The sequence below is a fragment of the Dermacentor andersoni genome, chromosome 1 (assembly GCF_023375885.2).
Source record: "Dermacentor andersoni chromosome 1, qqDerAnde1_hic_scaffold, whole genome shotgun sequence".
Taxonomy (NCBI): domain Eukaryota; kingdom Metazoa; phylum Arthropoda; class Arachnida; order Ixodida; family Ixodidae; genus Dermacentor; species Dermacentor andersoni.
The window spans coordinates 322,506,554-322,578,642 of record NC_092814.1 but is presented as its reverse complement, the minus strand read 5'-3'; the positions used below and the strand labels follow the sequence as shown (position 1 = coordinate 322,578,642).

Genomic DNA, 72,089 nt, shown 5'->3' with positions numbered 1-72,089 from the left:
ATGAAAATTTCTTATTTGAATCCGCGGAGCATGGTATTCATAAATCGCTCGAATGTCGCTGGAGCTTTGCATAAACCAGAGGGCATAATGTTGAACTCAAAGAGACCATCAGGTGTCACGAAGGCTTTCTTCTTGTCTGAAGGGTGCATGGGAATTTGCCAATATCCTGAACGTAAATCAACAGAAGAGAAGTACGACGCGGAGTGGCGACAGTCGACGGCACCATCTATTCGTGGTAGGGGGTACACGTCTTTGTTGTGACTGTGTTTAGGCGGCGATGGTCCGCACAGAATATCCATGAGTTGTCTTTCTTCTTGACTAGGATCGCAGGAGCAGCCCAAGGGCTACATGATTCCTGGATCATTCCTTTCCGTAACATTTCTTCGACCTGCTCGGCAATGACTTCTCTCTGAAGGTGAAACGCGATAGGGCTTCTGACGAATTGGCGTCGCTTGCCCTGTAGGCAAGCGGTGTTGCATACGAGACGCCGGTGGTGTGTGGGACGCTCGTTGGTCTTGAGCAAATCAAACACTGTGGCGTAGCGAGCGAGAGCTGCTTCAAGCAGATACTGCTGACTAGAAAACAGCGACTTGTTAATCATGCGCTTAAAGCCAGCAGAATTATCAGGGTAGGAATCGGGGTGGGATTTCTTTTCGGCAGTTTACATTTCGACCAGTCCAACGCGGACAATGGCTTGTTCGGCAAAACTTGCCATTTCAGGTCCTAGCGGCAATCTTATGGATTGGGTTGAAACGTTCACTGTCCACAAACGAGCACAACCATCAATGATGACAACGAGGGCGCGAGGGACTATCACATTTTCTTGAGTGCATTGTTATAATCGGGCTCGGCTAAAACAAAACAACAACCTGTACGAGGGCGAGAAGTATTTACAGGTACAAACATTGTCGTCTGAGGGGGCAAACACACGTCTTGCGACACAGAGAACGTCGGCGGTATCACTAGTGTTACCTGTCATTGAAGTTCGCACGTCGCGGCGAAGAGAAATCGGGCCACTTCCACAATCCAAAGTTGCCCCCCACTCACGCAAGTAATCAATTCCTAAAGTAATATCATGCGTTGTGCGTGCAAGCACAATAAAATCACTTCGAAATGACTGGTCCCCTATCGTAACTCAATCAGAACGGACCCCAAGTGGGCGTAAGAATATATATATATATATATATATATATATATATATATATATATATATATATATATATATATTTACACTGTGATTGAAAAACAGGAGGCACTTCTCTTCATCGTGTACATAAACAGCCGCAGCCACGCTGAACCTAAGTCATCCTCGAAAACGCCCACTTCCATGTGGAAATAAATGTGTAACTGTTAAAGTATGCATTAGAGGTTGTTTCTGCGGCTGACAATATCCAACGAAACTTTCATAAGCTGGAATACTCACGCAGGGTAATCGTCGCAAGTGCCTGAGGCTCCCTCGCCGCCTTCAAAGCTTGTACGCGGGGTTGCTTCTTCGATGAAGGCAAACGCGGGAGGCGTGTATCCACTTTTCCGTTGTTCAGTCATGCCTGCTGACGACGCTCCGGAGCACTAGCGTCTTTCTGAGACAGAATGTTGCTGAATGATCACGCATGCGCAGTGTGTGCGAAGGATGGAAGAACCAGTAAAACGGCCGGCATTTGGGCAACTCGAATGAAATCATAATCCATCTGGAAAAAAGAGACGATAGAGTGCGCTACTATGCCGACGCTAAAGCGCTAATATTTGAACACTAAAAGAGGCGCCCGAGTGACCCGTGCTGAATTGACACCGAATCATAAAAGCAAGTTTAAGTAATGCCCTAGCCCAGCAAAAAACTGTAGGCACTAACATGTGTCTTTTACAGTTTCTTTGTTTCAGGAGAAGTGCTAAGGCTTCCCCGGGAGATATTGGCAGTCGTGGTGCAAGTAATTGATACATAGAATGTGCCAAAAACAAACGACGTTTTTAGGAGGGTGAATCAGAAAGTCTTTTCCCCTATATTTTAGGCCAAATTAGGCTGATAAATGTGAAGAGAAGATATGTTAAATCAACATTGGCTTTATCCATGGGCGCGTAGCTCTTCGAGCGACGATGGACTTTAGACATCCAAGGCACGTATAAGTGACGTCAGTGCTCTCCGTTAGCAAAGGATTGCTCCTGCTCGCTTCAGTGTGTTTTTGGTTGTACATAGAGCCTTCACGTAATTCTACAGGACGGTTTCTTGCCAAAATGCCTCATCCCAAAAATCTTTTCCACCCAACCGACTTCGAGGAACATAAGCGTAAGCGCCCCGAGGCCGCTTGCACCCATGCGGCTGTCTCCACAGACCCTTCTTGCCGCCCTAAAATGAAAATTATTTACCGAATGTAAACGATAGGTGCTACGAACCGACTAGCGACGTTAGTCCAATTTAATAAAATATTTCACATACAACAACCACCCTGCAGTTCCTGCTGCACATGTGACCAGCTGGCACCCCTTTACAGTGATCACCGTTTTCGCTCCAGAAAGTAATATGGGTTATGGCTGCCAGAATTTCTTTCTTCTAGTACGACAGGCCCTGCCGCCGATTTGTATCGTCATCGACGAGGCACTGCTGCGTGAAGGGCAAACGTCTTGCGCAATGAATGGTCGTTTCTCAAGTGATTACGTCACCATATTATTCTACTAGACAATCATAATCTCTCCATATCATCAGAGGAACGATCCTGAACGGAATTGCAAAATCTTGATGTCTGAACCATGCAGACATCACCACATTTCTCAGCGGTATCTAGCGGTACAAATTTAATGCTTGATAGACGCACCTGCCGTAGGAAGACAAATTTGAAAATACGTGCATGCCTATCGTGGAAAAGAGAAGAAATTTCTTGCGGCAAATAAACTCATAGAGCATCGAAGTCGACTACACGCGGGAATTCTGTAGGTCAGCCTCAAGAAGTCAATCTACAGGTACTTTTAGCGAGCATTGTTAGATTAGGTCATTTTGCGGTAAGAACCAAACAATTGCCTCAGTAAATTCCCTCTTTGGTGAGACAGCTTTCAGAGTTCGCTCAGAGGACAAGCTTGATCTGGTCGTAAAGCAAGATGCTCCATATTCAAGCTGATACGTCTTAAGCTAACACACCAAAATACACCTCTAGAAAACGCTGTCCTTCCAGTAAACTTCGTTGTCACTGGCTCAATGAGGCCTTTCACCTCCTTGTAAAATGATGGGCCTTTCCTTGAGAGCTTACCTTTTACACAAAACATGCGTTCTCTGAAGTATGTAAACTAAAATTATGTTTTCCTTTTTTAAAAGAGTGTGTGCCTCAAATGAGGGCGCTTTATTTAGATTCATGTTCTGCCGCTAAATTTACTATATTGAAAATTTAAGCATAATTCTTCCGCACAGCTGGAACTTAAAGCTTGAAAGTATTTGGCACCGCACACGCGCGTACGCCGCAATGGCTATAAAAGTTATCTTCGCTGAAGATTAGTTTTTCGCTGGTAGCAAATCTTGATCGGAAGCAGTCTACAATCTTCTGCCTTCTCGCGGTTAAAGATAAGTAAAGGAAAGAAAAATTATGCCCATCTAGTACTCACGTTGGCATGGTGTAAGGACAGATGTGTACAGGGTGAAGTATAAGACTGCAATGACAGGTGTAAGGTTGACTTCTTTTTTTCTCGGTTCGTCCTTGTGCTTGTGGCGTTATGGAAACTGCACAGCGCATGCATGCAAAACTATGTGAAGCACGCACAGATTCGGTAACACAGCAGCAGCCACAATCAACAAGAAAGCCCGGGATGGTTCACCTAAAAAGCGTCAGTTTAAAAACGAAAATACCACAATTGCATGGCTTCACCCAAAACTGTCCTTCGATGATGGCTTAGGCTTCGTGAATGCCTACTTGGCCTGTGCTTGGACTTATACTCCTGCTCCTGGACATGTGAGACGCGTTTGTCATGTTTCTGTGCTTATGCATGTCCTACGCTACGAAGGAAGAACACGTGCCAAGTCGTGGACACTGAAGCCAGCTTGCTATCCTTGGGAGTGATGATGCCATAGTCGTAAAACATGTTTCACACTCAGCACCAGTGAGGTGAGCTGATGCATAAAATGATGGAATAAGTAACCAAGCTCTCACGTGCTGCTCGGCAAATGCCCGAAGAATGAAATCTGGCTAGTCCGGCTATCCGACGACACCGCCAAGACTCAAGGTCCGGCCGCCAGCTGAGGAAGGGAGGCTGCGGTCGGGCTAACATCCCGGCCGCCCATCTCTCTTGACCCAAGCCAGGACTTTGAATAAAGTTTTCTCTTTCTCTATCACCATGATTCAATTGCAGGGCGCACGAACGATTGATTAAAAACCTTAGTTGATTAATGCACAAGTAAGCCAGTTGAAAACGCGGCGACATGAACGTGCCAGGGGCTACGGAAGTGTTCTTCGAAGAGTAGAGAAGCTGTAATAGGTCTTAAGGAAAAGGGAGAGATGGTTGAATTTTCGGCATAGAGATTCACACATGCTCGAAGTGTTCACCAAGAGTATATGCGTGATCATCCAGGCTCCTGCCTCAGTCATTCACCAAGGTGTACGGATGAGTTTCCTGCCATTGTAAGCTTGTTAGCCCATACAAGGCATGCATCTCTTGTGTGCAGGACCTTACGCCAAAGAGAAACTGCCCGAGCTTATTCTCCAGCTTGCCTTTGAGTCGGCCTACCTTTTGGCTTACCTTCTTCAATTTGTTAAAATTTTACGTGTTTGGGTATCAACGAAGTGTGCCCCATGCTTTGATTGGCTTTTCTCGCGTCTCTTCTCAGTCCTCATTTCCTCACTCTTGCATGTACTTTACGGCGTCAGTAATAAAAGTGCTAATGTATGCTACTGCGTCGTTTGTGCTGAGTTTGCATATCTAATAATGAATTAAACATGTTGATTCTTTAAAATAGTTGTCCTAAGCTTGCTGCAACATAAGAACATGACTAGGAGAGGCGTGTTGCTCCATTGGAGTAGACGCTACTGTGAAGTGGTCATTGGTGAAAAAGGCTTTATAACATTTCTTTTCAAGTAGCGAAGAAGCCCGGACGAACCAAGCACTGAATCAATAGAACAATATCAATTTTGTGATACATTACAATATATGGCCTCTTCTTTATTAACCACTCACCGGAGTTTACATGAACTTGTTCCATGCACTTACCTTTGGCATCTAGAGTCTCCCTACAAATTGTTGAGCATTCAACTCACCAGCCATAAAATCTTGTTTTTATTCATACGCACTTAGATTGGTTAAAATTTCTTCTGTTTACCTTCAATCTATCAGTTGGCATTACATAATAGACATTGTTTCGAGGGGCGTTTAAAGTTGTAGATGATAATTGACAGACTTGTCAATACAAGTATTGCCACACCACCCAATGCGGCAATGCCGTCGTCAAGGTATATTCAGAAGATGGCCGATGGCCGGAGGAAGTTTGATTGGTCAGAGCTGAAATGCCTCTCCTCGACTCAATAATATCTTATGCTTATGTTCAAATAGTTTAGTAAGGTCATCAAGGTTTTAATTAGCCATCTCGCATTGCAATACACTATGCGCAACGCCATCGTAGTACCAGAGTCCTTTTGAAGGACTCTGGTAGTACTAATAAAAAGAAAGTGTTCCACGTGCCAGGGTAAAATTGAAGTTTGTGTTCGCTTTCCTTTTTCTTGGCCGATTATCTTTCATTTTTTGTTTTTGCCGCGATCAAGTGAACTGTGCCCGTTCTTCGGCATCAACTACACGAAAGTTGTGTCCCTTGTCTTCTGGGAGGCGCTGAGTGCCCGCGCTTGCAGGCTGTTCACGCGTGTTTCTGGCGTCGCCTGGAGATGGGAGGCGATGTAGCCCGACGGTCTCGGAGTCACGCAGCTCTCTCGTAGTAAGTGAAGATTTAACTATTGCCGCATGTGGCTAGCTCCGCAGAGGCCGGGCAAGTGATGTTGGCCTGTGCGCCACTCCCCTCCACCTATCCGCCCCCCTCCCGCTTACGATTCCTATCAGCAAATGCTGTGTAGTGAAAAACTGAGCACCTTTTATGGGCTTACTCAAGTGAGGTATTCTCTTTGACATTGAGGATGACGACCTTTATTCCTTCTTTTCCATTTTGCAAGTGATCCTGGTTATGCAGCGTGGTCACCATCGCAGATCAGTTCTTGCAATGGGGTGTGTCAGCACACTGGTCCGAGGGGAGGCTTTGGACACCACGTTTCGCACAGGTGAGCTGGCCACTGCAGCAATATTTATCGGCGCGCCCTTTTTATATATCAGTGTTGTATGCTGGTGATCGGAATACGTTCAAGATTCATAAGACTGGTTAGCATCTCGTACTCTTGTTTGTCACGAAACAAGAGCTCGTGGTCTCTGCTGACCGCCGAGGGGACTTAAGAAATCGTCTTTCCTTCGGACATGTCTAAGGCGCGCTCGATGAGAGAAAGGAGCGCACGGCCCTCGTCTGCTGGACTCTGGTGCCATGGCAAACCAAACACCTGCCGACAAATGAGCACCTGTCGAGGCAACTGTATGGAAACTGCAGTATCGTGTAAACAAAGCGGAATCAACGTAGAACTTCACGCTGATGCAATGGAATACTTTTTCTAGTTGGAGATGTGTCGACTGCAAGGCTTTGGCTCTTCATAATTACAGCTTTCTAAGACGTTCTCAGGCATTGCTCCCCATCGCGGACCATCTACATGATTCGCCGACGAAAGAATATGCGTATTTTATGGCGGTTTTCATTTTACGCTTAGAGGAATTTCGTGAACATGCGCAATCACCATGGTTTTAGTTTTTGTGAACTAACTGACGGTCTGCTATTCGCCTCTATCTTCCATCGCACAAGTGGAAAGCACATGTCTGGTAGCGCCTACTTCCTTTTATGTAACGACGCGATTAACTTTACTTGCCTGTTCTCTATAGCATATTTTGGTGGTTCTCACATGTAATGTACAGAGTGAGGCCCAATTGACAAGCAATGGTTATTTCACTTATGTTTGAATGCTTTTATTAGAAAAAAAGTTCATATCAACATGTCTAAATACCAACGTGAAGATTCACATACCCAAGCAAAACGACGTTTCATGCGTTACTAGGAGACTGAACATGCTTGCCACATCTCCGCGTGTAGTAAGGAAAACTGTGGAAAGCCTACGTTACCGCCTTTTCCTTTCTTGTCTGCCTCCCCCATATTTTCTCTTGTCACAATGCGCTAAAGCATTCTGCTATCGGTGCCAAATGAGACGTCAACTGTGCAGTGCGCTTCCGAAGCGTATCTCAAAGTTTAGTGTGTACAAACTGGTAGTCTTCAGCATTGAGAGGCGGATACATCTGGTATGACCTCACCGGGCGAGGATTCCCGCCCTATACTGCGATATTTTCTCTTCTATTTTGTTTCTCTTTAATTTCACAGGGATAAAAGGAAAATCAAAGAAAACAGGTGCGAAAATATCGCAGTATAGGGCGAGCATCATTGCATAGTACATTAAGATCGGATGTGCGAGCCTGTCAGTGGTGATGACTATCCGATGGCGCCCACATTACCTTCAGTTAAGCTTCGGTCACAAGACCCGCTGCTCGTGTTTCAGTTGATAGAGATAGCACATCCGCAAGTAATGTGAGGTAACACACATACAGTTCACTTAGACAAGAGGTTTTTTACAGTGGAGCTGTTAGCGCCACGCTGGTTTTCTCTTGACGTTCACAGCTTCGCCAAGCTGGGGGAGAGATTGCTGGGATTGCGTGCTACCCGGCACTACATGAAACTAGCGTGGACCCAGTTAGGGAATTTCCATGTAGAGGCCGAAATAACGCTGCTTTGCACACAGCCCACATCACGTTAAAGGGGTGCAAACCCAAACGTGGTCGCCGACCTGGTATACGACAAAGCGTGATCGAAGATTAGCTTTAACTGGCCATACTTCTCTGGTGCTTCATGCGTAGGCGGGCGAGTTTTGATCCTGCGACGCAAGAGCGATTCTGCGGCGCAAGGGCGTCTTAACACATCATGTGTTCGACGTACGTGCTCATTCCAGTCGTCCTTGTCAGGTGATATCCAGCTGCCCGGACGTGGGCCGCTTGCCAAGCACTCATAACTGTCATCGACTGGGGCGTTAAGGATTCATTCATGACGGAGTGATCGGGTGTTGTGCCCACTAAAGCGGTGACTGCGTTGTGAGAACGTTGATGTGGGTGGTTCATGGTGTTACCTTACTTATTTCGAGGTGTCTGGCCACGGCTTGATGGCGCTGTCCCACTGTTTTGTGGCCTCGTCAGGTATGCTTTAGGAAGCGTGGTTTTTTTCTTCGGAGCTGCGTCGAAATTCCAGCACGTCCTTCCTCTTCGTGTGGACTGATCTTGCGTTTTCGGCGGAGGACCTTCGCCACTGCAACCAGCACCAACCGCACCTCCTTAGGTTGCTGTGTTTAGTTTACGGACCACATATCGGCCACGTATTGCCTGAGTGTAACCTCGGCGCTGCGGTGAAATGCACTGCCTTGGCGACGGCGATCGAGCAATTAGTCGGGGTCTCCATTCAATTGCAGCCAAACAGTAAGGAATTTCACGGGGTTGTTCGTCTTGCTGTGAATCCAAAGAGTTTACTGCAAAATTTTTAGTAGCGTCTCGCGGTATGGACATAAGCTATTGACGTGCACGTCTTCCCCGCTATTTCTGCAGATGGAGCAGTCGTCACGTGCGGGCTGAAGGGGCGCGCAGACGCATGAAGACGGTGACGTAGGCCATCAGTCCAGGCTTCAGCTGCGACAATTCAGTAACTGCGGATGGCTTGCTGGAACTCCTCTCAGACGACGTCAACAATTAAGGCTACGTCAGGCTGCGTTGAAGAGAGCACCTTAAGTAGTTCTTCACGTGCAACTGTTCTGGCGGTCTTTCGGTGTTCGTCGGAACCTATTACTTGAAATTTTCACCTCGGCGAGAACACAAGGCGACAATGTCGCCGAGTGCGCTTCTCCAACGTCTTTTCGATGCCCGGGGCTTCCGTTAGGAACTTTGTAATGGTCTTGGCCCGTTTACATATCAATCCCGTGTTAACCACTTGCTTCAAAACCGCAGATGAGGAAAAGCGCTTTCATCTGTGACGCGTGCGGGTCGACTTGGCTGAATGAGCAGTTGATTTCTCCCCTCAAGATCACAATGTTCACATTGAACTTCAACGCGCTCCTTAAGCATGACGCTCGTGAATATTTGTGGAAATGTTGTAATGTATTGCTGAAATGGTGTAAAAAATGTAAGCTGCGAAACCACAGCTTGACACCGTTCCAATTGTTAAAGATGGCGGTTCTTGAGTAGGTTTCCCGCCAGCTCTTCAGATCTCGAAGCAGTGATCCGCGAATGATCGATGGCTCTCTTGGCTTTTGCACCTCACGACGCTGCACGGGCACTCATTGTGGCAGTTGTGTGGACAACGATCTTGCTCGTCTTGTGGGGCATAGGTCCGTACTCGGGCGGTAGTCGTAGCCTACGGCTAGCTCCCTCGTCCATGACGACGTTCACGTTATTTTCATGGCTGGTATGGTTTATTGGGTCTCCACAAAGCACCTCTACGAGATGTCACGTTGTAGTGACGGTAAACCAACAAAGTCATAAAAACAGTAAGTCATGAAGGACTCTTTACTGTGCGAACTGGAACCAACAAAATAGGTTACATTCGAGTAGGAAGATAGTGCCGGGCACTTGAGACGATCGTTGAACAAATGATTAGCGATTAACGAGTATCGGCTGTTCTCAATTTTTTCGCAGAACATTCCAGCGTTCTCATTGGCACTCACGTGTCTTCCAGAATGCACAACTGTATTCGAGTGTACGCGTGCAATTTGATTACGCAAGGCTCAACTATTGCACAATGTTCTGATAAATGCTGGTGCCTCATGCCCTGAGCTGTAACTTAACATTTGTTATTCAGTATAATCCGTTCACTGGAAAAAGATGTACAAGTATCTCAATCGTCCGTCATTGTTCGCTAGGACATGTTTGTCATATCAGCATAAACAAATTCCACAGCAGTATCTAGAGTGGAGTGCCAGTCAAAAGAGACTACTTCCGAGTTAATAAGAAACTACACTCTAAAACTGAGAGGGGGTCCACTTCAATACAACAATCATTGAAATATTCGTACTGAAAGAACCTATATAGTTCAGGTCCAATAGATTTGAGTCTAATACAGTCTCACTGTTGTCATCAGCATGATAAAGAATAAAAATCTTCGGTATATTTACAAGAGCCAAAGAGAAAACAAAAAAATTACGTGCATTCAACAATTTGTAAGGGAAATAAATTTTCCCATTCCTATGTGTAAATATTGTCCTAAAAGCAGTCTCTGAAAAGCAGCAAGGCCAAAGAATCTCGATACAAGCAGAGAATAGTTTTTAGTTGAAAAGGACACAGTGCTGTAATTTTCAAATGGTTTTTAATGAGAAGCGTTCCCTGCTATTCGCACTGTAAAATGATTATTAATAATAATATGTGGTGTTTAATGGCGCAAGGGCCAAGTATGGCCAAAGAGCGCCATGCCAAAAGGTAATTTTAACAATGTATTGCGAATGCAGTGGATAGTGGATTTATCATGGTAAATGTGACATGGCTGTAAAAAGGCCTAAGAACTGTCGCTGTAAATGTAAAATAAATATGTACTAAAATGATGACACTGATTAGGGCATGAACGATGGCAATTGGGTTTCGTTAAAAAACATGATGGAACAAGACAACACAACAGTAATAGTAGAACCTCAAGAGAGCCCTTTTATTAGAAGGGCTGTTAGTCGTGTGCTAAAAATTCCCTGTGCAAATGATTTTGAGAGTATCTCTTTCCAATAAAAACTAAGACTAATTTCATGTTAAAAAGCCGTTCATCACTAAGAAAAAATGCAGGGTGAAGAGGTGTATTTTCACGATATGTAGATGGAAAATACTTTTTCCTCTCTGTTTCTATTGCAGGGCACTGAATAAGAACATGGAGTACTGTCAGACTATTGCCGCACTTACCACAAGTCGGGGGATCGCCTCCAGTCAAGAGATAAGAGTGAGTACCGTATGTGTGGCCTATCCTTAATCGGCAAAGAATTACTTCCTTGTAACGTGATGTTTGCCACTGATCCAGTTCCCCAGTTTTGGTTTTATTATGTGAAGCTTATTCATTACTTGTGTATACCACTTGCCTTGCCAATGATTTCTTAATTTACGGCGTAGAAAAGGCTTTAGGTCTGTGGCAGGGATGGGAATATTTCCATCTCTGTCGCTAAAAGTTACGATGTAGCGCTTTCGTCAGCTGCTTCATTCCCTTTTATACCCGTGTGACCGAGTACCCAGCATATGACAATCAGGTGATTGCACGTATATAGGGCGCACAATAAGTTATACAGCTCATTCAAAACAGAATTCTTATGTTTCTGTAAACTAATTAGTGCTCTCATGACACTCAACGAGTCTGTGAAGAGAACAGCCTTAGCTACGTTTGTGAGCCTGATGTGTTTAATAGCCGAGAGTATAGCGTATGCTTCCGCTGTAAAGATGCTTGTGTGTGGGTTTAGTGTCCCAGATATTGAAAATGATGGTCCAAGAGCTGCGTAAGCAACACCATCAGCAGACTTCGAAGCATCCGTGTAAAATTCAGCTCAGGAATGGTGCAGCACGCGTGCGAAGTGGCCAGGCTCAGTGGAACCCTGGAATAGGGGGCACACCCGTGCTGAAGAGCCAGGCAGCAAGCGTAAGATGGCTCACCGCTAAACCTTTTTATAGCATCAATAAAGTTTCTCTCTCTCTCTGTCTCTTTTAGTTCAAGAAAATGTGATTTTATGTGAGCCTCAGGCGCTTGTTTCGATATTTCTAGGAAAGATATGTCACATTGGATAGTTTGCCACGCCCAAGGCGGTGGGAACCGAATAGGAGCCATTGGGATATTTTCTAGAAAAGGGACACCTGTTTCTTCTGACAGTGCTTCCACTCGGAGGCACAGAGGAGGCGTGATGGCTGGGCGGTTACGGAATAGCCTGGCAGTGGACAAATCGCTAATTGCAAAATGACATGGATGCTGAATATCTGATTTAACTTTCAAGGCGTAAGAGAAAGATAAATATGCTCTTTGTAGAGGAAGAGACCATTCGTTGGATTCAACGTACAGGCTCTCTACAGGACTAGTCCTGAAGGCACCTGTAGCAAGACGGATACCCAAGTGGTGAATCGAATCTAACATCTTCAAGGCACTAGGCGTAGCAGAACTATACACTATAGCACCATAGTCAAGGCGTGACCTTATCAGACTTTTATACAGGTCGAAAGGCATCTTCTGGCACTTCCCCAGGATGTACGGGATAAGAGCTTCAGAAGATTCATTGTCTTCATGCACTTCGCCTTCAGATACTGCAAGTGGGGGATAAATGTTAATTTAGTGTCTAATATGAGGCTCAAAAATTTATGTTTGTGGCTCACTGGGAGCTGTTGTCGATTAAGATAAATAGCGGGTTCAGGTAATATACCTCTCTTGTTCGAGAAGAGAACACACGTGCTTTTTTGCGGGTTTAATTTAAACCCATTCTCATCAGCCCACATTGACAATTTGTTTAGCCCAAGCTGTACATGTCGCTCACAGATGGAAAGACTACATGATTTAAAACCTATTTGTACGTCATCTACATATACAGAATAAAACATTGTACGTGGTATGATAGTATAAAGTGAGTTCATTTTTATAACGAATAGAGTGCAGCTATGCACGCCACCCTGTGGTACAGCTGTTTCCTGTGTAAATAGACGAGATAGCACGCACATTACCAACTCTGACGCGGAACGTGCGGTTAGACAGGTAACTTTGGATGACATTCAGCAAATTACCTCTTACTCCCATTTCGGCCAGATCGCGGAGAATTCCGAACCGCCACGTCGTGTCGTAAGCCTTCTCCATGTCAATAAATACTGACAAAAAGAACTGCTTATGTACAAAAGCATCGCGAATATTCGTCTCGATGCGGACAAGGTGATCAGTTGTGGATCTACCTTCCCTGAAACCACACTGTAGGGGATCTAATAGTTTGTTACTTTCAAGAAAATGAAGGAGACGCCGGTTAACCATTTTTTCAAAGAGTTTACATAGGCAACTTGTCAACGCTATAGGCCTATAGCTGTTGACTGAAGTTGGGTCCTTGCAGTCTTTTAGTATTGGAATAATTATTGCTTCCTTCCAGGCGGATGGAATGTAGCCGGCAGAGAACACAGAGTTGAAGAGTGACAGTAGTGTTTTGTGGGTTTCAGGGTGTAGGTGTTTGATTATTGTATACAATATCCTGTCACTTCCAGGAGCGGATTTGTTACAGCCATTGAGCGCAGCCTGAAATTCCGCCATGCTAAATGGGCGGTTGTAAGGTTGGCTGCTATTTCCTTTCCGACCCAGAGGCAGTCGTTTTGCTTGTTGCTGGTATCGCAGAAATGTATCTGAATAGTGGGATGAGCTAGAAATCCTTTCAAAATCTACCCCTAGAGAGTCAGCTTGGTCAATGAGTATGTCTCCTTGTGTGTTTACCAATGGCAGAGGATGAGTTTCGCGGCCTTTTATTTTGTTTACCCTGTTCCAGGCTTTTCTTTCACCTGTATAAGAAATAATACTAGAGATGTATTTGTGCCAGCTTTCCCTTTTGGCAAGCGACGCGTTCTTCTACCTTCAGATTTTATTTTCTTGAAGCTGATCAAGTTCTCGGTAGTTGGGCAGTCACGAAGGCGACTCCAAGCCTTATTTTGATTTTTGCGGGCTTCCTTACACTGCTCACTCCACCAAGGAATACGCCGTTTAGAGGGTGATCCATTCGTTGGAGGGATACATATTGATACAGCATCAGTTATAAATGCCGTCAAATCAGATACTCTATCATCAATTGAGAGACTACAGAAGTCATCCCAGGTCAAATGTGTCAGCTCTCTATATCGTTTCCAGTCAGCACAGTCGACCTTCCAACGTGGCAGATGTGGAGAACACTTATCGCCTTTTGTTAATCTTAAGATAATTGGGAAATGGTCACTCCCATATGGATTTTTGATCACGTCCCACTCCAGGTATGGAACTAGTGTACTTGATGTTATACTTAAGTCAATGGATGAGAACGTCTTGTTCGCCACGCTGTAGAATGTGAGTTCTTTCTTGTTTAGTAAGCATGCATAGGAGGATAAAAGGAACTTTTCTAATAAGCGCCCTCTCGTATCACAACGAGAATCCCCCCAGAGGGTGTTATGTGCGTTTAAATCACCTACTACAATGTAAGGTTCGGAGAGTTCTGCGATAAAGCTATGGAATTCTGTTGTGGAAAGTTTATGGCATGGAGCGATGTACAGAGAGCTAACTGCTACTAACTTATCAAATAGCACGGCTCTGATTGCCACTGCCTCAAGGGGTGTTTGCAGATGTAAATGTTGGCAGGTGATACCTTTATCAACTACAATAGCAGCACCGCCTGACGAGGCGAGAGCATCACTGCGATCTTTGCGGTAAATGGTATATTGTTTGAGAAAGTTAGTATGTGAAGGGTTAAGGTGTGTCTCTTGCACACACAGCACCCTTGGATTAAACCTGCGCAGGAGTTCCTTAATATCACCAAGATTGTGTAATAAACCTCTCACATTCCAACGCATTATCTGTGTGTCCATATTGGAAGGGTTTTATGGTGTGTGTCAAGAGATTAATTAGGATGGCTCAAGAGACCTTTGAAGTCCCCTTGATGCGGGGTATTTCCTTTTTGCTGGCGCGCTGCAGGGAGCGACGCCGTTCCTTCGGCGTCTGAGACGCCGGAGAAGTTTTTGTTACATCCAGCGCCTCTTCAGAGGCGCTGGATGACGCCCGCTCATCGGGCACTCTCGGGAGTTTTTCGGGCCTGTCTGCACGAGCAGTGGCCCTGGGACCGGCAGGCTCGGAGGTCTGCTGGCCCTTCGTGGGAGGGGGCGGAAGAGCAGGGGCTGTTCCCGCCAGGGGGGCTGATGGCGTAACCGCCGTCACACTCCGTGTGACTTGCGCGGCCGCCAGAAGATGTGGCGCTGCCCTCGGCGCGTCACGTCACTGTAGGGCGGATTCGATTGGTGGTGGAGAGAAAAACGCTTGCGCGCTTCTGGAAAAGAAATGTTTAGTTTGACCTTCAGTTCGATTATTTCTTTTTCTTTCTTCCACGACGGGCACGATCGCGAATAGGCGGGGTGGTCTCCTTCAGAGTTAGTGCAGTGGGTTGCGGAAGAACAGTTCTCTGATGTGTGGTGTTTAGATGCACATTTTGCACAAGTAGCACGCCCTCGGCAGCTCTGAGATCCATGCCCAAAACGCTGACACTTGAAGCATCGGCGCGGATTGGGGATGTATGGTCGTACGCGAAGTTTACAATATCCGGTCTCTATCGAATCAGGCAGTTCGCTTGTTCCGAACGTTATTATTACATGCTTTGTTAGGATTTCCTTGTCATCGCGTCTTAACTTAATTCGCTGCACCTTTACAACGTTTTGGTCTTGCCATCCATCAAACAGCTCCCTTTCACTGAGTTCAAGGAGGTCGTCATCAGAAATAACACCACGCACAGTGTTCATTGACCGGTGGGGGCCCACAGAGACAGGAATGTCACCAAACGCAACAAGTTTAGTCAGTTTGCTGTATTGAAGCTTGTCACGCACTTCCAGAAGAAGGTCGCCGCTTCCCATCTTAGTCACTTTGTAACCAGAGCCGATTGCTTCTGTCAGACATTTTGCAACCACAAATGGGGATATTGTACGGACTGTCTTGCTTTCATGTTGGCTATGTATTACGTGGTATTTGGGAAATATTTCTTTTGGTTTCATCAGAAAGTTGAAGGTTTCATCGGTGCGCCCCCTCTTCAGGGAGCGATCAGGGAGTGTGGGGAAATTTGAAGCCATATATAGGATTACTGTGTTCGGCAGGGATGCCCGCCGCCCACCTCGGAGCCCAACCTGGGGACGTCACAGGATTAGAAAAATTCTGTTCTGCGTACATAAGCGGTACATTCCCACTATAACCTAATATATACATACCCAAGACTGGATATATTACACAAGGTTAACCCTTGCCGCCAGGAAATAGGAAGTTAAAAGAAATGAGCAGAAGACAGGAAAGATGGAAAAGTGGGAGAGAAAGACGAAGATTGGAGAGGAGGACAGGAAAAGGCGACTGCCGATTTCCTCCAGGTGGGTCAGTCTGGAGGTGCCGTCTACGTGAAGCCGAGACCGAAGAGGTGTGTTGCCTCCGCCGGGGGGCCTTAAAGGTCCAAACACCCAGTATCGGCTCAACCTCCAGGATCCCCCTTTCCCCAGACACGGCTAAACCGCGCACGGCTACACGCGGGAGGGTCCAACCCTCGTGTGCTCGGGTACGTGGTGTCGCAACACACCAAACGCCTGCTGACGCAGCCGCCCCTGCGGGGCATTGTAAAATGATTAAAAGGACGGTCAGGTAAACCTTGTTTGCCAGTAGACTGTCAAAACGCTTGCAAAAAACTAAACCAAGTGTCAAGGATCTTGTGAGAACGTTTCAACTTTCTAGTAGAACAAAAATAAATTGCAGCCCATTCGGGTTTGTCTAGAATTTAGTTTGCTAATGCTACCTTTGCGCACAATAGTTCTGCAAACAGTGAGGTCAAGCCAGCACCTGCAATATACTTCACATTCAACCATCCCAAATTCTTCTGCAGATGACGTTTTGTCTCGTAACTTCAGAAAATCAAGCAGCATATTTTACGTCTCACATTTCACTCAGCGGTTTTAATCGTAAATGGAGCCCCCGCACGATGCGTTCAGTTAGTTTCTCACCCCTGTGGGAGAATGTCAGCGTTATTTTCCTGCACGGTATCACGGTCACGTTCATATGCAAAACCCGTGGGCGATTTACTTCTCCGGCGCACTAGTCATACTGTTACGACTGCCACGCGTATGCGTCACGAGATGGGCAATCAGTTGAGATGCATCTCTAAACGACTCTCCACGCAATTCGCACCTACTATTCTGGCACAGGTGTGCGTCGAGGTTTTCTTTCTTTGCGAACCAAAATCCACACTGTTTGCACTTATACGGCATTTCAACCTCGTGTATAGTTTTGCAGTGTCCTCTGAAATTTGACTTGAGCTTAAAGGAGACATTACATATGTCGCAAATGAAAGGTCTGTCTGTACTATGATTTGTGATGAATCTTAAGCTTCTCTTTGTTTTGGAATGGTTGAGTACATATTTGGCAAATATGGGGTTTCAGTCCTGTGTGACTCTGTTGACGCCTATGGAAACTCCACCTGTGCGTGAACGATTTATGACATATTTCGCATTTGTAGTGTGTCTCGCGTCTATGTGTGCGGTATAATGTACAGTTAGAGTAGAAGCCCTGCTATACAATTTACCACGTGTTTCGCATTTGTGGTTCGACTTCTTGACAGACAATCCACCACGTGCTCTGAACATGGGGGTTGTACCGCCAGTGTGTTGGTTGGGTTGTCTGTGTGCGGCATCCCGTCTGCTAGAAACTTTTCCATTGACACTGCAGGACACAGGCTGTGCTCTACCTCCGGTTGCTGCAGCGTTCCTGCAAGGATATTGAGAAATTAGCTGAAAATGGCTGATCCTTTTTAGGGGAAGACAAAAACTGATTTGGACTCATTGTGAGTTTGACAAACGAAATCGCACATTAACGGTAAGGTGACTCACTCCACTTGAGCGCTAAGTTGCTGCACTGGTATTAACGCTCGATTTGGGCTTTGGATTGGCACAAATTGAACATCGGTACTTTTGGTGGCATGTGATGCCAAACTGGAAATTAAGAACTTTCCTCGTTCGAGATGCAAGCATAACATAAACATTGCATTATGTAATACACCATGTATGCGCTACAGGAAACAGGTGCAGGAGTGTAGAAATATTTGTCAGCGATGGTAAGTTAAATAACTAGCCGGACTAAGTATTAAAAATACCACTCCCTAATGAACATGCTCACAAGAAGCATTCAGGAAGAAGTCCAAAAACGTGCCCTCGGAAGTGAGACATTTGGCATTGAAAAAGAGTGTTTTGGGCCGGATAAAACAGCTCTCCGTTTTATGGCGCCGCTCTTAGTGACCCGCTCCTGCGGCGAGCGTCGGTGGCGTAACAGAGCGAACGAAGACAACAGCGAAAAATGAGAGACCTAACGCGGAGTGGCAGAAAACGCGAGCACTGAACGGTCGAGAGGTGGAGCCCAATGATAGCGGCCCCTTCAGTTTTCCAATCGGATCGTATGCGCGAAGCCAATTGTTTAGGATTTTATGCAAGCAAATCATCAGCAGCGATTACACTGGATCCTTCGGTCAGTCATTTACAAAAGCCGTGGCGCTTCACGTCTGCTACGTTTCCCTCCTAAACGTTTGCATATATATATCGCCAAATCAAAACACGTACAGAGCTGCACTCAAATTTCGCATAATGAGCTATCCTAATGGTTGGTGAATTTTTCAGGACGGATCGTATGCTAGGAAGAATAAAAAGGTTCGGCAGCATGTTACACTCTTCTAACACCTGAAGACGAAAACCTGCTGCACACGTGCTAATGCCTAAAGTTGTACGATCTGACGCGTCAGACATAATGAGCCGCGGTGCGAAGTAAACGTTTGGCACTGCAGGTTGACCTCCTCAAGGTCACATGCGAGAACCAGATGCAATACCTAAAGGTAATTTCGTTCTTGTTTTCAGTGGCTCTCTTCTATTCAGTCGCTCGTTCGTTCGATGCTTGTTTCTTTCCTTCGTCCACATTCAGCCATTATATACATGCCTGATTATAGGGGTGTGAGCCATTCCTGATGATTATGTGATTATAATATATAATATATTATATATAATATATTAAATAACCATGATTATATTTTTCACGCACTGCCCTAGAACCGCTTTCTTGCGGGTGTAAGCCATTGCAGCTAGCCACTTGCGATTCTCGCTTTGTGACATGGAAATGGCGCAAAGGCGAACTATTCGCGTTATTTCTTACGTGTAGGTGGACCGATTTCCCGTCGGACATCATACGTTTTAACTCGAGCCCTGCATATCTAATACGAAGAAAAACTGGCGGGTTCAAGTTTTCCTCCACAGTTTGCATGAAGTCATATAACATTTGACTCGCATTCGAAGTGCACACTGTTCCTGCCGTAGGCAAAGTGCAAACGACACACAACTAATCTACTCCCCCGTACGCAACAATCGCATATACGGCAAATACGTCTGCGTTTACAAGTAGACTGGATGAAATATGGTGCAGAAAAAGTTAATATTTTCTGTTCTTTTTCTCAGTATGTTTATGAACGCTGCAAGCATTCAGTTAAGATATTGCTGGTAAGACATGTTTTCTAAAGTTTAGTGTAGAAAAATACAGCGGGCAGTAGAGCAGAGACAGCGCGTACTGTGTATGCCTTTTCTATAGCCTGTTGCTCGTTTTAAATATCTACGCTAAACACTAGATGAAGATTGGTAGCTATTGTTGCGGAAATGTGCTTTTTACTTGTATATTTGTGTTTATTCTTGTTGCAGTTGTTTACATGGCTCATGCAATGTTACGGTTTGGTTCGAGTCATGTGGTGCTACCTTGTACGTCGTTTCTAATCATGCCAGCTTGACCGCCATCGAGAAGGGAGTATTTAATAAAGAAATGAGAAGTAACAAACAATGCAATTTCGTTTCATAGATCCAATAAATTCTGGCTAGTGTATCCGTCATACCTTTTATTTAGGCTTACAACAAAGAAAAACTTTGAAATCAGCAAGTTTCAAAAGAATAGAAGCTTAGATTAAAAAAAAACATTAAAAACATTATCTATCGCAGTTATATTTTCTGCATGCCTTAGAGCATCCTAAGCCGACAACTTTATATTTATTAGCAATTTGCTTGAAATCGACAAATAATCAGAGGAATGGCGAATGATCAAGCGATAAAACTAAAAATTTCAGAACACTGTAATACATGAATGTTCCGCACATTACATGTGTTATTGGTGTATTTGATTGAATTGTGGTGGTGTTTTCATTGCTGAGTTATAAAGATATAATATTGTTACTCGAGAATCTCAACGTTTTCTTAAGTATTTGACGAATCTAAAATGGAACTGCTTCAGTTACGACATTATCAGACTTCTTTCAACGCACAAGCTTCAATACTCGTACAATGTGTTGTCAAGCACATTGATTTTTCTTTTCCAAAGTATTTAGGTATTAGATGCTCAGCTAAAGCTCCTTTTTTTACGCCGACATGGCTGAACAGCAGTTGATATTTCTCATTTCAGTCATCGCAACATTTATCCCTCGCGCAAGTGCGTCAGTGTCAACGTAATTGTTACCGGAATTTTACAGGAAAGCAGGACAACCCTGTTTCATTTCATGAGACTTGGCTCTGGCGAGCGTCTCTCCTTCACAATGTTTACATATTCCATAATGGGGAGTGAGTGAGGAGGCTAGAAACCTGCAAGTGTACCGAACATTGCGGCGTCTTAACAGGATCGAAAATCCGGTGAGCTTGTTTAGTTAGCTTCATGGTTGCGGCATAAAGTGTGGGTCGGACCAGACAGTGGTGTCCGGTCACGTTGTTTTGGAACCATTAAGTTTGGCAAGGCAGGCTGCGCCTGCTGAACGCTTTAATTTGCTGACGTAGTACCTGTTTCAGCCATCAGAGCTAGCCCTTCAAAGGAGAAATAACCTAGTAGAGACATTGTCATACCAGGTAACCATCCCTAGCCTCTCTGAGTCGCTTATTAATGGAACGTTTCTCAATGCGAACTTACGTGGCGCCGTCTTTAAAATTTGCCGATGCTTCCTCCATGCCAACACGACTTGTGCTGGGCATTGCCTTATCGATGCTCCCGATGGACTCCAGGGGCTTGCAACATATGCTGCACTTGTCAATGACACCTGTATGACATAAAAGTATAAAAGAGGTGTTTATTAGCCGTAGTGCAAAAACAATTCGTGGGAAATGGATATTTCGTGCTTATGGCGCAAGACAAGAAGCATTTAGTGGTAGCGAAACTGTACTACTATGCTTCCATACACGGCGCTTTTTCTTCCTGCATCTATGTCTTGAATGCATGCAAGAACTTCGTGTCGATGGGGAAGCCGAGCACGATCAAGATTGTGCAGTGTTGGATTCTTGTAAAGATTTTCACGTTTTGTCTTAAAGTGCGGGCAGAACATGTGCAGGACATTGCTCGAAGTGAAAAACGACATCTCGGTCTCTTGTGCGTGAAGCCGTTGACCCAATATGTTTGCTGTGTTATTCACTATTAAGCACATTAGATGCCTCACTTAGTTATTCCTTATTGTTCATCTTTTACGAGGTTCAGACATAGCTCAATGCAATGCAAAAAAATAGCAATGCAAAAAAAGAGGATGCATTTCTACCGACGTATTTAATATTTTTGTTTGACGTATGCCTTTAATTTATTGACCTTCTATGACACAGATGCGTCATCAAACTATGTACTCGCCTTCCGGAATGTGGTTATCATAACTCCCATTTGGTGACTCGTGTAGCTCAAGTTCATAAGCACCGGCTGTACGCACTGCAGATTTACCAGCTCAATACGAGCACTAAAATGGCTGTCCTCGCCAATCTACCTGTGTAGGCCATCAGTACGCTACAGGAGAACTTTCAAAAACGTTGCTCAATGCGCATATGTACGAGTCGTATTGCAGACAGTGGATTAGTTTGGAAAGAAATGACGGAGTGCTAATTCAAAGGGCAATGTCACTAAACTATTCTACTGCAAGGCTCAACGCACGTTAATAGGTGAGATTGTATGGACAGCGCTGCAAGTATTGTAGCTAGGTGCACATCTTACCTATAATGGCGGAGGAATAGCGTGAACCTGAAAGGAAAACGTGAGAAACCTAAATGGCGGAAATTACGGCAGAACCCTTTTCAGAATGACCATCGATGCTACTCCAATTAGCATTAAAACTGTAGGCAGACGTCGTACGTATTTTTTTATGCCCCTTTATTTACAATATGAAGGGGGTGGGGCAGTTGGCTAAGAACGATTACGGCATTACTACACCCACATGCCTTAATGACTCTGCCTTCGTACGCTACAGAAAACATTCAATGCAGAGTCACAACCACAGGAACTATGAGTTCCATCTGACTTAGAATAATTACAGTGTGATAGCATAGGCGTAACTTAAGCAACTTGTTTTTTACTCTCTGGCATTTTGTAAGTCGCACCGTTAAAGTCAATGTCAATCAGGCCTGCGAAAGAGGTTGCGCAGATACTGTCAGAACGAATAATGTTTGACGTATCCAAGAAAAGCTAAACACCTTACAAAAAAGAACGTTCAGTTTGGGAGGCCGGTGTTTCAGCATGGCCTAGATTTTCGCGTTTACAAAGCATTACAATTTTTAAGTAGTGGCACACTCACTCGAAATCGTTGGCTACTACTGTGACTGTTACTCATTCAATACGAATGATGTTTATGCTTCAGAAGCGCATAGTTAAGATATTTGGCAAGAATTTATGGCAACAGAGCGCAAACAACTACCCAACAATTTTGTTTCTCCTTCCGTTGCATTTTTATACAACTATTTATCGCTGGTTATGCGCGGCTGTGGCTTGGTTTGCTTGGTATGAAAGAACCAAGAGCTCCAATATAAACTCTTTTGGGGTGCCCCAAATTGTGCTCTGTAACTTCTGCATTCAGCCGCAGCGGGATATGTCTGCTACTCGTAACATACTTTTGGTGAGCAATTCTCACACTCTGCCTAATACGTGACCTTACCGTTAAGACCCTCCGGTATAGACATCTGAAGCGCCGCACTAATTACACATCGCAAACGGCATTCGCATGAAAGCACTTGCTTTGAAAACCAGCTTAATCGGTTCAAGGGAAACATTATCACGATATTAGCAGGTCAAACCCACTGAGATCCAGCTCTGCAAATAAAATTGTCGACCAATGACGGAGCGCTGATTCCATTTACGAGTGAATTAATCACTGCATGGAATGGAGAGTCTCGGCTTCTGCCCTTGTCACCTAGGAGCGTGCTTTACGGGACCACCGATACAAGAAGACATTCATTCAAAAACTTCGTCTCCATAGATTATGTATCATTTTCATACATTCAGATACGCATAAATTTCTTCGTAAGGACAGTTATGAACTGGTTCATGCGGGAACCGTCTTGGCGGCACTGGGTAAGTGCATTTTTATACGCAATAAATGTACTACTACCATGGTAACCGTAGGGGCTATCTGCCATGTTTGTGGTAAAGGCGAGTGACAATCGCCTTCGTACCGTCTACGTTGCAAGCCTCGTCGGTCATCGACGTGTGCTGCGTGTTTCCATGGTAACGCAAGGCGTCGGCACAAATCATACAATAAAGTACTGGTCAGACAGTTTCTAGCTGTGACAAAAAAAAGCTGAAATTATGTTTTATTAAAGCAAAGCCATGAAAAAGCAAAGTCGTGTTTTGTAAACGTGCTACTCACAATGGTTCGTTCTCATTAAATACCGACTATGCTGGCTGGCATAGGACGAACGGCACACTCGGGGCCATACATAGTGCAGAGCACTCATCCACCATAGACGAAACGGTGCCTTGACTTGCACGAATACTTAAACTTTCACTGTTGAAGTACTTACAAATTTGTTCTATGCAGTTTGCCATTTAAAATTCTTGCTCCACTTGCCAGAGTGACAGAATCCTAACAGTAATCTTGGAATAACGTATTTGAGAGCATGGAACATGTTTCTGCACCAATAAAACCGAATGAAGTTTAAGAATGACATGTCCAATTGGCTTCTGCAATTATGATGCAGACCAGCGCTGATATTAGAATAATTAGTATTTGCATCTCCCTGATGCGATTTGGCAACGCCGTGCCTAATGTGGCGTTTTCACGCCAATTACAATCATGACTGAGATCCGCCAGCTATGAGGAATATATGGAATTTCAGGTAATATTTGCAATTATGGGCTCAAATGTCTTGCTCAAAGGAATACAAGCAGATTTGTGCCTCTTAGACAAGTATTACTTTGAATACCTAATAACAATATAACGGGTTTGAAGGAAATAACGATGAACTAGAATGCACTTCCGTAAAGTTTGTTTTCAAGCGATGCTAAGTTTGCTTTTATGTCATTCACTGGAGCCTATATGAGAATTCTTCGAAGGATAAAGATTATTGTGAGAACACGAAAAAAAATGTCCTAAGATTGATACAACGCTTAGCAAGAAAATAGCTGAAATGCAACGTTAGAACTGCATTCGTTCACAAATGGTAAAAGGTACCGTAGAATACCGTGACTTTCCACTTCTTTATCGCGGTGGTATTGACTTACCCCAGTTTAGTATTGGATAAAAAAATCAGTTTACAACTAAGTAATCTAAATTTAAGGGGTCAAAAAACATTAAAAACAGAAACAAATACCTTTTTTGGCCACCGAACTCCAAGCAGAAAAAGCTTGTTTTCTTCTAATGCGCATTTGTTGTCCATAAACAACACATGGAAACTGAAAAACAATCGTCTTAACCGAAGTTCCGGCTTTTCATGCACGGGGCCTACTTTTTAATAAAGTAAAGCTTAAAGCGGGGCAGTACACACTTGGTCACATTTCTTTGTTAATTGGCAAATGAGAGTATTGTTGAGCACTTTGACGAGTTGTCTAGAAAGCACTTATGGTATGGTACACCAGTTTTGCACTGCGGTTAAAACAAATTCCCAGGTTTTTCGTGCAAGAGCCATGATTTGATCAAACGCATAGCAAATTTTGACCATCAGGGCTTCTGTAACGAGCACCTAAATGTAAGTAATCGAAAGCCTTGTTACAGCGCGCTTTCATCGGAATACGGTGGTGCCATCCGGAATCGTACCCGGGACTTCAAACTACAGCACCCCATCGCCTGTGTGCAGTGCAAGTAGTATACATCAACGAAAAATATTTTCTTCTGTAAGTAAACGTTAGCTTTATGTTCTGAAAAATCTCATCCTGAGCGCTAAACAGCCGATTTTGCGCTGAACATGGCAATATTTTCGTGCCGCCATTGCGTCGACGCGTCGATCAATGAAAGCCTCCGATTTCGAAGTTCAAGCTGGCTGTCGAAAAGACCTGTTTTAGGTGGTTACAAATGTCCAGATGTTAAAGCCTAACATTTGGGTCTTGTCTAAGGGTGACAGTATTCAGTGAAAAAATTGACAAGTGGTAAAACTCACGTTGCGTAGTCGCCAAAGGTAGATGAAGAGCCCTGTGTACCGTCACATCTTTTACTTGGTGTTTCTTCGCATTTCATGCTTAAGTCAAGATGCATGTATTCGATGCTGCTTTCTTCAGTCATGCCTGATGTTTCGATGCCCTGTAACTGGTGTGTGTTGTCGACTGCGCGTTGTTGTATCACGGCGCATGCGCTCAGCAATGCAAAAAGAAAAAAGAACGGAAACTAATAAAACTTGTCACTTCGGTGTTTTGATTATAATGATACCGCATATCTGCAAAAGAACAAGACGTTTGAGTCCGCCACTAGCTTGACACTAATGCAGAAATTTTTGAACGCAAGCAGAGGCGCCCCGATTACCCGTACTATCTATCCACCAAGCCCCATCTTTCTATAGCTCACTTACTACTAAAAAAAGCACACTTATCGGATGATATCGCTACTTTTATTTCACGCTCCGCTCAAAGCGAAGTGCACATCTTGCTCGGAAAAAATTGTTTCTCGTGTAAGCACTCGTGGAAGCGCAGGAGGTATAAAACTAAGTTAGCCGGAACTAGCGTATTACCAGATCTGTGGTGTTGGGCGTCTGAGCATGAGGTCCCGGCATCGAATCCGGGCCCTGGCGGCCGCATTTGGATGGGTGCGAAATGCAAAATCACCCGTGTACTTAGACATAGGCGCACGTCAAGGAAGCCCACATGGTCTAAATTTCCGGAGTCCTCCCCTACGGTGTGCTTCATAATCAGAAAGGGGTCTTGGAAAGTAAAAGCCCGTAACTTTCTTTCATTACCAGATGCTACGATTCTGCTGACTGCTGTGGCGCAATCTGGCTCAGTTGAAATGAAGCAGGTAGTTCTTATCACCTGACGAGTGGCACCCGCTTTGTTCTGTCACCCACAAATTCCAGTGCTCTCTTCGTTATCCCCTGGAAATACAGAACTGCTACTGCTTCGACTTGCCGCGCTTCTTCGGTAGCGAACGCTCATGCACCGTGCGTTGTCATATCTAAAGTCAGACCCCAGACATTGCGGACAGTTTTGTGTGATTTCTCGACAGTCGTAAATTGCGTTTTGCGCCCAGCACGACGAGTGGTGCTGACGTTAAACAAAATACGCTGCTGACCACTCAGCACCTCAGAGATTTGTGTTTCACAAGGTTTAATCAAATATGAATGAAAAAGAACCAAATTCGAAACCTTTATAACAGTTGCGAGTATGTAGCCACAACTAGTAAGTCGAGTCAGTTTTTGCTGTGCTCTCGCCGTGAGCGCATTCACGCTCCTGTTCTCGCCCCCGTTTGACTTACAAGAGGGACAGTTGCCATTACCTCCTACTTCCATTGCTTCGTGAAAATGGTTGTGGTACAAAGGGTTCTGCCGCGGCAAAGACGAGTGAATACTGAGAACAAATCGCGGAAATTGATGACGTCGATGGTTCTTGAGCTTGTTCTACACCGCGCAGGCCTCATTGTGCTATCTGTATTTGCTGCAGCTGTGCCAGTTGAAAATACGTTATACTGAGCATCCCCAGGTGATGTTAACCCGCTTGTGGCTCAGACAACGTTAATTTAATTAGGTAAATTCTGTGTATTTCGGTTGCGTAAGCAGGAGTGGAAAGTCTCGCCAACAGGGTGATTCAGCGCTATAGCAAAATCAGTCTCTCAGAAGGGTAGCAGTCTACATCCGCAATGTATTCACGTCACATAGAAAGCCCACATATGCTCATTAGGTGACACATACGCAGTGCAGTAATTGATTTCTTTAAGAAAACACACAGGTGGGCTAATTGGTACTGTATAACTTCAGGCAAAGAGCAAAAAGGCACGTTGGACAACGGAAGTGAAGCGTTGTGTCTTTGTTCACTTCTGTGGTCCTACGTGCCTTTCTTTCCGTTGCCTCAAGTAATTTATTTCGGGCTACTAACAGATACCGGTTATATTTTTGGTTTCTAATACCTTTTGGAAACGGCACACGTGAGAGTGTGTAGCCTTCGCAGAGGAATATGTGCTCAAATGCTACACGGAAGGGCCTTTATTTCCGTGTTTAATATATTCAATGCTTTCTAAATTAATCTGCAAAAAAACCATGACATCAAGTGCTAGCATATTCGGACATTGTTCACGTAATTACGTAATTCCCATGAGTAAATTTTTAACTCAGTTTACGCAAGACTTTTCCCACTGCGTGACACTGGCTGGCAAACACTTTTATTTATATAACATTTGTAAGGAAGTTTATTGAGCGAGTCCAACAAACGGGCGGTAGCTCGGAACAGTGAGCGCGGAGAGCAAGATGGTGGTGTTCGAACGCCGGTCTCGTGCCCTCTGTTCTTGATGATGATCGGTATGCCATTCTCCTCCTTTCTTCATTACAATTGCCCCCGTCGAGAAAGGTGGAGCCATCCTGGCGATCTAACAGGTGGGTACAAGAGGGTCGAAGTACGGCTTGAGGCGGTCTACGTGAACAACATCACGTCCACGTCGACGACGGTCGCCTTGCAGCGTAAGAGGCTCAATGACATAGTTTACGGGGGAAGTACGCTCGACGATGCGGTAGGGACCATGATAATTTGGGAGCAGTTTGGACGACAAGCCAGGGGCGCAGGGTGGTACAAGCAGCCACACAAGTGCTCCAGGAGCGAATGTTGCGGCCGGAGAGTGATCATCATCGCGGGCGTTTTTCTGGCGTTGTTGGTCGGCTGTAGTAAAGCGCTTGGCTAGTTGTCGGCAATCTTCAGCGTAACGGGCCGCTGCTGACACGGGCGTGCACTCTGAGGTATCTGGTGCGTATGGCAGCAAAGTGTCGATAGTGTGCGTCGGCTGGCGACCGTACAAAAGGAAGAAGGGGGAAAACCCGGTTGTGACTTGCGTAGCGGTGTTATACGCGTATGTCGCAAATGGGAGAACCAGGTCCCAGTTTGATTGATCAGATGCAACATGTGTCGCAAGCATGTCGCCCAGAGTCCGATTAAACCGCTCAGTGAGACCGTTCGTCTGAGGGTGGTAGGCAGTACACGTCCGATGTACAATTTTGCACTGGTGGAGAAGTGCTTGAATTGCATCGGAGAGAAATACGCGGCCACGGTCACTGAGGAGTTCGCGAGGAGGACCATGCCGAAGCACAAAACGCCTGAGGATGAAAGAGGCGACGTCCTGTGCTGTCGCCGTGGGAAGAGCAGCGGTTTCGGCGTATCGTGTAAGGTGGTCGACAGCAATGATAGCCCATCGGTTTCCGGCCGTGGTCAAAGGTAAAGGTCCATAAAGGTCAATTCCAACGCGGTCGAATGGGCGTTCTGGGCATGGAAGGGGCTGCAATGAACCTGCGGCAGGATGCGGTGGTTTTTTTCGTCGCTGACACTCGTGGCAGCCGCGAATGAACTTGCGGACAAAGCGAAACATTCCGCGCCAGTAGTACCTTTTCCGTAAGCGTTCATAGGTCTTCAAGACACCACCGTGAGCACACTGCGGGTCGGAGTGAAAGGAAGCGCAGATTGTAGAGCGAAGCGTTCGAGGGATAACTAGGAGCCACTTCCTACCATCTGGCGAGTAGTTGCGCCGGTACAAGAGGCCATCATGGATGCTGAAGTGCGAAGCTTGGCGTCGCAGAGTTCGAGTGGTCGAAAGAGTGGGTGCCCCGGATAAAACGTCAAGAAGCGAAGCGATCCAGGGATCGTGGCGCTGTGCAGAGGAGACGGTGGCGACGTCAAGAGCTGACAATGGAAGGGCTATAGTGGATATGGACGCAGTTTCGGTGGATAGTGGTGACCGCGACAGTGCATCAGCATCGGCATGCTTGCGTCCGGAACGATATATAACGCGGATGTCAAACTCTTGAAGTCGAAGAGCCCAGCGGGCAAGGCGACCTGACGGATCCTTCAACGAAGACAACCAACATAATGCATGATGGTCCGTAACTACATCAAACGTGCGGCCATATAAGTAAGGGCGGAACTTGACAAGCGCCCAGACTATTGCCAAGCATTCTTTCTCGGTGACGCTATAGTTTGATTCAGCCTTGGTGAGCGTTCTGCTGGCGTATGCGACGACATACTCTGCGAACCCAGGCTTTCGTTGCGCGAGAACAGCACCGAGGCCGACACCGCTGGCGTCTGTGTGCACCTCAGTTTCGGCCGTAGGATCGTAGTGGCGCAGTATAGGTGGTGACGTCAGGAGACGGCGAAGGGTGGAGAAGGCTTGGTCACACTCAGAAGACCATGACGAGATATTGGAGGCGCTGCTTAGTAGTTGGGTCAAAGGCGCAATTATAGAGGCGAAGTTGCGCACAAACCGACGAAAGTAGGAACATAACCCTATGAAGCTTCGTAACTGCTTTAGAGTCGTCGGTTTGGGGAAGTCAGTCACGGCACGTAATTTAGCTGGGTCCGGAAGCACACCATCCTTTGATACAACGTGACCAAGAATTGTAAGTTTTCGCGCAGCAAAACGGCACTTCTTGAGATTTAGTTGCAGCTGAGCGGTTTTCAGACACGTCAGGACATGGTTGAGGCGTTCGAGATGGGTTGCGAAATCTGGCGCAAAGACAACAATGTCGTCGAGATAGCAGAGACACATGTGCCACTTCAAACCCCGCAGAACCGAGTCCATCATGCGTTCGAAGGTGGCAGGCGCATTGCAGAGGCCGAAGGGCATGACATTGAATTCATATAGACCGTCAGGCGTGACGAAGGCTGTCTTTGAACGGTCGGCCTCTGCTAAAGGTACCTGCCAATACCCGGAACGCAAATCTAACGACGAAAAAAACTCGGCACCTTGTAGGCAATCAAGGGCATCGTCAATTCTGGGTAAAGGGTACACGTCTTTTCGAGTGACCTTGTTTAGGCGCCGGTAATCCACGCAGAAGCGAATTGATCCATCCTTTTTTTTAACGAGAACCACAGGGGATGCCCACGGGCTTTGTGAAGGGCGAATAACGTCGCGTTTAAGCATATCGTCAACCTGGTCGGTAATAACTTGACGTTCCGCGGTGGAGACGCGGTAAGGGCGTTGTCGCACTGGCGAGTTGGAGCCGGTGTCGATGTTGTGAACAATGGTAGAAGTTCGGCCAAGGGCACGTTGGGCAACGTCGAAGGAGTCGCGGAACTGGTAGAGCAGCTGGAGAAGAGCAGAGCGTTCAAATGGGGACAGTCCGTCTGCGATCGACGAATCGAATAGGTCAGCAGCTGGAACATCAGAAGGGGTAAGAGCACTGATGACGTCGAGGTCGCGTCGAGCTGAATCTTGCTGCACGGAAAAAATTTGGCCGATATCAATGGGTTGCACGCATCCAAGGGATTCACCTTTAAGCAGTCTGATGGGATATGGAAGAGGATTTGTGAGGCAGAGAGTGCTTGTTCCATTCGAAATAGAGAGGGTCGAATAAGGCAAAAGAAGTGGCTTCCGATTTAGAAGAAGGCGTGATGGTTCAAAGAATGCAGCTTCATCACATATGCTGTTGCAGAATACGGGGAGCAAAACAGCTGCTGTCGGCGGAATTTCTGTGTCTTCTGTGACGACTATTTTGTGTGCGGCTTGATGAGCGGGGTAGTAGGACTCGTCACACAAGGGGAAGAGCTCAAGTTCAGATCTGGCACAATCAATAACGGCGTGATTATACGATAGAAAGTCCCAGCCAAGTATAATGTCGTGCGAGCAAGAGGAAAGGACGATAAGCTCGACAATGTAGTGCTCTTTAGCTATAATAAGTCGAGCAGTACAGGCAGCTATAGGCCGAACAGGGTCTCCATTCGCTGTACGTAAGGGCATCATCTCAAGAGGCGTGGTCACCTTCCGAAGCTTGCGGCAAAGTGTGGCGTCTATAACAGAAACGGCAGCACCGGTATCGACAAGAGCATATGCACGGATGCCTTCTACGAAAACTTCGACAATATTCGACGGCAAAGTTCGAGGACTTGAGCATTTCGACAACGCAGTTCTTGCCTCACGAACTGCGGAGGCTAGTTTCCCTCATTTTCAGGGGCTGGTCGACGACGCATGGGCGACAAGGAGCGGCGACGGGGTGAAGGTGAGCGACGAGACGTGGGTTGCGGATAGTCACGTGAAGACGTGCTTGGTTGGGGACCCGGATCTTCATAACGAGAGCGGGGACGATCTATGTAGTTCGGTGAACGGGCGTCTGAATATCCTGGCGCGCGACGGCGGCAGAATCGGGCGATATGACCAGGGCCACCGCACGCAAAACAGATCGGCCGGTTGTCGCGCGTTCGCCAGGGATTTGCAGCGATGGGAGCAGACCATGTCACGGACGGCTGAATCGGGGCTGCAGCATACGACACACCATGGGGTGGTGAGGGCTGTTGAAGCTGCTGCCGCTTTACTACCTCAGCGTAACTAAGAGGCGCGGCGACAGGTTGCTGCTGAATGGGCACCGGCATGGCCTCGGAAATCTGCTCTTGAATGACGTGTCGAAGCACGGGAGCCAACGGGATTGGTCGCTGCAGTTGCTGCTGTTGTGGGAGCTCCTGACGCTGAGCAAACGGCAGGAGAGACAACTGACGGGCCACCTCCTCACGCACAAATTCTTTCATTTGTGCGATAAGGTATGACTGGTCAGGCATGATGTCCAGTGCAGCGAGCGGTTGATTGTACGTCTGAGATGAACGTCGGGTGAGAGCCCGCTGCCTTCTCAACTCGTCGTAGCTGTGGCACAGAGTTACCACTTCAGACACTGTGCCAGGAGACTTCGCAAGAAGCATCTGAAAGACATCGTCGTCGACGCCCTTCATGATGTGCTGTATTTTGGCACTTTCGCTCATTGAGGCATCGGCGCGCCTGCAGAGATCGAGTACGTCCTCAATATAGGCGGTAAATGTTTCATTCGGTTCCTGTGCCCGTGTGCGCAGCCGTTGCTCGGCGCGTAACTTCCGCACGGCAGGGCGACCGAAAACGGCAGATATTGCCTCCTTGAAAGCACACCAGTTTTCAAATTCCGATTCGTGGTTCGTATACCACAGCTTCGCCACGCCAGCCAAGTAAAAGTTCGCGGTACTCAACTTAGCAGCGTCATCCCACTTGTTGGGTCCACTAACTTTTTCGTAGGACGACAGCCAGTCCTCGACGTCCTGGTCTTCCGTACCCGAAAATACCGGGGGGTCTCGCTGGCGAACGGGGCCGGGACAAACGGCGGCCGGGAGAGGTGGCGGCTGTTGGGCTGCGTCAGCTTGCATGGTCGAGTGCAACGTGCGGGATCGGAGTTCCAGGGTGCCGACGATGTGCGTACCCAGCACGATCCACCAAATGTAAGGAAGTTTATTGAGCGAGTCCAACAAACGGGCGGTAGCTCGGAACAGTGAGCGCGGAGAGCAAGATGGTGGTGTTCGAACGCCGGTCTCGTGCCCTCTGTTCTTGATGATGATCGGTATGCCATTCTCCTCCTTTCTTCATTACACATTTTACTTGAAACATGATTGATAACCGCGCTTCTACGTGTTTGCCACGACGTTGATGCTTGCGAAGCGTGTTAAACAAAGTTTATACAAAGCTAGGTGAAAAATTTATTTGTTATCAAGAAAAAACGCACCACACCCAAAGCTGCCGTTACGATGACCTGCCCGCTAATCAACAAAAATATGTAATGCGATATACCTCCGCGTTCGAAACTTTCGCCAGCTTGCTCTTCAGCCTGCCACCGTTTCGGGTGCTGTACGACTTACGCTTTTCATTAGATAAAATTTTTCCAGCTTGGGTATCGACGAAGTATGCCCAGTGCTTTGTTGTGTTTCTTTCGCGCCTTGCTGCAATCCTCATTCCCTCCGGTCACGGATCTTTTGCGTCTATTGAATTTCGTTTATGGAACGATAAATTTGAACACAATAGCGTTAGGGGGCCATACGTATGACAGAAAATTCGGTGTCCGCGTCGGCGCCCTGCGCCGGCGTCTCCGTCAGCGAAAATTGTCGTATGTTACAGAGCATCGCACGCGCAATGCAAAGACGTGGGATCCTGCACCCCCATCGGCAATCCGTGCTTTTCATCCACTTTCAATTTCATTATATTTGTAATTTATTTAATTCAATTAGTGAGCAAAAGTTTCTGGGAAAGATTCTGGGTGTGTGCGCATGTTTGCTAGGGACAGTTGCCCTTCATTCATTTGCCCCTTATCTTTCTTGTCGCAATATGCTGGAGTGTTCTGCTACCGGCACCGAATGAGGCGCAAACGGCGGAGTGCGTTTCTGAGCGGGACACAAAAGATTAGTTTGCACCCTCTGCCAGTCATCAGCTTTGAGAGGCGGACACTTCTGGTATGACCTCACTGGACGATGATGCTGGCCCTTCACTGCAACATTTTGGCCTCTATTTCGTTTCACTTCAATTTGAAAGTGACAAAACAGAAAATCAAAGAAAGCAGATGCGAAAATATAGCAGTATAGTGCGAGTATCATCGCCCAGTGCATTAGGACCAGCCAACAGCGCCCACATTTTATTCAGTTATTATTCGGACACGGGCTGCGCTGTTCGCGTTTTATTTGGCACAAAATAGTGAATCTGCAACTAAAGCGATGCCAGACAACACAGATGCCTTCAAGCTGGATAAGAGTTTTCTTTTAGTGTGGACTACGTTTCCACTAACCTTCCAGTGACGGTGAGGAACACAGTCGCAAGAACCGGGAGTCACGAAACAAACTCTTTATTGAGAAAAACTTAAAAGTTGTTAAAAGTTAAAAGTCGACATAGGTGCACATTCCAGTCATTCTTGTCAGGTGACCTCCAGGTGCTCAGATTTGGGGGTCTTGTCATGTAGTCATAACTTTACCCCACTGCGCGGTTAATAGTCGACTCATGATGGAGCGGTCGGCTCCGTCATGTCCAATAAAGCGGTGCCTACGTGGCGATAGATAAGCACGTCGATGTTGGTGGTTCATGGTCCGGCCTTAGCTTTTGAGTCTTTGCGCAATCCTCATTCAACCAGTCTTCTGCACGCATTGCTATTCGCATGCGGAAAGAACGCCTTTAATGCGATTGCGTTAACGGTCTCGTGTCGCAGGAAATGCCGTGTCGGCGTCCGGCGCAGACATTCCCCAAAGCGAAACTTCACGCTCTTACATTGTTGTATATGTTTATGCCACACCTTGCTTATGACATGGTGTATATACGGGTTATATTGCATAACAATTATCTCCCCAAAGTATCTCATACTTTGTGTTACATTCATCACAAGGCATTCCCTGGGAATTTTAAGAATGACAGCCCAGAAACAAATGTCATGAAACAAAACACCGACAGCACCAACGTTACTAGCCTAGCTTCAGTTTTAAAACTCGACGCCGTTGCGCGGAACCGCCACCCGCCCGCGCCTTCGTGGTGCTGCAGTCGCGCCCAGCTTCACTTCCTCACTAGCCGGCTACGCGGGCGGACCGGACTAAGCACGCGGTGCAGCGTTGGTGTATTCTGTGGTTTGTTGTTGACCGCGAATTTCAGCAAGCATGTCATCCGTAGAACTGTAGCCTTCGCCGAGTTTAGAATATCAGCAGACGATGCCGGCGTGCTGCGTACCTGGCTGCATAGGCCGCTATCCGAACGATGTCAACAGTTCGACACACCACTTTTTCTGTGCTCCCAGCAATGCGACGCTTCGCTCGGCGTGAAACAGAGCGATTCCTCGTGCCGACCGGGAACTCTGTGCAAAATCAACGGCACGCGCTCGTACCACTGCTCCCGCGTTCGTCGTCGTCTTCCACAGCTAGCTGTGTGGCCGTTCATCTTTCCAGCGTAGAATTTCACTTCACTTCTGTCGTCGTAATGGGGAGCCCGCGTTTACGGGGGTATGAGCAATTGCTTAAGGGAGTATGAGCCACTCATGGTCTTACGTAACGGAAAGATTTTTTTTCAAGAAATTTAATTTCGAAGAATCACAAGCGGCAAATCGCAGGCGAAGGCTACTGACCACGCCGCCGAGCAAACTCGAGACATCGAACGCAAGCGACAACTGCGAACTGCGGGCATACCGTCAGTGACGTCGTTCTCTCTCGCAGCAAATTGTGTGTGTAACCTCATAACTGAGAAATACTTTAATGAACCCTCGGGATTAACCCAGTGATAAACACAGGGGCTGCACGTTTCATCTTCGCTGATTTAACATCTTCACGGTATGAAAAATCTGACTTTTTTTTTTGTGGCTTGTGTGTAGAAAGACCGACCTCATCTTTCTTTTTGTAGGGCTTCTTTGGCGTGGTGAGAAGCTTCGGTGGGGATGAACATCATCCTACAATCACGCACTTTGGCCAGATATTCAGGCTCGTGAGCCTAAACTGCGCGAAACGTTCAGGAGATAGGAAGAAACACACGACATTTAGAAACGCAGCTTCTGCGCTTCGCTATATGCGTTTCTTCCTTTCGTGCAGTTTACCCTTCTTTCAGTATTAACGAACTGGCGCGATAAATCTTATTGCTATAGGTGGATACCGCTTTCTCGTGATATCACTCATTCGGACAAGGGAGACCGCCAGCGAGCGTGAAACACGCGCAAACTGCCCGTCCGCACGAGCTCAAGGCAGTGACGAGGCGTCTGCACTGGAGCCCGATGGAACAGCGTTGCCCTCTGGCGGCTGCCACAGAAGTGGCGACAGCGGCTGTAAGCGCGCGGGTGGGGAGTTTTACAACTGAAGCTAGTCTAGTAACGTTGGACAGCACATACATGTCTTTTATGTTCAATCTTCTTACACTGAAATATTAAAAGTTCCAAACAATACCAGAAACCTGATTATTTGTTAATTCGGCGCGGCGGTGCACAACCTCCGCAATCCCCAAGAACGAGCCAATCTGGTATGTCTGGCAAAGCGACGTAGCCCTTAGAAACTCCGCATAAACCAAATAAATTTACGGTATAATAATAGTTATTCCTGAATATTGTCACGTTGTAGGGAGGGAGAGGCACACAGTAGCAATAAGCGTGAGTCAGGGAACCAGTTCTTTATTGGGCGAACATGTATCGACAAGAGAACTAACACTCGTGCAATATGTAAGCGCCGAGCACATGTGTCGATTGTCGTAAAGCTGATTTGCGACTCAAGTTGTCGGCTGTCTATGAAGGATAATTCGAAGATTCCAGAATACTCGCATATGCTTGTGTGCCTTCCAGAATGTTAAACACTATGCGCGTCACGCATGCAATCGCACTACAAAAGGAAACACTACAACATAGGCGATAGATACGGTCAGTGAAGATGACAGAGAATGTTTTGATACATATAAGCGCTTCATAGCTTTTCACTCAGTCAACGTCGAAGTGTTGGGGTCCAAGCCCAAACGCGATCGCTGGGCCGCTGCTGCTCCTCATATCTTCGTCGAAGACTAGCATCGCCTGTCCATCCTTGGGTAGTACTTGATGGGTAGGCAAGCAGGTTCTCGCGCATCTTCGGCCCGCTGTAGTAAGATGACGATGTCGAGATTTTCTTCTGCGGTGACGTGCGGTAGCATTGCATGTCGGCGTTATCAGCTGACCTCCAGCTGCCCGGATACGGAGGCATTATCATGTAATCATAACATGCACCGACTTCACTGTGAGCGATTCCCTCATGACGGAGTAGTCGGCTCCTGTGTGCACTGAAGCGACGAATGTGTGAACATCGAGCAACACGTCGAGGTTGCTAGTTATCATAGCCGTGTTTCTGATTTCGTGGCGTCGAATGAAGTCTGAAGCGCATAGCCACCCACTTAGGCCTCATCCTCTGTAGGCTGTTTTTCCTTCGGAGGTTCGTCGAAATCCCAGCGTGTCGTTGCTACGTCGTGCAGTCTACTGAATATGTGTTCATGAAAATACTGGCCACGTAATGGGCCATTCTACTGAGGGCATTGCAGTGAGAGGACGATCGGGAAAATCGCCGGGCTCTCCCCCGAGTCGCAAAGTAGCTGGGAATTTAACGTGGTCGCTCGCCTCGCTATGGACGTCGATATTTAGAGCGCGAAGCATGGTTGTACCATGTCAAGGTATGGTTATCGACAGTAGACGTGGCCTGTATTTTTGCAGTGACCGCAGAGCGGGGGGTGGTCGGGTGCACACCATACGTGTGTCTTGCTCAGGGAGTTGAGCGAGCTGATGGGCGGCTGGCTTGGTGGCGGCAACTGGCGACGGAATTCAAGAGTTCCAGCACTCTGGTGCCGGCGCGGAGAGGGACGTCGACGGCGGATGACAGCGACGTAGGTCATCACTTCCTGCTTGAGCTGCGAAGACCCAGGCACTCATAATGCCTGCTTGATGTACCCTCAGACGATGTCCGCATTTAAGGCTACTAGAGACGGCCTCGAACCGAACATCATACGCACTTATTCGTGTCAAACGGCTCCAATCAGCTTTGGGAGCTTGCCGGAACCTAGGCCCTGTATTTTTCACTTCAGCGAAAGCACTAGGCGGCTATGTTGCCGAGTGCGCATTTCCCGCGCCTTGTCGATGTGGCTTCTGTTAGAAATTTCGCGACGGTCTTGGCCGGTTTACGTAAATCTCTTGCCTCAAACCGCGCATGAGGAAACACTCTTATCCGACATGTTAGGGTCGGCGTGCCTAACATATGGTTCATATCTTCCGTGAAGATCGCGATGTGGTCGTTCGGTAGCTGCACAAACGTTTATTTCATGGTTTTAACCGGCTCCTTGCTCACGGCGCTCGTGAATGTTTGTAGGAAGCCCCTGCAAAGCAGCTCCCATGCTGTTATGGCGGAGGCTCGTTTTTTAAGCCACGTCCTAGCGGTGTCTTTTACTGAGCAATAGCCCTGACACAGCTAGTCGCACGTTCATTTTGTTATATGTGGCTATTTATGCTACGGTTTGCAGTCAGCTTTCCGGATCTTAAACGATTATCTGTGGAGGAACGGTGGCTCCGTTGGCTGTTGCAGCGTGATCGTTGCTGGCGACACAAGGATTGTCATTGGGACTGCTGATTGGGCCATGATGTTCTTGGCATTCTCGGCCACGTGAGCGTACATGTGTGGTAGTAGCATATTGTGGCAAGCTCACTAGCCGATGACAATGTGTACGTTGTTTTCATGGCTTGCTGGGTGTATCCGGTCACAACAAGCACCTCTATAAGATGCCACGTTGTAGTGACGGTGAACAATGCACTAGCAAGAACCTTCAGTCACGCAACTAACTCGTATCGGGGAACGGGAAGGCAAAAAACGAGTTACATTCGGGCAGGAAGATAGTTGCGAGCGTAGACGTCAATCGCCGAATCAGTGATTGGCGGCTGACGTTTGTCGGATATTCATGCATCATTAGTTATAGATTGTAGCCTAAGCGTTGGTGCTTGCAAGCCTTCAAGAATGCACATTTCTATTCGTATTAAGCATGCTGTTTGATTACGAAAGGCTCAACTAGAGCATAAAAAATTACAATTGGTGGGAGATTGAGAAGGTTCTGATACACGCAGGCGCGTCTTGCGCTGTGCGGTAACCTAACATTTGTTAGCAGGTGAAACGCGCTCACAGGAAGCATATACAAGCAAGCGTGTAAATATAAATGAAAACTTGCGTGTCATGTCAAACATTGTCATTTTTGCACAAAAATGTTTGTCACAGCAGGCTAAAAAGATGTTACAGTTGCTACTAGAGAGCAGTTCGAGTCAAAACAGACGACTTCCGAGTGGATAAAAAGCTCTCCATTAAACTTCAGAAGTCCTGCCACAATAAAACAACTAAAAATTTTCCTAGGGGGAGACCATGTCATATAATGAATTTCCAATTGATTTGAATATAGTACTGTCTCACTATCGTCATCGGATTATCTTATGGTATAGAAAAAACATTTTCGCTTTGAATACAGGCGCCAAAGAACGGTCAATGCATTGAACAAACTTTCTCAAGCAGATACTTTTCTAACTCGTACGATGTAGTTAGGCATTGTCGTAAAAGCATCTGCAAGTGCTTTCTCTTGAAGGAAAGTTTGGCTGTGGACCTTGATTAATGGCAGAAATTACTTTTTAGTTGACAAGAGTACAGTACCTCCTTTCTGAAATGCTTCCTAAAGAGAGATATTCCATTCTGTTTACGCCGCAATATTAATACGAATATGTTTCATCAAATCTTCTTCGCTGCTGTACTGTTAAAAGACCTGCACAAGAAGTTTCTCTAACCAAATGGGGGTCAAGGCTCTTTGGGGAGATTTCAGCATCTAATTACACAAAACACTATCTTGCAGCCAATTAGGGTTTGTCTGAAAGTCAGTTGGATTAAGCGACGTTTACGAACAACACAGTTCACGGAACAGTGAGCGCTGGCCAAGACCTGCAGTGTTTTTCGATATAGAGGAATACAAAATACTTCTGGCGTCGAGGTCTTGTCGCGCAATTTCGGAAAACCAGACGGCATCGTTCACATCTTGCGCTCCTTCTGGCACACATGCCTATCGCGTTTCGTTGTCTGCAAAACGACAACCGCACTGCGTGCACTCATACGGTGTTCTATCCCCGTGCTTTGTTCGGCGGTGACGAAGATGAGTCCAATTGCTCTTAAAGAATCGATCACAGATTTCGCAAACAAAAGCGCTGTTTTCACATTGGTAGTCTACATGTCTCTTGAGGTTATACTTGCGTTCAAATGATTTACCGCATTTTTGGCATGCATGAGGTTTCTCCTCTGCGTGAGCGTGCTCATACCTATGCAGACTTTCCGCCCGTGCGTATGATTTACCGCATGTTTTGCAAATGTAGGGTTTCTCACCTGTGTGCTGGCGCTTGTGGTTATCTAGGTGACCAGACTCCCGGAACGATTTATTACATATTTGGCATTTGTAGGGTCTCTCGTCTGTATGGGTGCGTTTATGGTTATCTAGATGACTAGACTGCCGAAACGATTTAGCACATATTTGACATTTGTGGGGTCTCTCGTCTGTATGAGTGCGCTTATGGATTTTTAGAGTATAAGAATGCCGGAACGATTTTTGACACATATTGCATTTGTAGGGTCTCTCGTCTGTGTCCGCGCACTGATGTGGAGCTAGATCATAAGCCCGGTGGAAGTGTTTGCCACAGGCCTCGCATTTGTGTTTTTTGCCAGTGAGGTTGCGGCAATGCTCGACAGACTTAGACATCTTCGCAGACGATTGATCACAGGCTTTGCAAATCTGGGCTGTGTCATCCGTGTGTTCCTGGCGTGCCCGTGAAAGGCGTCCGGTCTGCTCAATACAGTGCCACAGACACCGCACAACTCTCGCTGTTCTGTTCCTCCTGTTCCAGGAGCATTCCTGCAAGAACACGGGCAAAAGATCCGAAACGCTCACTCTTGTTACAGGAGGACAAAATCACATCTTGCCAATTGAGAGGTTGACAAACAAAATCTTGCGTTAATTAGAAGGACTCGTTCTGAACCTTAGCGCTAACTTGAAGCATTTAATCTTGGCACTTGATTGTGGCTCTAGTTTGCGTAAATTGAACACTGCTGCCTTTGATGGTCTGTGTGGCTAAACTTGAAGACCCGTACCTGTCTCACATTGGCTAAATATAATGTAATATGTAAAGCATGGTTTTGGTATTTCTTCCTACTCGAGCGGAGAATAAATGTCTGGTAAGGGTGGGTAAATAAGGAATTAGCAGATCTAAACACGATGATATTTTTCTCGCTGCATTAGACCCCCATTCTTGTCGGTATGAGCCATTGCAATTAGCCATTCGAGGCTCCGCCTTAAGAAATGGAAATGGCGCAAAGGCGAACTATTCGCTTTAATTCTGACAAGTGTATATGGAATTAACTGACGTCCTTCACATCGAATACAATGAACAACTACCGGGTTCAAGATTGCCTGCAATGTTTGTATGAAGTCATTTAATATTTGACTCGCATTCGAATCGCACACCGCTCCTACCGAAGGTATCGTGAGAACGACACACACGCGATCATTTCTCCCATACGTAGCGAGCACAGATACATCAAATGCTTCAGTGTTTCCATTTACAAAGGATGAAGCAGGCTACCGAAGAAGTTAGTATTTTCTTTTGTTTTTCTGGTAAGATAACGAACACTGCAAAGTTTGTGTTAAGGCATTGCTGGTACGGCATCTTTCCTACCGGTTAGTGAAGAAAAATACAACGGGCCGAAGAGAAGAGACAGCGCGTATGGTGCATGTCTTTTGTGCAGCCTGTTACTCATTTAAATCTCTACGCTAAACACTACATGAATATTGGTCGCTATCCTTGCGTTAATGGCTTTTTTAGTTGTATACGTTTATTTATTCTGGTAGCGGTTGTTTACATAATTCATGAAATGTTATGGTTTGGTTCGATTCGTGTGGTGTTACCTTGTACGTCATTTGGAATCATACCAGCTTGGCCGGCATCAAGACCGGATTATTTAATGAAGAAATTAGAACTATCAAATAATCATATTTCGCTCGATAGAGCCAGGTAAATCCCGGCAAATTATTCATCCTGACATTTATTCAGGCTTGCAAGGTGAAAACTTATTAAATCACTAAATATCCATTTCAACACTTATTGCAATCTGCTTTACTGTAACAAAATAACCTGTACATTTCCTGATTTCTTTTGCTTTAGTGGCACATACTTCTATTTATTCATTAAAATAATGAACATTTCTAACTGTAGGGAGAGTTTACGAGGTAACATTATTGTAAATCTGCCCTTGAGAGGTAGCATGCCATCCCGTTGTTTTTCTCTGTGTGCGCCCCTGGCGCTGTTTCAGAATTAGGTTTGTGTAGTCGCATTTATTCTGCTACTTTTGTTGAGGCGACTAAGCGAAATATGTGCCCCGATTCAACCCATGTGATGTTACATTGTAAGTCTTTCTTAACTCTTCTGGAAAACACGGGGAAGGAGGGAGTAGACAAGTCCACTTGTTGAACCGTAGGCTCCTGCTTTCACCTTGTTCTCCTTTTGCTCACAAACTCTACTGGTTTATGTGGTATCTATGTCGCAATATGTACTTATGTAAAAGGAGGTAAATAAACCACATAAAATAAATCGATAAAATTAAATACTCATTTTATAAAGAATAGCAAAATTTAACCTGAAGGAGTATATAAATCAACATTTGGGCAGAATTCTTTTCACGATCAACGTCGGCCTTAATGCGACCTAAAGCACTGCTTACTTGCCTGGGGTTGAGCAGCACATACAAAGGTAAACTCTATTTACCGTACAAAAAAGTTCCCCGACGATTATTTTACTTCCTAATGCCTAATTTGGGGCCAGCTCTATACGTGCTTTCATTTCGCGATATATTGGCTGGCGCGGACAGTGTCTCGTGCGGCACGTTGCAAACGGAGCCAAGTGAGGCGCGACTGCCTCGCTAAACGGGAGATCACGCCAGGCAGCGATTCACAGCAGCGGTCGCAGTCGTCACTTCAGTGTCGCAATCCCATCGTCGTCATGCAGTCGCACCAGCCTCATTGATGTATCCACGTCATTTTTTATTCGTTATGAGGCCGCAGTTATGCTGTCGCCATCGTGTCGGGATTATGCCGTCGTTGTCATGCCATCGTTGTCATTGGGTCGTCGTCACACAGATGCTATCATGCATTCGTTGTCATCGGTATAGTCATCGTGCCACCTTAGCGGTGTGGTCGTCGTCATTCGCTTTTTCATGCAGTTGTCTTACCGTCGTCGTCACGTTGTCCTTGTTATACCATGATCATGAATTAAGAATGCACCTGTCATTGTCGTCATGTTGTCGCCATTGTACGACTTTACCATTACATCAATATCATTCCTTAAAATTAAAATTAAATTATGAGGTTTTACGTGCCAAAACCACGATCTGATTATGAGGTACGCCGTAGTGGGGGACTCCTGAAATTTTGACCACCTGGGGTTTTTTAACGTGCACTTGAATCCGACTACCCGGGTGTTTTTGCATTTCGCCCCCATGGAAATAGAGTCGCCGTGGCCGGGATTCAATCCGGTGACCTCGTAATATCATTCCTTCTTATTCCATCATCATTGCATTAGCCTGATACAGTCATGCCTCCAGGGTCATAGGTTCCCTTGGTAAGCGAAAGTCATAAAGCGGCATAATATTTGAGAATGTGGCATATAGTCGAATCATAGAAAGTCTAAGAATTATCGCTGCACTCTGAAATGAACGTCACCTAAGCAATACGGCCTCTCGCTGTATTCGTCGATTGCTTTAGACACCCGCCGTGGTTGCTCAGTGGCCATGGTGATAGGCTGCTGGCCATAAGATCGCGGGATCGAATCCCGGCCACGGCGGCCGCATTTAGATGGTGGCGAAATGCGAAAACACCCGTGTACTTATATTTAGGTCACGTTAAGGAACCCCAGGTAGTCGAAATTTCAGGAGTCCTCTACTATGGCGTGCCTCATAATCAGAAAGAGGTTTCGGCACGAAGAACCCCATAATTTATTTAAATTTTGTCTTTAGACAGGCGCCTTTTTATTTACCATCTTTGGAAACGAATATGGCGTAGTACGTACGCATTTGACAAACTTGCAAGAGCGCTGACCACGACAAGCATGTTAGCACCACATCCACCATGCCGTGTGTTTTGAATAACGGTTGATTTTGTGCGCGTTTCACATATCAGCGCTCTTCTCCCTAGCGAAAGTGCCACAGTGGAGGCATAGTTGTACCGCGGGCACCATTACCCACCATCTGTGATTTGCTTTGTGCAAGAAAATTTTTCCAAACGTGCGCTTACCTAGCGAAGTTTTCCGGAATGGCCGATGCTTCCTCCATGCCAGCGCGGCTTGTACTGGGCTGTGCGTGATTGACACTGCTGCTGGACACCATATACGGGGAAGTGGTGATTCCACTTTCAGTGACATGTGTATGGCCTGAGAGAATAACAGAGGTGTTAGCTCGTCACTGTGCAAGGGTCATTCAACGAGCATGAACATGTCGTGCTGAAAGAAAAACACGGAGATTAGTTGACGTTTAGTGATAGGGTAACCTGATTTCAGTGCTTCCGTATGCGGTGCTCTTTCTGGAAATATGCCTTCAATACATATGACGAAAAAGACGTGCGTGACGGAATTTATGCACTGTTGAATTTCCCCCAAAATATGTGCTGTCTTGAGTACAGCAGAATAGAACACGACAGTGTTCCATGCCGAAAATGAGAGTAGCCATGTTTACTTCGAGAGCGCTACGGGCCTCGTGTAGCAGCTAATCCGGTGTCTGCGTCCGGCGCCGGCGTTGACCGTCTTGTGAGCAAAAAATCATTCCGAATCAGACATACTGAATCACGCAGACCTTCCGTGTTGCGCGAATGCGTTACTGAAATAAACGAATATAAGTAAAATGCGCCAGAAACATAGTAAAGTATGACTTACACGCAACGAACAGATATGATAGCTCCAGATTGTAATTTGAATGTACGAGAAAACATTCTTTTACGCGGAAACGGAAGCACAAAGCAATTTTCCTGCGTTTCTACCACTCTTGTACCACGGCCAGTGGCGTACCCACCACCGAGAACCGACAGCCCACGTAATTTGCGGGGTTTCTTCCAGAAAGCTCGCTTTCGTGCATAGCTTTTGCCGCCAGCGCTTGCCAATAAACAGTACGGTTACATAAACTGCAGTTACCGAGAAGCGCAAGAAGCAGCCAGGGATATTTGAATGGTATCGCGTTCCACTCTTAAATGCGAAGCTAAAGCGTCCTTGAAATTTTGTTATGTTTGTAATCGGAGTCAAATCTCGGCTCTGTGTAGAGCCGCGATTGTAGCAATAAGCATATTTGAGGCTTTACTACGGTGGCGATAAAAAATATGCGAAATTTCGTAAGCTAGCTTTTGCACAAACCTAACTTGCCTTAACCGTGAAGACCGCATACTCGTTATAGTAAAGCTCCTTAGTAGCGCAGAATAATTAAGTTTAGCCCTCGCGATTCTGTTTAAATATGTGAAAAATTCTGTTGCACGCACTTTCATGAAATATGGAATTTAAGAAATGCTGCAGATATTCTGACTATTGTTTTGTAATGGGTAGCCGTTCTTTGGCTCTGCTGTTAGTTCGCTTTTGTTTCCTTGCTTCTCGTACCTTATGCATGTCTACCTACCGATCGCTTTTCTGATGTCTGAAACTGCTCGCTCATTAGTAGACAATTCTCGGAAATTCAGTAGCATTTTGTGTTCTTTAATATGTGTGTCCTGCATAGACATCATCATGCTGCATATTGAAACTGTCGGATTGTAACTTGTTCATCAACACACGTTTCGGGAATAGCCAATACTTGGTTGGTTACTTGGATGGATACATGTCTGTAGAGTGAGCACTACGAGATTCGATGTTGGAGGAAACCAGCGACAACTAATCTTTTTCTTTGGCCGCAGCTATGCACTGGTTGGCCTCACTGTACATGGTCTGAAGTCTCAATTTGTTTAAGCGTTGCATTTCAGAAACGAGAATTCCGTCATTGCGCTTATCTTTGTGGGATGAAATGTGAAGACATCCTTGGCATTTGTGAGATACAGGCCTTCCAAGCTGGTTATTCTTGAAGGTGCGACGTAGACAAATTTCAGAGGAGGCAAATTTTTTAGGCTGCCAATCATCTACAATTACACTATTATCGCATTTCCCAACGAGCCTTTGTATGATTATTCATACTCCGCACCCCAAAGCAGGCTTCTTGGCATGCGCATCTCTAGTGCGCAAAAGTAAGCTTTCAAGGGGACGACAATAACGGGTTTCCTTTTTTTTGTCGTTTTGTATCTTCTTTATCTATTCTAAAGCGACCAATCATGTACATTTACCCAATTTTAACAGTAGGTTGTGCTAACTTCACCAAATATGCATTTATTTTGCAGGCAAAAGGTTTTTGGAGACAAAAGACTTTTCGTGATAATTACCGATTTTGCTGGGTTACTCAACAGGGAATGCTTACACATTAAAATTGAAGAGTGCGCTTAAGCGAATAAGGCAGAGTTTATTGCATCGCCTGTGCTGGTTATACACCAGACGTGTACGGTTTATTGCGCCTCTTCTTTATCGGTTGAACTAAAAGAGTAGGATGGGTCACTGAAGCACGCTTTCAGCACTTTACGAAAGAAAAATGCACGCACAACAAAAGTTCCTGCTACTGTGCACTTCAATGAATGGAGAGACAATCTGGAGGCGATTCGTCGATTGCGTGAACTTGAAGTCGATTTCTTACAGGTGCCCGTAAATTTCGATTGCTTCAACAGCTACGCAGCTCCTACTATGAAGGGGCATTTTTGCTCCTCGTTAGTCTTTCCCTTCCCCCTTTTTTCATTACACTGAGTGTAGGGTAGCAAACGGGAAGCTCGTCTGGTTGACCTGCGTGCCTTTCCTATCCTTGCTTTCTCTCTCTCTCTCTTTCTAAAAATTTAGGAGCCAGCACTCTTGTACCTTTTGCTTCGGGACATGACTTCTGCCTCTTGAACGACGGCAGCCCCACATTCTTGAGATGGTCGTCGTACAGAACCTGGCTGTATCTCACTCTGGTCCCGCGATGCCTTATTTCCAGCAGAACTTGTTGCTGGGTGAGTTGGTTGAGATCTAACGAGTACATTGATGCGCCAAAAGGAACATACAGACTTTGGAGGGATAGTAAGAAACTACTCTCGACCGCTATCACGACTCTCAGCGCTCGACTTGTCGCTTCGTACTCTCCCTCTTACGTCTATTTTCCTTTCGGCGCAGCAATGTATTCGTTAGATCTTATTTTGAGCGTAGGTTTCGTGCAGTACGTCGACACGCTGAGAACAGATATAGACGCGCCAAGTCGATTCTATACCTGAGGGAGGCCAGGCGGAAGCAGAAGAAAATACATTGCCACATGGACCAAATATACAACGAACAATGAAACTCATTCTGTAACTAGTTGTACCCCCACAAAGCGCTGTCTCGCGTAAGGCTTAATCTCCAGGGCGTACGCGTTTCTGCTCGGCAACGCAACCACTTTAAGGCACAGGCTCTCCACCAAGGCTGACGAGAAGTCAATGTTGGAGAAGAATTTTGTGAGAGAATTGCCGGTGACAGAGTGTTACGAAAGGATCTTTAATTGTACGAAGTTTCCTGCACGCAAGCTTCGGCAACGGACGAACCTTTGTGCATGGAAGAATTCGAGGCAGCTCTAGCCATTTGCAGGCGTTCCTCTTCGCCCCTGACTAGATAATATAGCGCACGCTGCTGTACGCCTTCTTGAACATGAAGAGCGAGAGGTCCTGCTGTGTCATCCCAACGTTTCTTGGAGTGACGGAAAGAGCCCCCTTGAACTTAAATCAAATCTGCCTCTTGCTTTCGCCAGCTTTGTTCGCAGGTTAATTGAAAGGATGATCCACACGCGCCTCGAGTTATTTTTTGAGCATTGCAGTGTTTATGAAGACGCGATGACCGGCTTTTGACGTGGCCTTTCGTCGGTCGACAACGTCATTGATTTTGCGTATTCAACAACAGCATACACCCAAACGCCTCTCCTTAGCGCTATCGTAAGACGTGACTGGCGCTTATGGTAACGTTTCACGTGAAGCCATCGTTGACGCGCTCGTGTCCGTTCAAATCGGAGGTCACGCTATTCGCTGAATTGGAAGCAACCTGACCCGAATGAGCTTTTTTTTGTATTCATCGAGGATGGTGAAATGACCGGTCACTACACCATGTATTGCTCAACATAGCTCTGACTTGGCTAGCGGAATCCCTGCCATACTCGGTCAGACTATCAATTTGTGCTCATGACATTTGCATCTGGGCTTCAGGAGTAGCTGCTCGGCAGGTTCACGCAAGATTACAAACGGCTGCAACGCTGACGTATGCTTATGTTAAGAGACAGCGCCTCGGCATCTTAACAGCAAAATGCGCATTAGTCACCTTAATGCGAAAAGGAATGGCCGGATACCCGGTGGCTACTAATGACCAGCCTCATCTCAGCCGTGAGCCTAAGCCAGCCTCATCTCAGCCGTGAGCCATCATCTCAGCCGTGAGCCTAAGTTCACGAGGCAACAGTTACATTTCTTGTATTAGAATCTATGCAGAATATGGAGCACAGATTGACAGGTGCAGAACCGCGCCCCTATGAGCCAGCGGTGATGTTCTAAAAATGTGTCGAATACGACTGCAGACAGATTGCTGAGTCACGTGCAAGGTGAGGCGTTGTATACCAGCGGCTGAAAGTGTTCCCACACCTACCGGAGACTGTAGTTGTGCCACGAGCTGCGTAGCACTGCGTACTCCATGGCTCAGCGCCGGTGGCGTCAGGAATTCTAAAATGCAAGAAAGATGCGCACATAAACAGTGAGGCCTGCGACGGTAAACAAAGGTAGCTGAAGATTTAAGCGGAAGCCAACGTTTCGATAGGGGGCGGAACTCATGAGGATCAGTGCCCTTTCAAAGGGAGACGTTTGCTTGCAGAATCCTTAAGGCGCAGAGGCGTGTTGCTCGGGAGCAGATTCACGCGTGTCCGGTGCATGTATGCTTTGCTGTCTCTTGCTCTTTTGAAATATCTGCGCTAAGCTTTAGGTGAACATTGCTTGCTATTGTGTGGGTAATGGGCTATTTGTATACCTATATTTATTGTTATTGTTCACATCGCTAATGGAATTTTATGGTCCTGCTGAACTCTTCTGGTTTACATTGTAAATCATGTCAGCTTTGCCGGCCTCTAGACTGGCTTATGTCCTTATAAGGTTAGAACTTCGTGGGCAAATGAATAATGAGAACTCATCAAGGCAAAGGAACAATGTTCTTTATTATCTTCCGTGTGAATTTCGTTCAAATATATTGCATTTATTGAAGCAGTTAAATTTCAAGAATTGCCTGAATCAAAATTTTGGTTCTGGTTTCCTACTTGAAAAAATTCTGAAATCACCAATCCTAAAATAGACGCGTAAAATAGTTGGCATTTATGCGAGCATTTCCAAAGTATCTACTCATAAAATAGTTTATTTTTGAGCGCTGCGTAAAACATCAATTTTGGGCACATTAGATGTGATAGTAGGGCAGTTTAAATCATCATCACATCTTTTAAAGCCGAATTAAGTTGTAATTTCCATACTTGAGTTGAAATGTTTTAAACAAATATAAAATGAAATTCCTTTAACTTCAATGTTATTATATTTTTGAATACGACACAAGGTTTACCAATGTTGTTGCGGTGGTTGCGGAGCAAGACGATTGATTCTCTCGCATTTACGCCCTAGGTAGCAGATCCCCAGATAAAGCTTCCTGTTAAAGCCAGCACCATATTGTGAAAATAAGAGCTGATACTTGAAGCTTCAGGCATCAGAACTTCATGCCATCGCGCAAGTTCGTCAATTCAAGCATAACTGTGCCATATACGGCGTTCCATGACGTCCAAATTAGTTGCTCTATTGAATGGAATTCCTACAGACGTTTGGCTTACCTAGCATCATTTCCCAGAATTCCCGATGTTTCCTCCGTGCCCACGTGGCTTGTACTGGCCACTGCGTATTTGCCACCGCCACTGCTGCTGTAGAATGGAAGTGTGAAAGTGGTGCTTCCGGTTTCTCTGTTGTGTGCATACCCTGAAATCAGAGGTGTTGGATCCACACTGTGTCACATTGCCTGCTAGGAACGCGAGGGGACCAATAAGTCTTGATGCTAATAAATCCTAACAGCAATGCTTCCGTCTGGAATGCTTCTCTAAATGCAAGCAACAAAAGCTGGAAGGCCCAACGTGGCGCTACAAAAAAGACAAGTATGCGCATTGGGAGTTATTCATTGTTTGATTCCTTGGCCTTTGATGTCTAGACTAGAGCATGGTTGATCTTACAAAGCCTGATTTTGGTTTGCTTGCATCTGGTGTTTGGATAATGCATTATCTTCGCGATAGGCTACTAGGCATTAACCATCGCTTGGGCTTGTCATACTATAAGATTGAACATGCGTGTATAGACCAATGGCTACATACTGGTGTTATGCTGTTATTGAAAAATTTAACCACAAGAAAGCCGCATGGTTCTATCGTAATTTATTACACTCGTATTGGCGGCTTATATTTAGTTTATTTCACTAAATCGCAAAGCTTTTTGTAAGATTAACGGCTTTGGCTTAGGCGAACCCGAACATAAACTCTCCATCTTTTGCCTATGTGTTTATATCGAAATGGAAGGAAAGGTTCATGAAAGAGAAAATTGTCATCCGCCAGGCCATGAAAGATTTGTCCTCATCCGACATCCTGTTAAAAAAAAACTGATTTCTTTTGTAAACTGCAAAGCTTTCATTCTCAGAAACCCGCATAGTTTTCCCGTACATCTATGGTGTACTGGTGTGCACAACAATTCATTCCTTCAAGATATTGAGCTTAGCTTCGGACACGTGGTCATATCGAGGACGGATCCAGCGTAGCCTCAGGTTTTTCAAGCCTTTTTTATTTGTAGAAGAAACTGTCGTAATTGTTATACAATAATGCACAGTTGTGTTCGTCTGCATCTGGCGTTTCTACATTCCATCCAATTATTACGACTATTTTGTAGCATTTGTATGGAACGACAGTTCGACATGGAACGACAGTTCAATTTAGAATATTCTGCTCAGATTTACATGCGCAGAACCGTGCATTTGAGAGCCAGCGGGGATGCTGTTTAAATGTATCGTGTGTGATACCAGACATCAGCTTCCTCAATCACCAGCAAGGCGAGGCATGATAAAGCAACGTCTGAAAACCTTCCCACACGTACCCTGGATGGTGGATGTGCCTGCAGTCGGGTAGTACTGCGTGTTGCTTTGATGAAACCACGTGGTCTGAGGATTTCTAGAACAGCAAACAAACGAACAGTAAGGCCTGAGGTGATTAACAGTGGCGTAACAAAGGTTGTTTCCGAGGCCAACATTTCGGCAAGTTGATGCAACTCACGAGCACAAGTCCCTTTCTTGAAACGTTTGCGCCCTGCAACCATAAACTACACAGATGCCTTGATCTGATACAATATACTGCCAGCTACGAGATCAATTAGGACCAAAAAGTTTTTTGGCAAGACAATGGGCCAAGCTATTACATCTATACCAAGGTATAAGATCAATAAACAAAGTCAGTATTATGGTATTACAGACATTGTATATTTGAATAACTACTTGCTCATTAATAGAACACTTAATCTACATTTGTGCGAAAACACGACTAATGCTCCCGTAGAAACACGTAGAAACATGCCATGCTCCCATAGAAACTAGCGCCTCTGGCGCTAGTTTCTGCGGGAGCATGGGAATTATGGGAGATACATGAATTTGCCTTAACTTCCCCCTTCTGGCTTCAAACGGCATAGTGACTTTGTAAATCGGTTATTTTCAACATTGTCCTACTTAATGAATAACAGAATAAATATTAAGATTGTCCGACGGCAGGATTCGAACACAGGACATCGAAGCACATGGGTCCAATATTGAAACTATTACGCCACGGACGCATGTATCGACAAGCAATGTGAAACGCACTTATACAATTATTGCGGGCAAGCCAGTGCCTTGAGACGCTTGGCGCATTTCGATTTGGCCACCTCGACAAGCTCAGTCGTTTCTATTAGTACCAATTGTACGTAATTGCACCGTTTTCCTCCCTTCGAAGTGCATAGATTGCTCTGATATTTACGATAATGAAGGTAGACAAAGCTTAATAAACGGCTCCACAACAACGTGTGAATAATCAGACAAATCTTTGTACTTCCCATCATTCCGATGATGGCTCAACGATTGATGTGTCCGAGTACTCTCAAGTATACTGTAGGAAACCGTATGCTTTCTGCTCTGTCCGTGTCGAGTCGCTCTCTTGCAACAAGGAAGTATGTTAACGCCAGCTCTGCCTGCCGAATGTTCAAAACTGCTGATGCTGTTCCTGTTGCAGACATCAGAGCTAGCACTCCATTTGAACATATAGAGGGAGCCGGCATAGTTGCAGTCCGGTAAGCATTCCTTGTAGTCTCCGAGTTGCTTAGCAATGAAACTTTTCTTAATGTCGCCTTACCTGGCTCCGCATTGTAAACTTGCAGATGCCTCCACCATTCCAGCGCGGCTTCTGCAGGGCTTTTTGTGATCGATGCTGCTTGTGGGCCCCAGGTGCAGGTGACTAAGTCTACCGCTGGAATAGTCATCTGTATGTTATCAAAGTAAATAAAAAGTGTTAATGCCCAGCTCTGCAAGGCCAATTCATAAGAAAGGACTTTTTTTATCGTCGAGCCAAAAGCATTTAGTGGTAGAAGAATGCTATTGCCGTGCTTGCATATGTGGTGCAATTTCCTTTATGAAACTCGGTATTGAATGCATGCAAGACGTCGTGGCCATAAGGGAGTTGACCACGCAAGATTCTGCAATGTTGGCGTCTTCGGGGTATCATTACGCTCCATTACATACCTCGTGCAGAACAAGATATTGTTCGAAGCGAAAATGAACATGTCCGTTTCTTCAGCGCGCAAACCTTAACCGAATATATTTGCTGCATCATCAAATAATATGCGCATTAGATGCTTCACAATGTTCTTGCTCTTTTTCATCTGTTACGAGCAGCAGACATAGCCCGTTGTAGACGAGGAGAAAGAAAAAGTGAGAGGACGTATTTCAGACGAGGTATTAGAAATTTTTTTTTGAAACCCTGCAGAAGGTGTTGACCTGCTATGATTCATACATGCGTCTCAACGACGTACTCGCATTTCAGAAGCCGGTTATCCGAATCCTATTTGAGGACTCCTGTAGATGAAGGTGTTAAGGAAATACAGGCTAAAAGCAAAGTATTTTTATCAGCTCATTGCGAAAAAAAAATTGTTCATGCTCCTGGAATCTCGAGTATATGCAAGTATGAAATGGCTTCCAGAAAGGAAGACTGGTTGAATTATGACGTTTACTCAATACCTTCTTAACCCTCATAACCCTTCGCGGCTCGCCCCACGCTGCCAGCCTGGCCACGCAGCGTCGCGCAATCTTTTGGAGGCGGCGGAAAATCCGCGCCGCGTTACTCACGGGCCTCTGCCTTTGAAAACACAGGTAACCATATTTCAGCGCCGAAAATGAGTTCATTGTGTGGGGTGCTGTATTTCTGTTGTCAACGTCGCCATTCAAACTGACGAAGTAATCTTCAGCGTACAAGAAATTGCAACTTGAGGGATGTTGTAAGCAGGAAAGAGTATGAAATAGGAGTGAGTGATTGAAAACTTTATTCAAGATGTTCGGCGAATTTGGCGGAGAGGAGCTATAACCAGCCCAATCTAGGTGGCGGCCCGAGACGTTTGACACGGGTGGTATCCTCGGCGTGCCGGACGCCCCAAAGTTGATCGGCGAGGTCGTGGCTGAGAAGGGCGACCTCCCATAGCGCCCAGTGGTTGGAGACTGACATGTGTACCCCTTTCACCTGGGAGACTTTCTGCTCGCTACCGTTGGAATCGGAAGAAAAATATATTTAACTTCTTCGCGCAGTAACTAGTCTATGTATTGCGGTCCTGTGCAGGGAGTTGAAGGCAGGAGACTGCATTTTTAAAATTTTGACTGGTTCCTCGGATGATTTCGTTTTGATCACCCAACGATGCCCAATTGTTCTCGTTTTGTTCTCGCCCCATTCACCTCCCATTCTCGTCTTGATTTACTGGGTAACGGCGTTGGAGTTTTGTTCAACGTCTGCTGAAAGTTGCCAAAAACGGGAGCTGCATGTATTGTGTGCATGTGTGCGTGTGTGTGTGCGTGTAGAAAAAGATGAAGAGAGGAAAGGAGAAGGCGGGAGGGGCCAAGCCTAGTTGCTCGGGTAGGCAGTGTCGCAACACACCAACGCCTGCTGATGCAGACGCCCCTGCGGGGCTACGTGTATTTCATGCTTCAAGCGGCTCTCATTCCATACATCCCTGTGTAGGCCATCGACAGACTACACGACAACAGTAAAATCTGGCAGATCCCACGCCTTGTGGGAGCCGATGTTATGCGAAGCAGTGTGGGCGTAGCCTACAAAGTTGATGATGCGACTGTGAGAGCACTAAAATGTCCCTTAACGATAAGATATCCATTAACGTTACACCTATCATTCTTCTTTCCGCAAGGAGCTATGGAAAGAAGAATGATAGGTGTAACGTTAAGGGATAAGAAAAGAGCAGATTGGGTGAGGGATCAAACGCGAGTTAATCACATCTTAGTTGAAATCAAGAAAAAGAAATGGGCATGGGCAGTACATGTAATGAGGAGTGAAGATAACCGGTAATCATTACGGGTTACGGACTGGATTCCAAGGGAAGGGAAGCGTAGTAGGGGGGGGGGGGGCAGAAAGTTAGGTGGGCGGATGAGATTAAGAAGTTTGCAGGGACGACATGGCCACAATTAGTACATGATCGGGGTTGTTGGAGAAGTATGGGAGAGGCCTTTGCCCTGCAGTGGGCGTAACCAGGCTGATGATGATGATAAAGATGTAGGCGGATGTTTGATGACCTATATGAGACACATGTCATGAATTTCACTCATGACATGACCATTCAATTACAGGAGAGCTGTTTAGCGGTAGTTCCCCCAGGATCGTGTCCGCATGGAAACACAAAATCCCGAATACCCGCAGCGGAGGTTAGGCAGGCGTTAAGGACTCTCCATGCCTGGGCCAATCCCGAAGATAGTGCAATGCCGGGTCAACCCGCTGTAGCGGTGCAGTTCGCCATTAAGGGGCCCACATACACAGCCTCCTTGGTCATCCTTCACAGATTGGAAGGGCAGCGAGTTTTTATGTTCGTCATACACTCTTAAACTATACCAATTTTGGTACATACCAAGACGTAGGCGGCTGTTTCATGACGTACATGACATTCGTGTCATGATATCCAAATTATGCCCTATCATTGATGTTGCTGATACGTTCTAGACATATGCCAATTTTTGTGCCTACCAAGTTAACGAAACGAAGATGAGAGCACTAAGACCTAAGCGGCTGTGTGATCACTTACGCTAGACGCATGCCATGATATTCATGTCACGACCGATTACTTATGTTCGTCATACAGTCTTTCATGCTAGCTTATTTTTAGTTAACGAAACGACCATGAGACCTTCAAGGCGTTTGACAGACAGACAGACAGACAGAGAGACAGACAGACAGACAGACAGAAAGACAGACAGACAGACAGACAGACAGACAGACAGACAGCCAGACAGCCAGACAGCCAGACAGCCAGACAGCCAGACAGCCAGACAGCCAGACAGCCAGACACACACACACACACTGTCAGAGTAGCAAAGTTTGACAAAAAATGCTTTGCATTTAAAAGATTATTCATTGCGCATATGTAAAGCCGTGTTGCAGTCCTATTATCTTGGAAAGCAACGAAGAAGTGATAATTTGCGAGGCAATGACACCTAACTGTGCAACAGAGAGCATAAATGTACGTTAAAAGTGGGGAGAGTATAGTTAGGTATGCAAGTGTTGTAACTAGGGACACATCTTTCTGAACTTCCCAGAAATTGTGTGAAATTAAAAAAAAAGGAAAGCACGATATTTAGTAGTAATAATTACGGTGGAATCTTCCTCATGACGACCAACGATGATAGGGCAGTTAGCATTAAGCTAATGTAGGGACAGACCGCAAAACTGAATACACGTTCATTTACAATGTGAAAGGGAGGGGAGAATAGTAAGAACGCTAATCGCGTCTTCGCATACCATAAAGAAAATTTAAATAACCGCGGCTTGCCAACCTCCGGTACTAAAGATTTCAGTTTTAGCATCTCTGAATTTTAATGAACTATAGCATTGTTGCATACGGGAATACTTAAGTCAAATTCATTTTCGAAGGTTTGTACTTGTATGAGTGGCACCGTTAAAATCGCCACTAGTATCACTCAGATCAGGGAAGGAGGTTGCGCAGGTACTGGGAGAACGAAAAATGCTTGAAGTAAGCAAGCAGTGCTAATGTCTTCATGTCGTGGACTTTCTTGATACCAAAGCGCTGCAATTTCGAGGTGGTGGTACACTTATAAAAGGCCGCTGAGTACTGTTCTTGTTAATATGGGCAGAGGGTTAGAGGTTGTTAAAGTTTCAGAAGCCTATAGTTGGGTTAGTTTGGTTAGATTCATGGTCTCAGAGCTTAAGTAACTTGCCCCCAATTTTGAATCGCATTTCGCGACATTTTCATTAAAGTTCAAAGTTGTGTATGCTGTTGTTCCACGGCTAGTTAGAAGCTAGAGCTTCAATATAAATTTTCTTGGGTAGCCCCAAATCATATGCCGTAATTTCCGCAGTCAGCCGTAGCAGGATACGTCGGTTGCTTGTAGCATGCTACTCTTGAGCGATTCTTCCTTGTAGTACCGTTCTGCTCCTCCGGTATATCCATCTGAAACACAGCCCTAAGTGCAGACCTTGCTCTGCATTCGTGTCACATCATTAAACTGCGATTCTGGGATATTATGGGCCGAAATCTTAGGAATAATCTGGTCACTTGGAGCTCGTCAACGTGCGCCCAATGTACTGTACACATGTCTTTTTGTATTTTGCTGCGATAGAAATGCAGCCGCCGCTACCACCACTTTACCCATTGACGCTGCGCTTAGTCGCGCAGTGGCAAAGCCACAAGCAACCACGGTTGGTATCTAAGCAATATCTGTCAACAAAGTTGAACGGGTTTAAGAGAAAAATTATGGTGCCAGCACGACGAACAGATTCTGTTTGACAAATAAAAATTGAGATCAATGGTGAAGCGCCCATTTTAATTGCTACTGCATTGATGACTGCGTAAAATGTACAGGCTGGGCTTCTGCCCCGATCTCCTGGGAAGTGCCTTTGCACTTCACTCATGTGAGATTAAATGTATTCAAACATAGGTTCTGTATGAATTTGCACGCATCTGCACAAATTTATTACTAAGGAGAGTGATAAGGCGCCTCCTGCGGAAACCGACTTGGCGGCTTTAGTGAAGCGCGTCTTCATGTGCAATAAATGCACCACTGCAACGGTGGACGTAGGGCATCTCCCCTAAATTTGTTGTAAATGTGAATGACCATCGCCTACGTACCGTTGAGGTTGTACGTCTGGTCGGCTATCGGCCTGTGCTGCGCGTTCCGCTGGCAACGCCAGGCGTCGTCAGAACAGCTGCAAATTAAAAAAAGTATTGGTATGAGATACTTACAGCTGTGACAAAAAGTTGAAATTATCTTTTATTATAAGCATGTTCCGAGAAACCAAAGTTCTGTTTGGTAATCGAGCTGGTTGCAGTGTTTCGGTCTAACTCAGAGCCCTTACAACGGGTCAGCCGGAGGCCTTGGTGATGAAAACGATCCGCATCATCGAGGCACTATAAGTAGCCGATTGATACTTTTTGGCCCCGTAATCAGGGCGAGTTCCCGTTAGGCATTTGTAAACGCTTTAGGAAGTTCGTGTCACTACACTCCACGTTGTTTGCGACAGAATTTTAAGAATGTTCATTGTTTTTTCTTTTGCATTTCATTTCAAGGTACTTAAGGACTGAGTGTCTAACTGTGATATAGAGCACAGAACTCTTGCTGCGTAGGCGGTATCCACAGTAGATGTTCTCTTCTCTTAATCTTGCCCCCTCCCTTTTTCCCCTCCACAAGTGCAGGGTAGCCCACCGGGCTCATTGCTGGGTAACCTCAATGCCTATCATTTACCCTATCTCTTTCTCAGGCCTAGAATAAAGGTTAACTTCGTGCCTAAAATGCTGCCTTAAAATTTAGTGCTCTCTATTCACAGGTAAGTTTTGCTCATGCACCTAAATATGGGAGACCCGAACGACGCCTCTATTTCTTGAAAAAAAGCAAGGAGAGGCTTCTCAAGAAATGTGGCTTAAATCAATTCTGTGCTGATGTTGACGCTTTGGCCAAGCCAATTTCAACTTGTCTTTCGTAGAATGCAAGGTCACACGAGTTAAATCCAATCGGCAAGTCATCAACGTCAATGGATTAAATCATAAGTTGTGGAATCAATGAACTTGCTAAATTCATTTTTCACAACAACAATGATACAACTAAGTCGTCCACACCCTGGTAACCCAGTATTCTCGATGAATGACCTGGACGGAATATCGCCAGCACTAATATGGTACGTTAGGTTCGATAAACAACTTTCTACTACATTAAGCATGTTGCCCCGAATGCCCATTTCCGAGAGATGTCGCAAACTTCCGTAAGTCAAGCGTTTTTGATATCAAAATACAATGACAGAAATAACTGTTTTTAAGCAAAAGGTTTACGTATGTAAGACAATCCGCACGAGGTGGTCAGTTGTGGATCGGCTGTCTTTAAAGCATCATTCATAAACGTCAAGTAGTCTGTCCCATTCAAGAAAGTAATAGCCCACAATTGATCATATTTTGGAATAGATTGAACGAGCAGCTTCATGACGCCTAGGCCACTAACTTGCCATAGAAGATGTATCCTAGCCCTGTTTCAACATGGAGATAAATAGCCTCTTTCCGTGCTATGGAAATTTATATTGTTGCCCACATGGTGTTCAAAACTGGCGAGAGAAATATGCATATCAGCGTGAATGTGTTTTATTATTGCGTACGTTGTCTGATCCGTTGCCGGAGCAGACTTCTCACGAGTTATTTAGGACATTCAACTCTAGGTAGGGCATGAGTGTATATGTTGCTATGCTGATGTCTTTCGAGGAGAGGGCTTTATCTCAAGCTGAAGAATTTCGGCTCGTTATCAATAACGACCAAACGACAATAAGAGACAATAAGAGACAACGACAATAAGAGACAAAACTACAGCGAGAATCTCCCCAAAGGGGGCTATGTGCATTTTCATCTCGAAATACTATGTGGGTTTCCGGAAGTTCATCCATAAGGCTCTGAAACTGTTTCGCGAATTTGGTGGTTGGGAGGTATGCAAATGGAGGTGATTTTGACCAGCCTGTCGAGCAGCAGGGTTTGGACAGTAAAAGCTTCAAAGGCCGTTCTGAGTTGTAATTGATGGCAGGGAATTTTTTTACTATTATAGCCACACCACCTGACGAGGTGAGACCATCGTCGCGGTCTCTTAAAAATCACATTCCCTAGGAAAGTGTGTGTGTAGATATTACGTGTGTTTCCTGAACACACATAGCTTTTAAGAATTGATAAATTATGGGGTTTTACGTGCCAAAGCCACGATTTGATTATGAGGCACGCCGTAGTGGGGAACTCGGGAATAATTTGGTCTACCAGGGGCTCCTTAACGTGCACCTAAATCTGAGCACACGAGTGCTTTCTCATTTTGCCCCCATCAAAATGCAGCTGCCGTGGTAAGAATTAATTCCCGTGATCTTGTGCTTAGCAGCCGAACACCATAGCCACTACGCAACCGCAGCGCTTCGCAGCACTTTTGCACTTAGTTTCTAAATGGGCTGTTTGACATCATATAAATTGTGTAGAAGTCTCCTTACATTCCTCTGCAATATTAATGTGTACATATTGCACAATACATTTGTGCTGCCTGTCTAATATAAGACAGCTAACATAGTTTACAGAGTCCTTTTGGTTGCATATGACGCAGGGTCACTGTGGATTATACGGCTCGAAGGGAAACGGTGGTGCCGTTCGACTAGTAATCGTGTTCAACACCATTCTTGGAAGTGTTGGTTTGGCAACGCCTCGCCTTGAGGGACAGTATCTTGAAATGCCACAAACCTAGAAGTTGATGAGGTTTTCTTGGATGGCGGAGCAACGCTTGGCTGAACTGCCGAAGGGGCTTGTTGCCCAACATTGGCCACATTCTTCGAGGTGAAGGTTGCTGCGGCACTGTCCCTTTATACATCACATCAGCCTACCCTATTGTATAGAGAAATGAGACGCGTCTTCTTGCGCCCTTGAAATGTCTTCACGCGCCTTTGAAATGTCTTCACGCGCCTTTGAAATGTCTTCACGCGCCTTTGAAATGTCTTCACGCGCCTTTGAAATGTCTTCACGCGCCTTTGAAATGTCTTCACGCGTCTTTGAAATGTCTTCACGCGTCTTTGAAATGTCTTCACGCGTCTTTGAAATGTCTTCACGCGTCTTTGAAATGTCTTCACGCGTCTTTGAAATGTCTTCACGCGTCTTTGAAATGTCTTCACGCGTCTTTGAAATGTCTTCACGCGTCTTTGAAATGTCTTCACGCGTCTTTGAAATGTCTTCACGCGTCTTTGAAATGTCTTCACGCGTCTTTGAAACCTCTTCACGCGTCCTTGAAGTAGACATTTTCTTTTGCTTTTAGAGTAATCTATTTCGCTATTTTCTATGTGGCATAAAATCGGAAGTGAGAGGCCCGGTCGCCGTCGCAGTTTGCCCAATGGCTGCGTTGCTTTATGTCAAGAATTATTTCGATATGTTTGCTCACCTCGGGGTGTCTCTCATAGTGGAGGTTTGTTGCTCGATGCCAGCGTGGCTCGTTCTGGGCCAGGCGTGATCGGCACTAGCGGAGGACACCAAAGGTGCGTAGTTCGTGCTTCCGCTGTCAGTGGCATCTGCACCGAACAAAATAAACAGCAGAGGTTTACTCGTCGCTGCGAACAGGTCATTCAAAGAGCATGAAAAATAAATGGTGGCATGCAAAACGGTTTAGTAAGGCTTTAGGGATAAGGAAGGCTGGCTGCTATGTTGGCGTGTGCAGTGCGCTTTTTCTTTCCGGAATTCTGGAATTCGGAGCTCATTGCATGCAAAAGATTCACATTGACGTAAGAGACCGTCACGTTAAAATTCATGGAATGTTGATTGTTCTAAAAATAAATACGCTGCAAACAATACAGCAGATTGGAACACGACCATTTGCTAAGCGAAAGACGACAGGTCGTGTTCTTTTAGTGCGCTACAAAGGTCAAACCTATCTTTCCAATTTCAAGCAAGCGATGTGTTCCATGCTTCATTAAGGTCGCAAAGAAACGTCTGTTAAATTCAATAAACAGGCTTTGGCACACGTCAAACTTGCTTTTACCAAGAAGGACGCGTTTTCATTATTGCAAAGCTGCTTAGTTAACAACGCGCAAAAGGAAACTTCAGCGCGGAGGCTTCTGTCTAAATACGTCGGAGCAGGGATATTTTTCTCGGTCACGCTTGCACCAGATTTGATGCAGGCTATCGAATGCGAAAAGAAATGTTGAAATCTTGTAACTGCCATAAACTAACCTATTGCTGAGATGGTGAGTGTCTTTATAAAAAGTATTGAATGTGCCAAAATTTGTAAAAAAAGAATATCAAGCTTGCAACTGTGTAATTGAGCAATAAAAACGATATAATTCTGGAATGAACATTGACTAGTACCCGTTAATCGAGAAAAATGATACGCAGCGGTCTGAACTTTACCACAATGTTATAGCTAGGACTTTTGAAAAATGCCCGGAAACATTTGTCATTTCTGTAAGTTGTAAATTCATCCATCAAACTCGGCTGCTTTAGATATTCTATATCTTGCGGTTCACAGGACTGCTATACTTGTTTTCGGATTAGAGTTACTAAACTGCGTAGGTTGTGTTTCAATTTCGGGGAACTTGCCAATTTCCGGTAATTTTCGCACACTACTGCAGTTACTAGAACATTCTCAAATGCAACGAACATCGTTCATGTCAGTCTAAGAGCTGTTAATCAAAGCATTTTGGCATTTTACATGTTGAGCATGAAAATCTGAAATGTCCCCCGAGCCGAAGCTTCCTATTAAAAACAAAATTGTTTCGAAAGCATGGGTGGTGCAGCGGAAGGATGGCTGCCGAATGATGTCACCAACCCTCATGCTGACACTCATTACTATTGTACCGCGATATCCACTAACTTATATATGTCAACGGGTTGTGGGCAGAAGTGCACCTACAGGTTCTGCATATCACCTATTCATTGTTAGCAGAAGACAGCCTCATCGGGTCCTGGACGAAGTAAAAGGTGACAGAACAAGCGTAAAAACTCCATTCAAGCTTGAATAGCCAGGAAAATAATGTCATGATGAGATAAATGCAAGCTTAAACCGACAGTGAACTATTCTTCAAGAGCCTGGCTATCCTATGGATATATTTACCTACGTCTGTCGCTGTAGTTTCTAAGAATGCATTTACAGTTAGCAGTGCATGTTTACCAACCAATTATAAACAAAAATGACTGTGATCCACTGCACGCCTGATTTTACTGATTAAAATAGGCCACCCAATGCACATATGTGAGGGTCGTGTTGCGGGAATCTGATAAGAAGGGAAAGACTTGCAGAATTACATGTTGACAGGGCAGTATCGTTAGATAAAGTAACAGCCGCAATCTCGCCACACTCCGGTTAACATAATGACCACGTGTTTTCCAGAATACTAATAAGGTGTGGCCGGTTTTTCGTAACGTAGAGAGCTGTCTTAAAGGTTTTCACCAGCTTTGGCTGTTGTAAATCCAAAACTACGGCTCGTAAATTAGGTGGTGGCTATCACGTGTGAAACGTATAAGCGGCAGCGTGGCAGGAAACATTTGCAATTTTCAACAGTAGGCCACATGCCCTTCATCTGGAAGGTGCTGAGCACGAGGTCGCGGGATCAAATCCCGGCTACGGAGGCCGCATTCCGATGGGGGCGAAATGCGAAAACACTCGTGTACTTCGATTTAGTTTCACGTTAAAGAACCCCAGGTGGTCAAAATTTCCGGAGTCCTCCACTACGGCGTGCCTCGTAATCAGAAAGTCGTTTTGGCACGTAAAACCCCATAATTTCTTTTTCATCTGGAAGGAGCCACGCTTTGAGAGAGCCGGTCAAGATCCCGCTAACAAGTGTATCTGAGCAATGCGAACTGCTTGCAACGACAACGACTACTGCATGGGAATTTGGTTCATCATCCAATGACGGAATTCCCACAAACCGATGTGCCGTACGGCAAAACCGTATCGGAATAAATAATAGAGCAGGGGCTCGTCACTTTAACAGGAGGGAGGCCCTTTGCGGAGAAGGCAAGGAAGCAACGCCGCTTGAGGACGCCATTCGAGGCAGAGAGGGAGACTGTCTAGAAGCAGTAACACTAGCCTGCTGACGGCACAGTAGCACGACAGCTCGATGTCAACTACCCTTTCCTATAACGAATGCACTTTATGAATTGTATTACTGAAACACTCCCTTGTCGGCGCATTGGCAATTTCCAGCGTATAATTTAAATTTGCAATGGCGCCCAGTAAGAGGCCCTGCAATGACAAGATCCTCTAGCAAGCATTTAGCGTGAAGAATAAAACGTGCGATTGGCTTGCTACGCATTGGTAAGCTCGTTACTCTGACCGCATTTCAACACGACGTGGAAGACATATCGAGACGCGTTCTTTGCCTTTACGAATGAATTCATCGCGCTGAAAATGAATTCATTCGAAACTTGAAGTATGTGGAATATGCGCAGTGTTGTCTCTGTTAGCACTCTATTCATCTGCATGAATATCACGATGACTGCAGAAGCAACAACCGACATGGTGACGCTAGTATGGTGTCGGTATGAACAATAATTGCACCGCCGTCATGATCGATCGAAATGCTGCCTCCTCAGGCTTTATTAAGCATGTCCGCGAGTGGTATCGATGGTTAAAGGCGATGCCGTACGTACCATTGACGTCAGTGGCATCGGTCTGGCGGTTCAACGCCTTCAACGCTTCATCGATGTACTCGTCAATATACCTGGAATGAGACAAATATTGGCTGTGGCTCGGTGCTCCTAGTTACGGCAGAATATACCTGAAGATTGTTTTTGTCAAACAGAATTTGGAACAAGGGTAGTGCTTCTTTGTTAATTAAGGCAAAACCTGTAATGCATTATTTTATCAAAAGTATAACTTGCTGACTGGCATATGTGAACGGCGCACTCCTAAATTGCGTAATTTCTTGAATCATGACATGGCGCATGAAATATAAGAAAACAGCGAATGATGCTAGAACCAAGTTAGAAAGATGCTAAGTTGCAATATTACGATATAATTATGTAGTGCCATCCCCTCGAAGGCGCCCATTTTAGACTACGTGCGTATAGCTCTACGACGTCATGCGAGTCAACTGGAAAGCGCTAGTCATACACATTGTGACAGCATGGCCGCACCATGAGTAGCGTGCGGAACTGGTGGACGAGAGCTTAAAATTATGCTTCGGGTAACGCAAGGTTATGTTAGGTTTGGCTTCATTATATTAACTCTCGTACAAGGGCCGTGCCAGTCGGCCGAATCAGTCACCCAGCCACGTCCGCAACAGCTGTGCCAGCGTGCGACCACGCATCTTAAGATTTGCAGTCGGCAACTGTTCTCGCCATTTCAGGATTAGGTTCGCACGCTGTGCCGAAGCGGCCGTTCGCAGTCGCGCCAAAATGGCGTGGTTGTCGCAGCGTCCCGGTAGTGCTTTCCGTTTTACCCTAACATGCCGTAAAAATTGTACACAGCGTTCACTCCAAAGATATATGACGGTTTTCTTCAAGCACACCTTTTATATTTCCTGAAAAACAAGTAACAGCAAAAAGTTCAGTAGTGTTCTCACTTGGTCACGCATCTCTTGCGTGGAGTGTGCTCACTCGACCGCCAATGGAAGGTTGACGTAGTGTTTTATTTACTTATATCCTTGTGTTTCACGTTTCAAAAGCCTGATCTCGCAGTGACGAACACTCGGACGGATCACGGAATTTAATTTCATCAGCTGGGCTTCGGTAATGCGCACGTAAATCCAAGTTACGGAGCCTTCTTGCGTTTCACATTCACTGGTGAAATGGCACTGCGTCTGGAATATTACCCGTGATGCCGAGCTAAGCAGCTCAACATCCCAGCCAATGGGCTACTGCTACAAGTGTGCGATGCCGTGATCAAACGCAAGCTAAATTTATATATATATATATATATATATATATATATATATATATATATACATATATATTGTTACGCTAGATGTTTATTTAGAGGGTGATGGTACTGCTTGAGTCTGGCAACGTGAACATCTTACGTCGCACATGAATGCCGATTACTTGCAGTCACTTTGGCGACGATATAGTTCACATCACTCAAGCGGCTGAGTATAAGGAATGGTGTGGTGTAAGTGGCTAAGAAACTTGCGGTACAATCCCTTTTTGTGAACGGGCGTCCACAAGCAAACATAACCACCGGCAGTAAAGCTGACGGGGATATGCCGCGCATCATAGCGAATCTTGATGTTGCCTTGTGAGGACAACGTCCTACGATTCGCCAGTCGACGTGCTTCCTCAGCACGACAGAGTTTCGGCGATGGAAGGATCTTCTTGGCACGATAACGGTAGCATAGTGTCCAGAAAGCTCTGGGGAGCGCTTGCGTACAGCAAAAAGAACGGCGCATATCCAATAACTTCGTGCTTGGCACTATTGTACGCGTACCTTACAAAAGGTAAGACGGCGTCACAGTTCTTGTGGTTAGCAGCGACATACATTGATAACATGTTGGTAAGGGTTCAATTCGACCGCTCCGTGAGGCCATTTGTTTGCGGGTGGTAAGGAGTGGAATGACGATATGCAGAACCTCAAAGCCGTAAAAGTTCTTCAACGACGTCGGCCTTGAATTGCCTTCCACAGTCACTGATGACAACCCGGGAAGCGCCGTGACGGAGTATGACGTGATGCAACAAAAATGAAGAGTCATCAGTTGCAGTGGCAGATGGAAGTGCCGCCGTTTTCGTGTAGTAGGTAAGGTAATCTGCGCAAACTCTAATCCAGCGGTAGCCAGATGACGTCTTTGAGAGCGGGCCAAGCAAGTCGATGCCGACTTTTTCAAAGAGTAACGTCGGTGACGTAACTGGTTACAAATAGCCTGGTGGAGCTCTCGTCGTTTGCTTGTGGCGCTGGCAAACAGCACAGCTGGCGACATACTGTTTCGTTGTTTTCCAGAGCTTGGGCCAGAAAAATCTGTCGAAGTCGGTGTAGTGTGCGTACAAAGCCAAGCTCCCGGACGTGATATCGTCATGCATGGAAGGAAGGACAGCAGGGCGCAGGTTTTCGGGCACAACTAGAAGCCATGGAGCACCATCAGCCAAGTAATTTTTTCTTGCAGAGCAAACCATTACGAAAAGTAAACGGTGTTGTTCCTGCTGGCTGATGTGCAGCGGCCCGTAGGGGTCTCCTCAAGGTAGGGTCGCAACGTTGCTCGCTCTCGAAGGTACTCAGGTCTGGAAAGTCGGAAGAGATAGAAACTAGGTAGTCATCGAAGTCATCATCCTCAGCTTGAGTGGGCGGCAAATTGAGAGGGGATAGGCAGTCAGCATCCGTGTGACAGCGTCCGCTCTTGTAGTTAATGGTAAAGCTGTACCCTTGAAGGCGCAACGCCCAGCGGGCCAACCGGCCTGACGGGTCACGCAGCCCAACAAGCCAACAAAGTGAATGATGGTCAGTCACTTTCGTGAATGCGCGGCCATGTAGATACGGACGGAACTTCTGAATGGCGAAGACGAGTGCTAGACACTCGAGTTCAGGAATGGTGTAATTTGTCTCTGCTTTTGTAAGTGCCCGACTAGCGTAGGCAATCAAATGCTCACGGCCACCGCAATGCTGAACAAGCACAGCGCCAACACCCACACCGCTGGTGTCAGTATGCAGCTAAGTTGACACCTCCGCATCAACATTCCGCAGGACTGGTCCAGAAGTCAACAAAAATTTTAGCTGTTGAAACGCCGCCTCGCAGACAGCACTCCACAAGTATGGAGTGTCTTTGCGAAGGAGTGACGTGAGAGGAGAGGGAAGCTGTGCGAAATTCTTGATAAAGCGCCCGAAATATGAGCAAAGGCCCAAAAAGCTTCGCAGATCTTTCACCGTGTGTGGCTGTTGGAAGTCGCGAACCACTGCTATTTTTTCAGGGTCTGGTCGTATGCCGTCTTTGTCGACCAGAAAGCCTAGTACGAGGACTTGACGCTCACCGAAATGACATTTCTTCGAGTTTAAAATAAGGCCAGATTGCTGGTGACAGTCAAGAATGACCCACAGGCGCTGATTATTCTCGTGAAATGTCCATGCCGTAGATAATGACGTCGTCTAAAAAGCACATGCAAATGTCTCTTGAGTCCGCGGAGCACGGTATTCATAAATCGCTCGAATGTCGCTGGAGCTTTGCATAAACCAAAGGGCATAATGTTGAACTCGAAGAGACCGTCAGGTGTCACGAAGGCTGTCTTCTCCTTGCCTGAAGGGTGCATGGGAATTTGCCAATATCCTGAACGTAAATCAACAGAAGAGAAGTGCGACGCGGAGTGGAGACAGTCGACGGCGCCATCTATTCGTGGTAGGGGGTACACGTCTTTGTTGTGACAGTGTTTAGGCGGCGATGGTCCGCACAGAATATCCATGAGTTGCCTTTCTTCTTGACTAGGATCGCAGGAGCAGCCCAAGGGCTACATGATTCCTGGATCATTCCTTTCTGTAACATTTCTTCGACCTGCTCGGCAATGACTGTTCTCTCTGAAGGCGGACTTTTCTCTCTGAAGGTGAAACGCGATAGGGCTTCTGAGGAATTGGCGTCGCTTGCCCTGTAGGCAAGCGGTGTTGCATACGAGACGCCGGTGGTGTGTGGGACACTCGTTGGCCTTGAGCAAATCAAACACTGTGGCGTAGCGAGCGAGAGCTGCTTCAAGCAGACACTGCTCACTAGAAGACAGCGACTTGTTAATCATGTGCTTAAAGCCAGGAGAATTATCAGGGTTGGAATCGGGGTGGGATTTCTTTTCGGCAGTTTACATTTCGACCAGTCCAACGCGGACAATGGCTTGTTCGGCAAAACTTGCCATTTCAGGTCCTAGCGGCAATCTTATGGATTGGGTTGAAACGTTCACTGTCCACAAACGAGCACAAACATCAATGATGACAACGAGGGCGCGAGGGACTATCACATTTTCTTGAGTGCATTGTTATAATCGGGCTCGGCTAAACCAAAACAACAACCTGTACGAGGGCGAGAAGTATTGACAGGTACAAACATTGTCGTCTGAAGGGGCTAACACACGTCTTGCGACACAGAGAACGTCGGCGGTATCACTAGTGTTACCTGTCATTGAAGTTCGCACGTCGCGGCGAAGAGAAATCGGGCCACTTCCACAATCCAAAGTTGCCCCCCACAAACGCAAGGAATCAATTCCTAAAGTAATGTCATGCGTTGTGCGTGCAAGCACAGTAAAATCACTTCTAAATGACTGGTCCCCTATCGTAACTCAAACAGAACGGACCCCAAGTGGGCGTAATAATATATACATATACATATATACATATACATATATATATATACATATACATATATATATATATATATATATATATATGTGTGTGTGTGTGTGTGTGTGTGTGTGTATACACTGTGATCGAAAAACAGGAGGCACTTCTCTTCATCGTGTACATAAAAAGCCGCAGCCACGCTGAACCTACGTCTTCCTCGAAAACGCCCACTTCCATGTGGAAATAAATGTGTAACGGTTAAAGTATGTATTAGAGGTTGTTTCTGCGGCTTATAATATCCAACGAAACTTTCATAAGCTGGAATACTCACGCAAGGTAATCGTCGCAAGTGCCTGAGGCTCCCTCGCCGCCTTCACAGCTTGTACGCGGGGTTGCTTCTTCGACGAAGGCAAACGCGGGAGGCGTGTATCCACTTTTTCGTTGTTCAGTCATGCCTGGTGACGACGCTCCGGAGCACTAGCGTCTTTCTGAGACAGAACGTTGCTGAATGATCAGGCATGCGCAGTGTGTGCCAAGGATGGAAGAACCAGTAAAACGGCGGGCATTTGGGCAACTCGAATGAAATCGTAAATCCATCTGAAAAAAAAAGACGATAGAGTGCGCTACTATGCCGACGCTAAAGTGCTAATATTTGAACACTAAAAGAGGCGCCCGAGTGACCCGCGCTGAATTGACACCGAATCATAAAAGCAAGTTTAAGTAATGTCCTAGCCCAGCCAAAAACTGTAGGCACTAACATGTGTCTTTTACAGTTTCTTTTTTTCAGGAGAAGTGCTAAGGCTTCCCCGGGAGATATTGGCAGTCGTGGCGCAAGTAATGGATACATAGAATGAGCCAAAAACAACACGACGTTTTTAGGTGGGTGAATCAGAAAGTCTTTTCCCCTATATTTTAGGCCAAATTAGGCTGATAAATGTGAAGAGAAGATATGTGAAGTCAACATTGGCTTTATCCATGGGCGTGTAGCTCTTCGAGCGACGATGGAATTTAGACATCCAAGGCACGCATAAGTGACGTCAGTGCTCTCCGTTAGCACAGGATTGCTCCTGCTCGCTTCAGTGTGTTTTTGGTTGTACATAGAGCCTTCACGTAATTCGACAGGACGGTTTCTTGCCAAAATGCCTCATCCCAAAAATCTTTTCCACCCAGCTGACTTCGAGGAACATAAGCGTAAGCGCCCCGAGGCCGCTTGCAGTCATGCGGCTCAGTCTCCACAGACCCTTCTTGCCGCCCTAAAATGAAAATTATTTACCGAATGTAAACGATAGGTGCTACGAACCGACAAGCGACGTTAGTCCAATTTAATAAAATATTTCACATACAACAACCACCCTGTAGTTCCTGCTGCACATGTGACCAGCCGGCACCCCTTTACAGTGGTCACCGTTTTCGCTCCAGAAAGTAATATGGGTTATGGCTGCCAGAATTTCTTTCTTCTAGTAGGACAGGCCCTGCCGCCAATTTGTATCGTCATCGACGAGGCACTGCTGCGTGAAGGGCAAACGTCTTGCGCAATGAATGGTCGTTTCTCATGTGATTACGTCACCATATTATTCTACTAGACAATCATAATCTCTCCATATCATCAGAGGAACAATCCTGAACGGAATTGCAAAATCTTGATGTCTGAACCATGCAGACAGCACCACATTTCTCAGCGGTCTCTTGCGGTACAAATTTAATGCTTGATAGACGCACCTGCCGTAGGAAGAAAAATTTGAAAATACGTGCATGCCTATCGTGGAAAAGAGAAGAAATTTCTTGCGGCAACTAAAACTGATAGAGCATCGAAGTCGACTACACGCGGGAATTCTGTAGGTCAGCCTCAATAAGTGAATATACAGGTACATTTAGCGAGCATTGTTCGATTAGGTCGTTTTGCGGTAAGAACCAAACAATTGCCTCAGTAAATGCCCTCTTTGGTGAGACAGCTTTCAGAGTTTGCTCAGAGGACAAGCTTGATCGGGTCGTAAAGCAAGATGCTCCATATTCAAGTTGATACATCTTAAGCTAACACACCAATATACACCTCTAGAAGACATTGTCCTTCCAGTAAACTTCGTTGTCACTGGCTCAATGAGGCATTTCACCTCCTTGTAAAATGATAGGCCTTTCCATTGAGAGCTTACCTTTTACACAAAACATGCGTTCTCTGAAGTATGTAAACTAAAATTATGTTTTCCTTTTTTAAAAGAGTGTGTGCCTCAAATGAGGGTGCTTTATTTAGATTCATGTTCTGCCGCTAAATTTACTATATTGAAAATTTAAGCATAATCGTTCCGCACAGCTGGAACTTAAAGCTTGAAAGTATTTGGCGCCGCACACGCGCGTACGCCGCAATGGCCATAAAAGTTATCTTCTCTGAAGATTTGTTTTTCGCTGGTAGCAAATCTTGATCGGAAGCAGTCTACAATCTTCTGCCTTCTCGGGGTTAAAGATGAGTAAAGGAAAGAAAAATTATGCCTATCCAGTACTCGCGTTGGCATTGCGTAAGGACAGATGTGTACAGGGTGAAGTATAAGAGTGCAATGACAGGTGTAAGGTTGACTTCGCTTTTTTCTCGGTTCGTCCTTGTGCTTGTGGCGTTATGGAAACTGCACTGCGCATGCATGCAAAACTATGTGAAGCACGCACAGATTGGGTAACACAGCAGCAGCCACAATCAACAACAAAGCCCGGGATGGTTCACCTAAAAAGCTTCACTTAAAAAACAAAAATACCAGAATTGCATGGCTTCACCCAGAACTGTCCTTCGATGATGGCTTAGGCTTCGCGAATGCCTACTTGGCCTGTGCTTGGACTTGTACTCCTGCTCCTGTACATGTGAGACGCGTTTGTCATGTTTCTGTGTTTATGCAAGTCCTACGCTACGAAGGAAGAACACGTGCCAAGTCGTGGACACTGAAGCCAGCTTGCTATCCTTGGGAGTGATGATGCCATAGTCGTAAAACATGTTTCACACTCAGCACCAGTGAGGTGAGCTGATACATAAAATGATGGAATAAGTAACCAAGCTCTCACATGCTGCTCGGCAAATGCCCGAAGAATGAAATCTGGCTTGTCCGGCTATCCGACGACACCGCCAAGACTAAAGGTCCGGCTGCCAGCTGAGGAAGGGAGGCTGCGGTCGGGCTAACATCCCGGCCGCCCATCTCTTTTGACCCAAGCCAGGACTTTGAATAAAGTTTTCTCTTTCTCTATCACCATGATTCAATTGCAGGGTGCACGAACGATTGATTAAAAGCCTTAGTTGATTAATGCAAAAGTAAGTCAGTTGAAAACGCGGCGACATGAACATGTCAGGGGCTACAGAAGTGTTCTTCGAAGAGTAGAGAAGCTGTAATAGATCTTAAGCCATTAAAGACCAGCGTGACCATATGGTCACGTTAGTTTGCACAGTGGATTTCAATTATTTAGGATTAACAAAATTGCACCAAAATCCCCTTTGACATGCCGTTAGACAGATGAGAGTTCTCTTTATAGATATCAAGTGGCAGCAGGTGTCAGTCGTTTTGTGGGAGCCCCTCACAAAGGCGGGAATAAGTGTTGCTGTGCGAGTATAGCGTCGCCATGCATCACTCCTAGGGGTAACGTGTTTTTTTTTTCACTACTTGTGTAAGCAATTGTCGGATATCCTTACCTCCATATTGCTCTTTGAATATGTGACCTTCGATGAGCATTTGTGAAAGACTAATGTTTGATTTATCCATGAACGAGAGTGTTATCTTGTGTGTTGCCATATGGTCACGCTGGGCCTTTAGGCTACCTAACTTTTTACTTTTTTTTAAAATCTGCATTCTCATCTCTTGCACGGCTGCTGGCGCGTTCTCACAGTGGTTATTTCTTATTTTATTGTCTGAATAGGTTGATGTTGGAATACATAGCGAAGATACTCGAAGAAGACGATGACAACG

At 45.7% G+C, this 72,089-nt stretch overlaps 1 protein-coding gene and 1 long non-coding RNA gene across 2 annotated transcripts; both read right to left on the bottom strand.

Moving 5' to 3' along the window:
• Positions 1-40,236: 40,236 nt before the first annotated feature.
• On the bottom strand, positions 40,237-52,187 carry LOC129381207 (uncharacterized). Its single transcript, XM_072289042.1, has 6 exons — positions 52,061-52,187; positions 50,781-50,854; positions 49,484-49,625; positions 48,271-48,344; positions 43,821-43,956; positions 40,237-40,391 (listed from the first exon to the last, which is right to left on the bottom strand). Exons 1-6 carry the CDS (start codon positions 52,185-52,187, stop codon positions 40,327-40,329), a joined length of 618 nt encoding a protein of 205 aa, XP_072145143.1. The 3' UTR covers positions 40,237-40,326.
• An 8,160-nt stretch (positions 52,188-60,347) lies between these two features.
• On the bottom strand, positions 60,348-68,682 carry LOC129381209 (uncharacterized). Its single transcript, XR_011892299.1, has 3 exons — positions 68,486-68,682; positions 63,567-63,637; positions 60,348-60,490 (listed from the first exon to the last, which is right to left on the bottom strand). It is a non-coding gene; the product is annotated as an uncharacterized lncRNA (long non-coding RNA).
• Between the last annotated feature and the right edge of the window lie 3,407 nt (positions 68,683-72,089).

What these genes read in the sequence shown, in the direction of transcription:
- LOC129381207 (XM_072289042.1), bottom strand. Translation starts at nt 52,187, where the DNA reads ATGACTATTCCAGCGGTAGACTTAGTCACCTGCACCTGGGGCCCACAA. An exon ending in ATTCTGGGAAATGATGCTAG is followed by an intron (nt 48,345 to 49,483) that starts GTAAGCCAAACG and finishes CTTGCATTTTAG; the next exon opens with AATTCCTGACGCCACCGGCG. An exon ending in TGGCACAACTACAGTCTCCG is followed by an intron (nt 43,957 to 48,270) that starts GTAGGTGTGGGA and finishes TTATTCTCTCAG; the next exon opens with GCCATACACATGTCACTGAA.